Genomic DNA, 72089 nt, shown 5'->3' with positions numbered 1-72089 from the left:
GACAAAGGGTGGCCGTAAAAAGCTTCTTCCAGCGCGAGCTCGAGCTGAAAGGCTCTCCACGATGGGATGAACCCACCTTTTCCCGAGTGCTCATTTCCCAGAGTCCAGAGCTCGTCGGCCATGTAGGTGAGACATGTACAGAGTATCTCCTGGACACTACAGTCTCCCTCGTCCCATTTGAAGGGTATCACCATTGGGAGTTCGTTTAAAAACCATTTCAAATGACGAAGGGAGAAGAAATGAACAGCGAGAATAGGTTCGATCAGGCATGAGAGGTCCGCGGCGTCCAGCGCTTGCACCATCTCGATGCGTAAGGGATACTTGCACATGGCCTTGTTTGCAAGGTCCCGCATGTGTACGTAGTAGTCCTGCGCACGGGATTCGAGGGCCTTGGTATAGTTGGGGTGGCCGAGCCCACCGATGACTATCAAGCCACTTACTGGGTGACGGAACGTTGCCAGAGCGTGGGTGTGGGGACTGTCCATGTAAAACTGCCAATGGTTCGCAAACAGCAGGTCGGCAATAGACCCCAGAACTGGACTGACGTCCACCTCATGTTCATCCAATTTAGTCTGCATGTTTGCGCACTCGTGCATTGACATGGCAGTATAGAATGTTGTTCTTGGACCGACCAACTTCTCTAACCCTGCTCTGGACCAAAACAATAGGGTGTGGGGGTCCTCTGTTGACAATGTGCACGCAACATGTAAAGACAAGCGAACAATGTTGTCAAAGTCAGTGATGTCGGACAGAATCAGCGGTTCCTGGGATCTGTGGCCAAACTTGTAGACATAGAAATGTAAATCCAACGTCTCATGTTCAGGTAGCAAATCCTTGGATTGATCGAGAGTGCGCAGCAGGAATTCCTGGTCCTGTGGTAAGACTTTCATGTAACCTTTGTTTTGGAGGATAATCTTTTGGAGCGAGGGTCTACAAAGCTGTTCTGGTGGAAGTGCTCTCAGACTCTCAATGAAGTTCATCAACATCGCATTGATGAGTTCTATGGTGTTGAAGGACAGATATCCAAATGTGGAAAATACCTTTTCCATCCCATAAGGGGATTTCGGGATTGCTGTGACATGGAGTTTGAATCCGTCATTGAGCTCAGCTAGATCAATACCTCGCAGCCTGTGGAGCACTTCTAACCCTTCGCTGGAATACTTTGTACGATCAATGTGTTTTTTAATGATGTGCCAGGAATTTCGCAGCTGGGGGTTTCTGCATAGTGAAAGCCTCAACTTGGAGAATTGAATCTTCAACTTTTCCAAGAAGTTCAGTTCGATGACTATCCCATTGATATTGAACTGAGCAGCTAGTTGTTCAACGGGACTGTCAACAGTAGTTGCTTGGAGGGGAATGAGGATGTCAGGGTCGGTGAGGAAGTTCAGCACACTTGGGGAGCACGTGAATGCTTTGGACAAAGCACGCATATTTTCCCTGCCAACATCATCCATGGCTCGTGGAATCTGGTAAGTAAAAAGAAGAAAAATGGGGTAAGTACACACAAGACCTGCTTCTGCGGTCCCAGAAGAGCCTTTTCAGGGGTTGTCTAATTCAGAATGGGAGGTCAATTTCCTACATTTTCTCTAAATTAATGATTGTAAGTAAGACATTAAGGGGTGAAAAACATTTATTGATTTTTCAATTCCATCAAGGCGCTTGGCATCATTATTTTAAAATACATGTACACATGAATCCTCTGCAGATGCAGACAATGCTGAACCATTTAAAATGACTTCATTTGACTTAGGGCTTTCATAACACTTCCGTGTATTTATATTGAACTTAAACAAGGTGATTCCGATTTTTTAAAGCAGTATTTTTGCTGACAGTTGTTAAGGTCTTAACGTGTGGTGCTACAAGGTATAAAGGTATGAACAAGTATTGCATTTTGTTACTCACTTCTTCCTTGACTGTAGACTTTAATTATGAAAGACCCCCCCACCACACACAAAAGAATAACCTCATGCGGGAACCTAAACATTAGTGATTTATATACAATACTTGGAATTATAGCATTTAAATTCAACACAAGAGCTTAGGGATTTGGATGTTCCAGTTGGAAGGAATTAGTTAATTTTATCTAAACTTACCTTTATGTAATTCCACCGTCTTCAACTTAATGAACACTAACAGCTCTGCATATAATCTATGGGGATCTTAGCATTCAGATCTTTCAACCAATCGTGCTCTCTGCTTTGGTCATGTGAGAGGAGGAGAAAAAGGAATACTCCTTTCAGTCAGATGCAGATATCCCTGTTCCCGTATGAAGAAAGGAATGAATGCGTTTATGTTTTTGAACAGAAACAGGAAATACACACTCAGACTTTGTCCCGACTGCCGTTAGACCAAAACCAAGAGAAGAAGAGAGCTCGGCGCGTCACAGGAACAGGAAGTGCTCAAAGTCCAAGCACCATTACCTTCAGAGGTTGCGACCTCTGGAGGATGACGTTGGACAGGCGCTTTAGGCCTGCTGTACAGGTTTTTGATTGGACGAACAATGTTTAGAGCTGTTCTCTGTCCAGCTTATCGCCGCCCACCGAGACGAGGCGGAGCAGAGATGGCAGCTGCAGTCTGTGGCGCGGTCGCAACAATATTCTCCTGAAGTCTGAAGCAGGAAGTTGAACTTCCCCGGGTCTGAAACGAGACGCTCAGACTGTGAGGCAGCAGCGCCAACCACTGAGCTACCCTGGCACCGCTGTCACACACGCGATGATGTCACCTTCAAGCTACGCTGCGGGACGTACCTGCTGGCTGTAGCTGAAGTTCACGTCTGATCTCGTGGGAGAGTCAGCCACGCCTCCTTCCTGCTCATCCTTTCAAAATAAAATAGAAACAGACTGATTACAGCTTCATGGGGTCTGTGGGGATGAACAAAAAGTATTTGACCAGCATAATATAATCTGCAGTATGATCATTGCTTTAACAATGTAACAGATAGCTTTAAGAAGGCCTTAAGATGCTTATGCACACAGTTATTATGTTTAGTAGAGGTTCTTGATTAAAACATTTATTTAGTAAAAGTCATATCCATAGTTTCAGTTCGATTATTACATATACGAGAGTGGTTTCTGTCTCTCTGTCTGGTGAGGGGTCAGGAGCTAGTCGCGAGGTGAAACAGGGTGCAATTGTGGTTAGCACACAGACGCAGACACACACACACTTTTAGTTAGATTCATTTATGGGGGAAAGTTTAATTATGTTTTGCTGATGTTGCAAAGAGCAGTTTGTCGCAGAACTGCTGCTGAGGTGTCAAGATGACAAGCGAGCATCCGGCAGTGACAGGATGCACCTGTTATGAAGATGGAAGACGATGTTCTTTTAAACTGTGTTAAAAGGTTATTGTGGTTTTGATTTGACGTATGTATATATCCTGTCTGTGACGTATGAAGGGGCGTCAGTAAACAAACCCTGATGCTATAAAATATCTGTTCATGCTTTGATTGAGTCGAGGACTACTGGCTGTCTGCGTACAGAGTGTCTTCCCACGCGTGTATTCATTAAAATCATTGTTTGACCAAGACCTACTGGACCAAGAGTTGTTTGTACTCTCCCTCCTCAATTTTGAACCTTAACATTTGGGGGCTTCGTCCGGTGGTTGAGGAGGGAGGATTGGAGGTTTAGATGGAGAAATTTGGTCTTAGGTGGTCTGACGGGCAGACATGAATTCCAGTGGTCGAAGTGAGTGGGCATAAGCCGGCTTATCCAAAAGGTAAGGCACTACCTGTTGAATTATTTCCAAAGTGTGCCAAATTGGATATGATAAAATTTAAGTCTACTCACTGAAGTTACTGGTGGATGTCTGTTTTGATTTTGATGAAAAATCTCATGAGTTGAAGCAGTTAGAGTTCTGCTAAGAAGAATGAAGAAATGAAAGCAGTAAAGTCTGCTAAAGCAGTTAGAGTCTGCCAGGAAAAGTTTAAATACTGGGTTGAAGTCCCAAAGAAATTGAGTTAGAGTCTCAAGTAGTTTGGTAGGGAATTGGTTATTGTGTTGGTTAGAGTCCAAATTTGGTCATAAGAGTGGACCTGAGCGGTCATTTTGTGAGTTGGAGTCTCCATTTGACCACTAGGTTGCACCTGCCTCAGTTATACACTTGTTTTGGGTGTTGATTGTTGTTTCAAAGTATTATAAATTATTCTAGGACGGCAGTTCGAGTCTGCTAGGAAGCGCAGTTCTCGGAGGTAATGCTCCCTCCCGGCCAAGGACGCTTGGCCCTGACCTATCGGCGAATAGGGTTAGTACGGTTGGCAACCGGGGAGAACTTGGGAACCTCCAAAATAGCTAGGAGTTAGAGTCTCCTTACCGTTTGGAACGGTATCTGCGCTTTTTTGGGCAGCAAAGGTTGGACCTTGGGTGTTGGACACTTTTAAATTGAGTTAGGGATTTTAGAAATGAGGCCAGAAACAGTTAAAGTCTTGATACTGGTTAATTGGTCGCAAAAAACTCAGGGAGTTTATCCGCTGGGCGGTTATTTTAAATTTGTCTAAAATTGTGTAGGCACTAAAGCTGACAGATCTGACAGTGGTTGTAAATATAAGACGTCGTTGTAATATAGAATAAGAAAATTTGGTGTGAGAGATCTCTGTGTGTCGAGTCAGTAATGCACTGACTGCCTGCTGCTATTTTTAGATGTGTGTGTGTGAGTGTGAAAATGCAAGGCAAGGCAAGGCAAGGCAAGTTTATTTGTATAGCACAATTGAACAATAAGGTGATTGAAAGTGCTTTACAGAGACATTAGAAACAAGAACAAATAAAAAGCATGATTTAAAATTGATTAAAACAAGCAAATAAACTAACTAACTAACAAACAAACAAACAAACAAACAAACCAGTATATAAAATCAAAACAGATAAAATCAGAACATGCTTAATAATGCAAATTAGTAAGCAGTGAACTGTTTAAGCCACAGTTGGTTTTACAAATACTGCTGCAAACATTGTTGAGTGTGTGTTTAAAATGCCATTCATGTTTATTAGAGGACTATAAATAAAGTTTTGAGTTGCCGTAGTGGATGTATAGTAATTGACTGAAGTTGGATGTAGATATATAAATATATTGAGTGCACTGTGTATACTTAAGATTAACATATTACTTTCAGTAGTAACTTCTCTCCAGCAATAGTTGCTGGTGTGTTTTATTTTTTCAATTTCTTGTGTGAATGCGGTGACTAGAAGGTTTTGAATGATGAATAAAGGTGTGAGAGGTATTTCTTTGGTGATGTAAAGTAGGATGTTTTAAAGTTTGAAAGTGTTTTTAATTTAAGAGATGCATGAGTGATGTTATAAGAGTTTAGTTTATTTAAAAGGTGTGTGTGAGAGGATTATGAAATCATTGTGTGAATGATGCTACATTTTAGGTCAAAAGTTAGTAGAATTACAGAGGGTTTGTAGATTGTAAATACAAAATAAGTTTGATTAGCCTGGAGAAACAGCAAAGCAGCTTGAGCTGCTCTGAGCAGCTGCGTGCTGTGTGTGTGTAACAGGAAATGGTGTGGGTGACAGGAAGTTTGCATGCCCATATAAGGTGACGAGTGAGCACCCAGAGAGAGAAACAGATGAGTTAAACTCTAGGCAGATAAAGCGAATGGAGGTTTTGAGAAAAGAAATGAAAAGGATATTAATTGTATGTTTTAGTGTGTCAACACAGATTACAGATAAATGAAGGTGGACTTCTCTCAACCTGGAATTTTGAGTACGGCGCCAAAACCACTAGAGTAGCATAATTGGGAGAAAACAGGCCAGAGTTTGGCTTAAAATTTTACAGCTTGACCTCGCACTTGTCCCCATCCTGAGAAGAAGCTCAAAGGACAGTTAATCTCCTGATGAAGACCGACAGAACATCGTGGACTTGAGAAGAATTAATAGCAGGCAAAAGACAGTGCAACGGAAACCACACTGACGACACCAGCAGCAGCATGAAAGGAACCACGAGGTGGAAACATGTACTGTAAATTACAGGCTGGGCAGTTGAACAGTGGGATAATGAACGGTGGTAAAGCACTGGACACTGATTGTCAGATTTGTCTTGCTTGGAGTAATCTTGAAAGGGACGAGTGAAAGGATCAACAGACAAGAAGAAACCACGTGATGAACCATGCACGGTGGACAGCAGGCTGGTAAGAACAGTGTGACATGACTGTTTAAAGGCACTGAATGTGGTATTTTGCCAGGCTGGGACTTGATCCAAAAGGAAAATACTGAAGAGAAACAGAGAAGAAACAGACTGTGTTTGCTGGAATTCAAGACAACAAAAGGACACTGAGAGAAGAGGACAGTGACCAGTGAGAGGTGAAGCAGGACGAGTTCGACTGTGAGAATACAGGGTGTAATTGGACTGAAAGTGAAGCTTGAACTCATGATGGTTTAGAGATGTCCACCGTCACAAACAAAGAGGTAAACAAGAATAGAAAACACACATAGACAAAGTGTTACATGTGAAATTATTTCTGGAAAGAATCAGAAGTGAGATAGTTTTGAATTAAGAAATCAGAGAAAAGATGCATGAATTAAACCTGACTATAACATATAGAGGCAATGAAGAAAGCAGCTTACACTCACTGAACATTAACAAAATACATAGGAAAAGCAATGAAGACCTGCTTACACGTATATACATGACATAAGTTGGGATTTCTGACCAGAGAAAGGGACACGGGTAGTTTAAGTACTTATGATAATAATGAAAATGTCTCAGTTGTGTTTCTTTAGGGGCTAAACAGATCTGGATCAATTTTCCACGTGCAGCGGTCAGAAGAGACCTGTAGGTTAACTTGACTGGACATGCCAAGGCAAGTTCCTGGTTGAATTGTTCACAGCGCCATGTCTCCATAAACCTGACAAGTGGGCCCTAACTTCTGGCTGAGGAGCAGGAATAAGGTGGGAACTTAAAATTTGGGTTAGCAAATTTGGGAAAGAAACTGACGGCTTAAGTGGAGAATTGTGCAGGAGTCTGACACACTGCAAAAGCAACATATGCAAATTCACATACACAAGCAGAAAATGCATTAACCTTATGAAGACAAGACAAGCTCATCGAGATTAATGCATAGATACAGATTAAACTTGGCTAAGAACTAGAGATGGCACGATACCACTTTTTTATGTCCGATACCGATACCGATATCATAAATTTGGATATCTGCCGATACCGATATGAATCCGATATAGTGTTTTTTAATCAACAAAACTGTTTTTTAAAATATCTTGCTGCATTTTGCAAGTCTGCAAGTTCATACTCAAGTTTAAAACAACAACTACACTAAAGCTATTCTGTTATACCTGTATACAAAAAAAAATATTTCATAGTTCAGCAATACTGATCAATCTAATAAACTTAGACCTACACCATCCTCCCTATTCTGGTATTTTAAAGAGTACTTAGCGTAAATATTAAGCAACCTAACTAATAGGGTTCCAACTCCCAGCAACAACAAAAATAAAAAAATAAAAAAATAGGGAACCACCCCTCACGCTCCACCTCATGATGCTTAATCAACGTAATCAACCTTAATTTGATGCAGTGTGAAAAAAAATGCACAGAAATCAATTATTTTTCAAGAAATATTAAATAGATTCAACATCTTTCTTCAACAAAATTGCAGACTGCACAGATGGTACCTTCCCAAAGGAAAATGTACTATAGCTTACTAGGGTATATATATTAGACTTAATAGTCACTATATACAGTAATTGACTTCTATTCATTTTACATCAAATTAAAACTTTGGGTGTCAGATAATTATTTATTAAAAGCTAGACATTTTAAATGAGAATAAGAAAGAAAAGTATGTCTTTGTGCCCCCTTTTCCCAGTTAATGCCCTATCGGCCCCCCTGGCTAAACTTTGCTAGATCCGCCCCTGCACAGTTACCAGCGTCAGCTACATAGAAAACGATCCTGGTGTAGAAAGTAATATTAAATAAATTCTAACAACAGCTTATCAAGCTTAAACGTGCTGCTGTTGTTCAGCCGCTGGTTTGCTCTTTCTGGCGCAAAGTGGACCAAAAACAAACAAGAGAGACGGACTCACAACAGAAAAGCCGATCAGCTGATCATTAGCAGTTTCACGATTGAAGTAGCAGCCGGAGAGCGAGAGGCAGTCGCTAGTTAAGCTTAACGTGGGAATGCTTTACAAACATTCAGAGATGGACTTACACACTTGCTTTACTTCTCTCGGGGATAACTTTGTCGGAGATGAAATGCCAGGTTGCTAGCGAAGCTCCAAATGCTATCCAGACCACCGACAGGTCCCGCATGCCACAGCTGCTCTATCACGTGATGCATACTGCTCCGACGTTCTGAGGCGAGTTACGGCGTGTTGCAAGTTTTGTGAGGTGCTTTCGTGATATTTAATGGATCGGATTACATTTTTTATTTTTCTCCGATATCCGATCCAGTAATTTAGGTCAGTATCGGACCGATACCGATACGTAATATCGGATCGGTCCATCTCTACTAAGAACACAAACATATGCAATGAAGAACAGCTTGCTATTTTGTGTGAATGATACAATGGTATGAATGTTTAATAAAATACATTTGTGTTTGTAATTGAGGAATAGAAGAAGCCATATGACAAAGGGGGTTATGTTTTATGCTGAACTGAAGTATGTTACAGAGCATAAGGGGGTGATTTTTGTGTGCAAATTGTGTGGTTTTAATGAGACTTTTGGTGTATTGAGGAGGTGAAATTATGTGGTGGCAAGACTTGTGTGTTTAAGGTTGTTGAGGTTGTTGTGGTGAGGGGTTGATTCTGTCAGTTAGGTTGTTGTTGTTATTTTTGTTTTTAATAGAGGGAGTTTTAGGAAACATGGACATGTCTGGGAGGGGCCCATTATTTTGTAACAGTGCACTTAAAGAAAACCTGTCAGGTGATTTTGTTTTGTTTTTATGAGCTAACAATCAGCTCTATTTTTCATTTCTGTTTTAAGCAGGCCTGCAACAGTGAATAACGGCGCTGAAAATTCTCGGGAAGAGCAAATATAAGGTGGGCTTTCCAGATTACAATTGGCTGAGGAGAGCTACCTGTGGGGACTGATCAAGGTCGTAAGTCCCTGTAAAAAGGATTTTATGCGAGTCAATCCAGTCCAAAAGCATAAAGAAATATTTTCCTATGGAAAATAAAAAATGACTGAGCTCATTTTGCTGAGGGTGGAGTATCTGATCGTGCGGGAAGCTCCACTATCAGCAAATACATGGTGTGACTGCATGTGAGTGAATGTGTGACTGAATGTGAGTGAGGATGAATTAATGTGGACAAACAATTTGTTTTTACCAGAGAAAATTTCTGTTTTGTTTTGTTGACTGGGGTTAGATTATGGGATTATAGTATATTGTTGGGAGAATGCCAAATGCTAAAGGTGAAATATTTTTTTGATGTAACTCAGTTACCATTAATTGTAGAAACACATGACTGATAACTGTTCTGTTTTAAGTTTATTTTATGACATACATTGGATCATGAGTGGGGAAACTGAGCATTTTTAAGTTTTGTATAGTATCTTGACACATGAAATGTATCAAGATAAAGGGGGGTTTAGGGTTTATTAATTTAATTGTTTAATAATTTAGGATCATTTTAGGACCTTTTGGGTTTTTGATCATTTGGATATGGTAAAACTGAAACTGTTATTTTTAAGTTAAGGTTAAAGGATTAAAAGTGAACTTGTCACGGTTTGCGAGGCAAGCCGTGTGGAGTTGTAGAAAAGGACCCAAAAGGCGGCAGCTCTGGTGCAGGTGAATATTTATTTACAATGGTGGAAAAACAAGAAACCGGAAACCTAAACTGGGTAAGCTAATAACACAAACCAGAAACGAGGATGCAGGGAGGTCCGGGGAAATACACAAGAGACGCAGGGAGACCGAGGGGAAACAACACAGACGAACCAGCAACTACCATAACAGAAGACACAACTTAAATACACCCAGAGAACACAGGGAGATTACACACAGGTGGGGAACACAGGGGATACTGATAAACATAACGAGACAGGGCAGGAGTGAACACAACATTACGCATATGGACGAGAGACTGTCAAAGTAAAACAGGAAGTACACAGAGGTTCAGACAGGAGGAGAGAAAGCACGGGGAGAACACAGACATAACAGGCTGGGGGAAACATGGAATAAACACAAAGAGAGACGAGAGCTCATAAATAGACAGAGGGGCACAAGGGGGTAAGAGTCACAAAGGGAAAAAACACTTAGGGAACACCACAACAGGACACCTCAGAAAACCTGGCCTAAATAAGGAGCGAAAATACAAGGAACCAAGAATACTGGGCCAACATGGCCCAGGACCATGACAGAACTGAATCCTGTTTAGAAGATACAATGCCGGTTTTTCAAAGCTGTGAATAAATCTTAGAGGGAAAATTAGTGAGGGTTGAAGGAGTAGAACAGGTTTGATTTTTTTGATCTTTAGAAGAAGTGGTTATAATGTAGGCGTACACATACAGATATTACATAGGTTTATCTTTAGGATAAAGGGGGAGCTTCTACGTAGAAATGATTTTTATACATATTGCATTTTGTGCTTTTAAAGGAGTTGTGGCTCAAATTTGTCTCTGGAGGGTCACGAGCCTTTGGCTAGCGCTATGATTAGCCAATCTACTGTGAGGATAATATGAGTTCATGAAGGATTGCACACGCTTACAGACACAGAGTTAAGAAACACACGACAGTATTGATTCCAGGCAAAAGGCCTTAAATTCATTTAGCTTTTAACTGAACTTAAAGAAGGACCAAAGAGGAAGGAAAGCATATATTTTGGTTAAGTCTGATAAACTAGAATTAGGAGGTATTGTTACATTAAAGGAGCAAAATGAAATAAAAAGGCTATACCAAAAACAGGTGATAACATAGGAAATGTGAGGTTAAAATGAAGTTAACACATAGGAGTTGTTTCAAGGCAGCATTTAGCTATGATGAAATGTATACAGGAGTAATTGCTTATATGCTTAAACTTAATTGATTAGAATGGTTGTTTTCTTTTGGATCTTTTAGAGTAGAGGAACTTGCAGCAGCGACAATTTGTGCACAGGATGTTGATGATCAGATAAGGGAAAAATAGAGCGAGCAACCGGACGTAAAAGCAGGGCTTAAAGAGTTTTAAGGTGATGAGTAACGTTGAAGAATATATATAAATACAAGTCAATAAGTTAAGAAGATAATTAGGATCAGGCTTTTGATTAAAGAGTCCCAAATAGGATAAGTTAGGGAGATGCAGGAAAAGGTGTTTTGTTTCCTTTGCAGAAGATCGATCTCGGCGTCCACAGGAGGGGCGAGGATCCTGGAGATCTCGAGGCCTGCAGAGAGGGACCGAGAAAACCTAAGCTTACACATGGAGTGTTCTCGAAGGGGAGCTGGTGTTTATTACCGGACCAATTAGATGACATGAGGTTGTCTGATTTGCTGAGCGAGGACACAATGTATTGCGACCTCTGGTGTTCCAGAGGTCGAAAGGGGGATTGTGGGGATGAACAAAAAGTATTTGACCAGCATAATATAATCTGCAGTATGATCATTGCTTTAACAATGTAACAGATAGCTTTAAGAAGGCCTTAAGATGCTTATGCACACAGTTATTATGTTTAGTAGAGGTTCTTGATTAAAACATTTATTTAGTAAAAGTCATATCCATAGTTTCAGTTCGATTATTACATATACGAGAGTGGTTTCTGTCGCTCTGTCTGGTGAGGGGTCAGGAGCTAGTCGCGAGGTGAAACAGGGTGCAATTGTGGTTAGCACACAGACGCAGACACACACACACTTTTAGTTAGATTCATTTATGGGGGAAAGTTTAATTATGTTTTGCTGATGTTGCAAAGAGCAGTTTGTCGCAGAACTGCTGCTGAGGTGTCAAGATGACAAGCGAGCATCCGGCAGTGACAGGATGCACCTGTTATGAAGATGGAAGACGATGTTCTTTTAAACTGTGTTAAAAGGTTATTGTGGTTTTGATTTGACGTATGTATATATCCTGTCTGTGACGTATGAAGGGGCGTCAGTAAACAAACCCTGATGCTATAAAATATCTGTTCATGCTTTGATTGAGTCGAGGACTACTGGCTGTCTGCGTACAGAGTGTCTTCCCACGCGTGTATTCATTAAAATCATTGTTTGACCAAGACCTACTGGACCAAGAGTTGTTTGTACTCTCCCTCCTCAATTTTGAACCTTAACAGGTCACTGATCACATGACCTCTTCACACGTGCAAATTTCAAACCAATTTTCATGTGCAACATTATGCTGACCTGCATCACACTAACAGGAGACAGAGGCAGAGGTCAGCCCTTACCTGATTGGTGGAGGTCTCAGTGGCGCTGTAAACTCCGGAGGTCTGGAAACTCTGATCTGAAATAATGTGAGACAGAGTCACCAACATGGCTGCTGCAGGGAGGCGTGTCACAGCGGGATCACGTTACTCACCCTGTGAACTGTAGATGAAGTCAGCATATACATGTCCACATATGGGACACTTGTGTCCATTTCTGACATAGTGATGCCTTTGAGACTTTGAGGCGACAGCAACCTGTTGCCGTTCCTCTGTCCTCTGCGGCAACTCACTGCTCACGAACGCCCCCTGTACACAAAAAGAAGACGCATACAACTACTAAAAAAGTTTTATTTTTTGTCTTACTCTTACTTAATATTTACAAATGCCAATGAAAATAAATTATCTGCAGTACTGTTAGTAATTCTGACTACTTTTGATTTGACCTTTATATTTCTTTGAATATATATACTGTCTTTGAATTCATCTTGTGTACGAAACCCACTACTACTCCTCCTCATGACCTCACTAAAAATGGACTGGAGCTAACTCACCTCTTCCTTAAACTCATCTTTTCTCAGTTGTCTTTAAATTTATCTGGTGGAGGTTTCCCATCATCACTCATTTCTAATCTTCTTCTAAATCTTCTCTTTAATTAATTATTGCCACATTTAATTAATTATCTAATGGTGTATTTAATTAATTCATTATGGCAGTCCTGGTGTTCCATACATATGAGCTGACCATGTGACGTAGAAGAATACAAAGACATATTTTGTTGAATGTATAGATTGTGGAAGCAGTGAAACTGAGGATGAATTTCACATCTCTTTGTGGCATAGGACACCCAGTTTTGTTTTTCATGGCTACCTTAGGAATCCTTTTACGTTCTTGTTCTTCCTCCTCTTCTGAATAGCCTTCAGATTCATCCTGTGTGGGTTTCCAGTCATCTGTCCCATCATCTTCAGATGAGCTCACAGACTGTTATTAGAGCAGAAAAATATATATTTTGCTCATTTTCCATGGATGTGTGAAAACAACATATTTACAGAAACTTAGCTGGATTTTTCTTGCCCACCTTAGGAACCCATTCTCTTGCTTCACTCTCCTCCACACCTGTCCTATCGCTTTTAGAAAAGATCACCATCTGTTTTTAGAAAAGTAACAGAACAAAACATAGAAAATAAAATAATTTCCAACAGTGCATTTTGAGGTCTAAGCATCCCAGAAACTGCACAGACATATGTCAGACATAACTTAAAACCACCAGTATAGGTTCATCAAGGCCCTGAGGGGAAAAACTACGTTTCCCACAAAATATTATGTTACTTCCGGTTTTGGCAGGTAATGGCAGACATGCATCCTTTTTTTTTTTTTTTTTATTTTGTTTTTAAAATTTTGGTCGCCAACGGAGAGTGTTTGGTAGCGCTGTCCTCAGAAAACACCGTTTGTACTGTTTCGAATCATAACTCTGGTTTTACGTGGCCTATTAACACAATTAAGAGAATATCATTTGAAGTCCGCACTTTCAACACAAGTTGAAATGGAGACTGGGGCTGTGTCCCAATTCAGAGACCGCACGCTTGAAGTACGCATTCTGAGTGCGATTACGTCACCGCCACGTGACGACTGTCCCAACTCGAAGCGTACTTCAAATGCGCCGTCGATTTCCCCAAATATCAAGCGTGGTCCGGTGCACGCTTCGTGGTCCCATATATCCCACAATTCATAGCGCGGCGGTGGGTGTGGATAATTTTGCTGCAAAATCCACATAAAATGTAATAAATAAATCATATAATACAAAAATCAACTATTCACATTTCAACTTTTAACTATTTAAATTTTCAGCTTTTTCCTTTTACAAATTTAAAGTGAAAACAACACAAAACACTGCAAACCACAACACAATTAAATATAAATTATAATATGAAAACAAAAAGAACATGTATATTCTCTGTCATATGGGCCCGCATGAATAAACTTTCTGAATCCTTTATCATCTGCAACCGAAAATAGTTGTGGATGATTACTATACCTTTCTATCCCTGGCTCTCTTTCTCTCTCTCTCCCTCTGGCTGTTCCTGTGCTACTGAGAGTAACTACCGCCCCTCCCCCCCTCTGCCCACGTGCAGAGTGAAGCGGAAAAAACGTGCGAGAGAGAGAGAGCGAGAGAGAGAGAGAGAGAAAAAAAACCACGTGACGGCTCGCGATAAGGAGCCGGCTCCCGTCGTTCACGTCAAAGAGACGGCTCTAAGAGCCATTTCGTTCGCGAACGACCCATCACTAACACACACACACAACAGCAGCCCCTCTCGCTCGGTTTTTGCATTTGCGCTCGCTAACAACGTGTTGCTGGCGCTCTCAACATTTCTGCCCGTGCGCGCTCAACTCTTTCTCTACACCGTTATATTTGTGCCACAAAAACAGCCAGACAGGACAGGGTTAAAAAAAAAACCAACCAAAAACAAGCAAACGAAAAAAACCCGACAAGGTACCTGTTTGTACTCATGTAACTTTTGAAAGTTAGCTTCATACCTGAGAGCTGGTACCTTCAAACTCTTTCTTCTTTCTTTCTTTCTGACAGTCGTATTGGCGGTTGGCAAACAATTGAAAGGTGCATTTACCTTCATCCATGGTGCTTCTAAACTCTCACTAGAACAATCTGCTGCTGTACTCATGATCACATGACATAGATGATTCTGATTGGCTGCTCAAATGCTCATTAGGGGCGGAACATTTTTATAACATTAGTTACCATAGGGCATTGGAGCGTGATGTCACGGGGGTGGGCGTGGAAAGGATTTTGGCCTGATGCGCCATTTTCGGGGTCAAAATAATATGGCGTTATTTTTGTGCCACTATTCTGAGCGCATGTAAAAAAAAAATTGAGCGCACGTAAAAAATGTTTGCAGGTGCAAATGATGTATTTTGAGGAGAAATTTATTTTGAGCGAAGAAAAGCTGAATTTGAGCGAACAAAACTCATTCCTGCGTGCAAAAAATGTATTTCAGTGTTTGCTATTATCCACACACACACACACACACACACACACACACACACACACATACAATGGCAGCCCCTCTCGCTCAGTTTTTGCATTTGCGCTCGCTCGCAATGTGTCGCTCATGCTCTCAACATTTCTGCCCATGTGTGCTCAACTCTTTCTCTCTTTCTCTACGCCGTTATATTTGTCCCACAAAACCAGCCAATCACAGACTGGCCCATCGCGGTGTAACGGAGAAACAGCCAATCAAATCGCAGCTTTTCAGCCAGTGTAAAAGATGATTTTTTTTTTTTTTCCACTGAACCGTCTGAGCGCAGGTTCGAGTCCTGGTTGGGACAAAGCCTGTGTTACATTATCAAAAGATAAACACCATTTTTAATTTAGTTAATGTGGATAAAATTTATTTTTCACTTTGCTTTTTCTTATTATTTGATTATCATTCTATTTATATCATAGTGTTTTGGCCTGTGGAGTATTATGTACCTATACTGTGTTAAGGAATATCTTTTATTTATATTTATGTATTATTCACATTATTTTATTGTACAATGCTTTGGTGCCACGGGCTTTTTAGCATGCCTCAATGTCTCACACATTCATGTTGCTAACGGAAGGTATCTCAGGAAGCTGGAAGCAGGCATTCACACGGGAAAAGTTCATCTTTTGTCTTGTTTATATCTATTCATTTTCCAGCACAAACTCAGCACTGACATCATTACTTTATTCCAGTTATGCTCTTGCCTGCCTTCACCGAGCATGCCAGCTTCCACTCTGCATGCTTTAAATCTGTTGCTCTTCTGCTTCTGCCATTCTGCGTTTCAGATCCTCAGCTATGCAGCCCGCCTCCTCTCCTTTCTCCTCCTCACCGTGGTCACTCAGAACCCTGTCCCAGCCTCCATCTTCATCACTACCAGCATTTTGACTCTGGGGTGTGGCTTGTGCAAAATCCTGTCACTGCTGAGATTTCTTCTGCTATGATGGGTCATTGGAGTTTAACTGCCTAACAGTTACATTTATTTCTGTACCTCAATAAATCATGCTCAGTTTTTCCACATGATCTCTCCTTATTGAACTGCTTTTGTAGATAAGCTTCAAGCCAGAAAGCAACAACACCTAAACCAAAAATATTATCATCAGAAGTGAGAAAGTGTCTGGACTCCAGCTGCGTTGCATGTATTAAAGATAACTTCAGACACTGTCTGGTTGTCATGTCTGAAACAGGCTGTACAGTCACACAGATAAAAGACAGCAGTCATGTTTCTAATATTACAAATCAACCAGAAAGATTATGAAGATAAAAGCTGTGAGACCCCACTAGAGAACGGATGGCTTGTTATCATTACATGAAGTGATTTAGAAATAAGCTGCCAAGTGGCTGCTGCTGCTGCTGTTGCCTTTCTAAGATGCCCTCCACAATCTTCTCTATTGAGACTTGTGTCAGTGGTGTAGACAGGGCAGGAGGAGGCGGGTTAAAGACGGCAGGGCTCTATGGTGACTACAGGGACACTAGTTGTTTCACTGCCTTCAGTTAAAGACTGCCACAGCAGCTGCTGGGCAGCCACAGGTTTTGGAACAGAGGGTGGGGGCTGAAGGGCAGCTGGTTCATCTTTTCTCAGAGTTTTGTGTTTGTCCCAGTTCAGAGGGACTGGACGGCAGCCTGGCTCTCTGTATTCAAGCCCAAATTGCTCTCCAGTGTCTCTGTCAGAGAGGTGAAGTGCAGTGTACTTCTCCTGACCAGTCACTCTTCTGGAGGCTGCATTCAACTCCACCACTAGAGCTGGATCAAAAACACAAGGTAGCATGACACCTGGCTGCTTAAGGTCCACCAGTCGTTGGTAGTTCCATCGTGCCACCCCTGTGATGCCCTGGGCCTGGAATAGTTCAGTGGAAACGTGAGTCCCGGTGATCCACTGGGCCTGGTGGAAATGATAACCCTCCTGCTGTGAAGTGCCTCGGACAGGAATCCAGATGGGGACCTTGGCACCTTCACCAGGGACATGGTTAAGCTGAAGAGTCCCACCGTACCTAAACATTACACCCTCTGAGAGTTCAGGGTCACTTAGGCAGCCACGCAGAATGTGCACTGCGTCACGTCTTCAGCATGGATGGCTTGAAGAGTGGGACGTTGTTGGGGTCTGTGGCCAGGTGAAAATGGTTCAGGACCTTTTCCACTCTGTTCAGCAGCTCAGTGGGTTGTGGTATTTGGATCCTGCAGTGCTCCCTTATGTGTTGCTTTGTGGGATTAGCAGGATGGATGCCACAGAACTTATAAGCATCCTGGAGCCTCTTCAGGTCTGCCTGATCAACCACTGAGAATGCCGCAGAGAGAAGCTGGCAGAAAGTGCTGAACAGAGGAAGATGCTCAGAGGTACACTCCCGCAAAAATCGCCTCAGGCAGTGGAACAGGTCCAGTTTTACAATAATGTTCTTGTTGTAGTGGGTTCGAGAGGCACAGCTGTTTGCCACTGGTCCAGATGTGGCCGCAGCAACAACAGCAGGAGTGGTTTTTCAGGCATCCCACGATAGATTTTCGACAGGGATGCAGTCTGGGATCTTAAATGGAGCACAGCAATCCCTAAATGTAAGAAATACAAATACATGTAAGTATATGGAATATTATGTGTGTGCATCAAATTGATCTGAAAAAGAAAAACTCAGTTTTTCCAGACAGATTAGCAGTTTGAATGACAACGATGATTACGGTTTTTACCTTTCCACCCAGTGGTAGCCGGCCTTTTCCACTCCTGCATCACTGTACCTCTTGGCCATTCCCTGGTACATGGGCTCCAAGGACCTTTCTGTGTCAGACTGAACCATGACCCACGAAACAATCAGCCAGTTTTCATTCATTATGGAATAACTGGACATGACCCCAGATGCCAGCATGACTTTTCGTGCCACCTTCCTGATGTGGTCAGACCTGGAAATGTGGCCAAAAGTGCCCTGGAGGAGTTTGGATATGGCTGGATGTTGACGTCGGAATTCGTCGAGCAGGCAGTCAGTCAGGTAATGGCTGGACACAGAGACGCCACACCAGGCATGTGGGTCTTCATAAGACCTGAACTCCTGTGGCTTATTTTCCTTCCTCAGGAACTGCCCAATGGTCCTCTGTCCATGAGCTCCTGCCTCAGAATCCCAGACCGATCCTGTGGCATGGAGGTACGTCAGGTGAGCTCGCTCGTACTTGAGGTGCATGAGTTCATTTATTTGGTTTGCCATGTCTGTTGGAGATTTGCCAGTCCTCCTGAGCTCATCCATAACAGACTTGCAGATGGCCTTTTTGTTTGTAAGAAAAGGGAGAAGGTTGGTAAACCTTTGGGCAGTTTCTCCAGCCATCGTGGATTGTCAGCAAACCAGTTCCTGCGACAAGCCCTGCAGCAGAGTCGTGAAGACAGGATGTAATACTGACCACTGGTGCCAACAATTACACGTGGCCTGCCCACACCAGCAGAGACCACTTGTGAACGAAAGCACCCATGGAGACATGGCAAGATATAATTGTTTCTTAACCTGACCATGATAGCACTCTCAGGTTTCATTTTACATTTTATGCACAGGGCGATTACATCTGATTGGGTCACTTCCAAACTCGTCCTGCCTTTGTCATCATCATCATCTTCATCTTCTTCATCCGCTTTATCCGAGGCCAGGTCGCGGGGGCAGCAGCCTAAGCAGAGAGGCCCAGACCTCCCTCTCGCCAGCCACCTCCTCCAGCTTATCCGGGGGAACACCAAGGCGTTCCCAGGCCAGCCGAGAGATATAATCTCTCCACACCCTCACCCTGTACACACCCTCAATCCTGCTGCAGGTGCGAAGATGGTCTGGCAACGCCTTGAAGAGTGCTACGGCTCACATGAGGCTATTGAAGACGCACTCTTAAAAAAGGTAGAGGACTTTCCCAAACTCACAAACAAAGACAATGTTAAGCTGCAGGAACTTAGTGACATCTTATTGGAGCTACAGTGTGCTAAACAAGATGGCGCACTCCCAGGACTTGCTTACCTGGACACAGCCAGAGGAGTCAGGCAAATAGTGGAAAAACTTCCCTTCAACCTACAGGAAAAGTGGACAACTGTAGGAACACAGTACAAGGAGACTCATAGTGTGTCATTTCCTCCTTTCTCAGTTTTCACACAATTTGTCCAGCGGTAAGCGAAAATGAGGAATGACCCAAGCTTTGCTATGTCCAAGGCCAACACCAGTGTCCCTTCCCCCACAGAAAAGCTGAGGTCTTATAGTCGCAAACCTACCGTGTCAGCACACAAAATGGACATTACGGCAGACCCGGACCAGAATAATCTCAGTCCAAAGAAAATGGAGGAACCGGATCGCCAGTGCCCAATCCACAAAAAACCACATCCACTCAAAAAGTGTAAGCTCTTTAGAGACAAACCTATTGAAGAAAGACAAGCCTATCTCAAAGAGCACCACATATGTTACAGATGCTGTGGGTCTGTCCAACACATTGCGAAAAACTGTAAAGCAACGGTGAAGTGTATTGAATGTGACAGCCTTAAACACTTATCTGCAATGCATCCTGGTCCTACTCCTGTCCCTAAGAGTACTACACCAGGAAACAACGACAATGAAGAGCAAATCGAGAGTGCACCTTCAGTCGAGTCAAAGTGCCCAGAGGTATGTGGCCAAGGTGATAGCCCACGTTCATGTTCTAAGATCAGTCTGGTCAAAGTGTATCCCGCAGGCCAAAAAGAGAGAGCTGTAAAAATGTACGCTGTAATAGATGATCAGTCAAACAGGTCACTGGTTAAGTCAGAGTTTTTCAGCCTTTTCAAAATCAATGCCAAACCCACTCCATACACCTTAAAGACTTGCTCTGGCAGAGAACAAGCCTTAGGTAGGAGAGCTGTAAACTTCTTCCTCGAGTCCTTGGATGGAGAAGTCAACATCCAACTACCCCCTTTAATTGAATGTGACTCTGTTCCAGACAATAGATCTGAAATACCCTCTCCAGAGATTGCTCAGCATCACCCACATCTTCTTCCAGTGACAGATAACATCCCACCTGTCGACCACCACGCCCCAATCCTTTTACTCCTTGGAAGGGATGTCATCAGGGTCCATAAGGTACGTGAGCAAATCAACGGACCCAATGATGCACCATACGCCCAAAGGCTAGACCTGGGTTGGGTTATTGTGGGGGAGGTGTGTCTAGGAAAAGCACACGGTCAGTCAGAGGTCAATGTCTATAAAACACACACCTTAGATAATGGACGTGCATCCTATTTTGAGCCTTGCCCAAACACAATTCACGTTAAAGAGAATTATGGGGTCACTATGAATGCAACCTGCATCACAGACAATTTGGGACACTCTGTGTTTGTTAGATCTGAGGGTGATAACAAACAAGCCATGTCTATCGACGACAGAGCATTCCTGACAATAATGGACAATGAAGTTTATCAAAACCAAGAGAACAGCTGGGTTGCACCTTTACCCTTTCGCTCACAGAGAAGGAGGCTCCCTGACAACAGAGAACAAGCCCTAAAACGCCTCTGCTCTCTCCGAAAGACTTTGGAAAAGAGACCAGAAATGAAAGATCACTACATCCAATTCATGCAGAAAATGTTGGATAACGACCAAGCCGAGCCTGCCCCGCCTCTGCCGCAAAATAAAGAACATTGGTATCTGCCCACGTTTGGTGTATACCACCCACAGAAGCCACAACAAATACGAGTCGTGTTTGATTCAAGTGCAGAATGTGGTGGAATTTCGCTCAATCAAGTGCTTCTTGGTGGACCTGATTTGAACAACTCCCTGTTGGGAGTGCTGTTGCGCTTCCGCAAAGAGCCCATAGCCCTGACAGCCGACGTGCAGCAAATGTTTTACTGCTTCGTTGTGCGCGAAGACCACAGAGATTATCTCCGTTATCTGTGGTATGAGGACAATGACATTACAAAGAGCATAGTCGAGTTTAGAATGAAGGTCCACGTGTTTGGAAACAGCCCGTCACCAGCTGTCACCATCTATTGCATGAGACAGGCAGCACAGCAGGGTGAACGAGAACACGGATCTGATGCAAGACAGTTTGTTGAGCGTCAGTTTTATGTTGACGATGGTCTCACATCAGTCGCCACACCAGAGGAAGCAATCAACCTGCTCAGAAGAACGCGAAACATGTTGGCAGAGTCTAACTTACGCCTTCACAAGGTGGCATCAAACTGCAGTCAAGTCATGGAAGCTTTCCCTGTTGAGGATCGTGCAAAGGACCTGAAAGATTTAGACCTAGGAGTAGACCCTCTTCCAGTTCAGAGAAGCTTGGGACTCTGTTGGAACCTACAATCTGACAGCTTCACTTACCAGGTGTCAAATGAGAGCAAACCATTCACACGGAGGGGAGTATTGTCGACAGTTAATAGCCTCTATGACCCTTTGGGATTTGCTGCTCCCATAATAATGCAGGGCAAAGCATTACTCAGAGAACTGTCATCTGATGGAAAAGACTGGGACACACTCTTACCCCCTGAGAAACAGGAGAGGTGGGACTCATGGAAAGACTCTTTGCAAGCCCTTGAGAACCTCCAAATACCAAGGTGCTACAGCCCAGGTACGTTAAGCACAACGAAAGTGAAAGAACTTTGCATTTTCTGTGATGCCTCCACTGTCGCTATAGGTGCAGTAGTCTATCTGCGTACAGTTGACAGTGAAGGACAGTGTCATACTGGGTTTGTGATGGGGAAGTCTAAACTCGCACCTCGCCCCGCACACACTGTACCACGCCTGGAACTATGTGCTGCTGTGCTCGCGGTGGAAATGTTTGAGCTCATCAGAGATGAGTTAGACATTAAAGTAGACAATGTGACTTTTTACACAGACAGTAGGATTGTGTTGGGGTACATACACAACACCTCCAGACGATTCTACATGTATGTTGCCAACAGGGTTACGCGCATTAGAGCATCCACCCATCCGAGTCAATGGCATTATGTACCAACTGAGTTAAATCCAGCTGATCAGGCCACTCGGTTCATTCCAGCAGCAGACCTGCAGAACAGCACCTGGTTCTCAGGTCCACCCTTTCTGTACTCCGACCCACACAAAGAACCGCACACTGGTCCTTTCACGCTCATCGAACCTGAAAGAGACGGAGAGATACGTCCGGAAATAAAAGTAATGAAAACTACTGTAGCAGAGCCACAGTTGGGTTCTGACCGTTTCAAAAAGTACTCAAACTGGATCACTCTTTGCAGAGTCATAGCCAGACTCATTCATGTAGTTACATCCTTTGCACAAAAGACAAGTGGACAAAGGGGATGGAAAGGTTTCAGTGAGACACCGAGCGTCCAAGAACTCACCCGAGCCCAAGTAGTCATCATTCGAGCTGTCCAACAAGAAGCTTACAAAGGGACGCTTGAAAACATTAAAGAAGGAAGGAAGGTCAGTGGCGTGTTTGATACACTCAAAAAGCTCGATCCTGTGGTGGACAAAGACAGTCTCTTGCGAGTTGGTGGACGTCTTTCCGCCGCCGATCTCACAGAAAACGAAAAGCATCCTCTGATTATCCCATCTACCAGCCACATCGCTATGCTAATTGTGACTCACTACCACGAACAAGTGGCTCATCAAGGAAGACACATAACTGAAGGAGCTATCCATGGTGCTGGGTACTGGATAATTGGAGGGAAGCGGCTTGTGTCATCTGTCATTCATCGGTGTGTCACATGTCGCAAGTTGCGAGGCAAAATGCAGATCCAGAAAATGGCAGACTTGCCTGCAGACCGAGTCACCCCTGAACCACCCTTTACCACTGTAGGCCTAGATGTATTTGGGCCATGGACTATTGTGACGCGTCGTACAAGAGGTGGTTGTTCCCAGAACAAACGTTGGGCTGTGTTATTCACATGCATGTCAACTAGGGCTGTGCATATCGAACTGATAGAGACTATGTCTGCTGATAGTTTTATCAATGCATTAAGAAGGCTCTTCTCTATTCGGGGCCCAGCCAAGTTTCTGCGCTCGGACAGAGGCACGAATTTTGTGGGCGCTTGTAAGGAATTAGACCTAAACTCAGGAAACAAAGCAGTAGGAAAGTACCTGCAAGAGAGAGGGTGCGTTTGGACTTTCAATCCCCCTCATGCGTCTCATATGGGAGGCTCGTGGGAGCGCCTTATAGGCGTCGCCAGGCGGATTCTGGATGCAATGTTGCTACGAACTGAACAAACACGCCTTACTCATGAAGTGTTGTGCACCTTCATGGCCGAGGTGATGGCAATTATTAATGCAAGGCCTCTTGTCCCCATATCCACCGACCCTGACAGTCCTGCAGTACTCACTCCAGCAGTGCTACTAACGCAGAAGATGAGTGCTGTGTCCGCCCCACTTGGGAACTTCTCATCAGGGCAGCTGTTTGGGAAACAATGGAAACATGTTCAACTCCTCGCTGACACTTTTTGGAAAAGGTGGAAGGGAGAGTATTTATCCACCTTACAAGGTCGTGCAAAATGGACAGAGACTAGACCTAATGTCAAAATAGGAGATGTGGTCCTGCTAAAGGACTCCCAAGCCAGCAGGAACGAATGGCCCATGGGACTAATAGTAAAAACATTCCCCAGCAGCGACAAGAAGGTCCGAAAAGTGGAAGTGCGGACTGTAAAAGATGGGACTGTTAAAATGTTTCTCAGACCAGTTTCAGAGATTGTTTTGCTTGCAGAGACTGAATGAATATTCTTCAATGCTAGATGATGTTTGAATATGTTGTATTGATGTTTATTGTGATATAATGTGTGTATATCAAGCGGCGAGTGTTATGCCCTTGAGTCAAAGGTCAGCGGTTGGTGTGTGTGCTGATTGAGCCACATAAGCAGAGTGATAAATAAGCTCAGAGTGAGACATCATTTCCACAAGAGATCTTTGTATCCTATGTGCGGAAATGGAGCGAGGGAGCGTCCTGTTCACTAACCTATCTTTGATGTACCCTTTCGTTTATGATGTCGTGAAAAGTGCTCCGGCAGTTATTAAATAGGGACTAGTTCATGTTCACACTAAGAGTGCTCTACACGTTCGCACCTCGGAAAACGTTCGTCTTTGTGAGTATTGACATGTGTAGAGACAGTCGTTATATGTGTTTACATGGAGCGAACTGTATGCTGATGTAATGTACATGTTAAGCTAGGCTAATCGGCAAGTTGTTATTAAGATGTGTATTAGCTAGCAACTTATTTTTATTTTCTGTGTTTCAGTTACAAATAAGAAATAGCAAGGAGAAGCCTTGAGAGACATAAGGCTTTAAAAGGATCTTCAATAAAAACAAGAAAGTCAAGCCTTGTGTGGAAGACCTCTTCTATTTGTTCGCTAGCTGTCTAACCTCACAGGGTCACGTGTCGTGAGGGCAGCATAATCAGGGTTTCTTACCATCACTGGCTCTGAACTTTGCAGTGATATACTCATCTCCAGGGAACTTGGCTCTTTTCTTGTTGGCTGATGCTCTGGGACAACCTGACAGACTGAGAGAAGCAGCTGATGAGGATCAAGAGCTCTTACATTCTCACACAAGGCTGAAATAGTGGACATGGATGAGAAGGGAGACACACACACACACACACACACCTTGAGCAACCCCTCACTTTTTCAGATTTTGCCAGGGAAATGGAAAATAGGTTTTTATTTAAATGTACAAACATACATGAAAATACAGCAAAAATAGAATTTGTACATTTCAAATGAGCTTTATTGTAAATATTTTGCATGGCCACCTTTATTATTTGTCAAAGAACAATTCAAAAAACCCTCATGGAACTGAGTTCTTGGGGCTGGTTAACCTTAAATTGTGGCCCACCATTGGATCCAGCCCTGGGTCCATGGGGCCTGTTCGGGCACAGCACACAAAAATAACATAGTTTTGCCACCCTGTGGATCCACCACCCATGGGTGCAAGCACTGTGGTTGGGTGCAATGTTTCTCTATAGAGACTTCAGTGCCCACAATGTTATTGGAAATCTGTGCAGTGAGTGAGTGAGTGAGTGAGTCCCATCCCAGGGGAGGGTGGGGTAAATAAAGTCATAATGGGCCATGTTCAGGACCAATTCGGAGGAATCCAGCTCATCTGTACCTGTCACGGCAGTGGGACCAGGGGTGTTGTGAAGCAGTAGAGCAGTATCAGAGCACCAAAAGGGCTGTGGCTTTGACAATTGTAGAATCATGGGTGTGAGCACCATGTTTGGATGAGATTCACCCTCGCATCTCAACATTGACACTGACATTGTGGGGCTGTCAAATTTAACAAACAAATGTAACAAATCTAAGCATGTTTTCAGCAGGTGTTGGATTCAACCCCTTGTCTCTAACATTCTTGATTTATATTGACAGGATTGCAAGGCATTTCCAGGTTGAGAAGGGTGTGGAAGAGTAGAGCGCAATCTTCAGCATGCACTGGTGCAGTTTGCAACAGAGTGTGAAATGTCTGGGATGAGAGTCAGCACACCCAAGAGTCTGAGGCCATGGTTCTTTGCCAGAAAAAGAGTGGAATGGTCTCTCTGGGTCAGAGGTGAGAGGCCTCCTTAATCAAGGGAGTTCAAGTGTCTTATTCATGAGTAATGAGTAACGGAGTACAGGTTGGACTGGCAGATTGGTGTGGCATCAACTGTAATGTGAGCATTGTACTGGATTGCCATAGTGAAGAGGAAGCTGAGCTGAAAGGCAAAGCATTCAATTTACCAGTCCCTCTACATCACAAGAGTTTTCTCTGTAGGATGGCTGGGTTCGGCTTTAGAAGAAGGTTAGGGAGCTCAGACATCCAGAAAGATTTCAGAAGAAAGCTGTTTCTGCGTGTGAAAAAGAGCCTGGGCACCTCCTTTTGGAAATGTTCCAGGCACATCTAACTTGGAAGAGACCAGATCTCCAACCCTACTGGCTGAAATGTACCACTAAACCATGACAGAGTTCCAGTTTTTAAAAAAAAAAAAAAAAAAATACAACTCCCTGTAAACAACTACTATTACACCTGACCTTTTCTGAAAATATTTTTTTTATAATTCCAAATTTGAACTCATTACTTCATAAGACCTATTGCCTCTGATTGCCTCACCTTGAGGCAACAACTGTTGCCTCAAGGTGAGGCTCTAAATGGGTGATATGGTACTACAAGGTCATTAAGATAAGATGGGGCCTGATTATTAAATACCTTTATGTGAGGAGCCAATGAAGAGGAGCCAATATAGGATAAATCTGCTCTCTCTTTCTAGTCCCTGTCAGTACTCTTGCTGCAGCATTTTGGATTAACTGAAGGCTTTTCAGGGAGTTTTTAGGACATCCTGATAATAATGAATTACAGTAGTCCAGCCTGGAAGTAAAACATGCATGAATTAGTTTTTCAGCATCACCCTGAGACAGGATATTTCTAATTTTAGAGATATAGTACAAATAAAGCAGTCCTACATATTTGTTTAATATGGGTATGGAAGGACATATCCTGGTCAAAAATGACTCCAATGTTCCTCACAGTGTTACTGGAGGCCAAGGTAATGCCATCCAGAGTAAGAATCTGGTTAGATACAGTATTTCTAAAATGTTCAGGGCTGAATACAATAACCTCAGTTTTATCTGAATTTAGAAGCAGAAAAATAGAGGCCATCCAGGTCTTTATGACCTTCCTGCAGTTTAAATAATTGGTGTGTGTTATGGATGATAGATAAAGTTGGGTGTTATCTGCATAGCGTATGTATGTATTAATAGCTCTAACCTTAATCCTACTATTGATCTTGTTTTTAATGTGTCTCTCTTACTTTTTGGATCTTACTGTGACTCTATCCTGGGCATAGATATATTTGGCTGTGACTGACCTTCTTGCTTCTTCATGATGGTCCCCATTGGCCTGTTGGGTACCTATGTACCTGGAGCTGTGCTACACGTATGCTATCGCACCTTCTGTGAACTTCATCCCTTTGGTTTGGATCACCTACAGTTAACTGATGTCTTGCTCACTCCTGGTGTATAGTTTCATGACATCCTTGTACAGGAGTGGCTGAGGGTTATTCCACTCATTTCACTCCTGAAACGATATCTGTATCCGCTCTTAATGAACTGGCTTAGAAGGTTGAGGTCTATCCAGGCTAGGTCCACATGTAGATGGTTCTTTTTTCTTTCTTTTTTTTTTTTTTTTTTTTTTTTTAAACGCAGCTTTTTCTATGTGTTTGGACCTTTTGTCCACACGTAAACAGCATTTTGGATCACTGAAAACTGAGATTTTTAAAAACTCCTGCCAGGGTGGAGATTTTTTGCATTTACATGTGGACAAGGAAAACTGAGATTTAGTCACGCAATGTCAAAGGTGTGCGCCACATTATTGTTTACATGAGATGAATTTCAACAATGGTGGATATAGACAAAATACTGTTGCTGTTAATCTTACAATCTACAGTTCTTACACGCTTACATATCAAAACACAGTTACTGTCCCTCCATTTACAAAGACAGAGGCGTCAGAGTGAACTTTGGACGTGGCTTCTACATTCAGCTAGTGATGGGCAGATGAAGCCCCATGAAGCACTGAAGCTTTTCATCCAATTGGTTCACCCCAACGCGAAGCTTCATGAAGCTTCATTTGCTCTAGCAGGACACCTACTGGACGTAAAAATAATAGCTGGCATGAATTTGAAGAGTGTGGCATTTTGCACACAGCCTGTAAATGTCAACAACAAAAGGAGTGTGTAAAACATGTATATTGTAGTGATGGCAGTATACTGTGTATATTTATAGTGGCAGTATGGAAAATGATCATTTGGAAATGCTTGAAATGGAAATGATCATTTACTGTGAGGTGAGGTGTGGACAGTAGTTGTGCTTTTGTAACGTTGAGGTATGGACAGCTACACACTGAGCCTCAGTCCTGCCTGTTCACATTTTATTCTGTAAAATCTAAATTTTCACTGCTTTTACGACCTTTTTAGTGGGGAGAACATAGCTAGGATTTAATGATTTAACAAATCTTTTAAATCCTTTGTCCTCCACAATGCTAAATGGCTGTGAGTCCTCAATCACCATGCTGACCAGGTCTTCTTCTATTTGAGATTGTTCTCCTGAGGAAAGACAATAAAGATAAAGCACAAATATAAATATCACACACGTAACTTATAACAGTTGTATAATATTGTTATATCATTTAGTAACATTACTGCATGCTATATTATCCTGGCATTTGATGGCTCAGCTGGTCTTGCTCCACAATCGGTGTTCCCCTTATTCTCATGCAAAGCTCTGTAGTGCCTAAGCATGGATGAGGTGTTGTTGTTATATCCCAGCTCCCTGGCACATAGCAAACACTTCACCTTGTACAAAAGTAACGACAGCTTAACATAAATTGTATTGCACCATCAGTATCATGAAAATACATCTTCTGTAGAAATTTACATACCTTGTTGGGAGGAATAAGATCAAAATGTTCCCACACAGGGGAGGACATCCTCCTCTTCTTAGCTGGCTCGATTCTCTCCTGACTTTCTCTCCTCACTCTCCTAACCCTCCAAACTCTCTCCAAACTGTCTCTAACTCTCACTAACCGCAACTCTCCATCAAACACCCACATTTTGAATGGAGTCTGAGGGGTTTATATCGCTGTCATATCTCGCGGCAAAGTTCGAACCGCTTCATGAACCAGTCACGTGGTACAGCCGGGCAGCGAGGCTTCGGACGTCATCATTTTCAGCTCCTCCCATAAATGAAGCAAGCCTCGATACGCGCTTCGCGGAAACGCCCCCTCCATTACTCGACACACGCTCCGAAGCCTCGATACAGAACGTCCCATCACTACATTCAGCACAGACACTTTCACAACCCAAATCCTGATGCCAACGCTGTCGTTGGGTTTGAATACATAATTAAATCATGTATTCTGCATGGATTTTGTCCATTTTTGAGTTTTGAGTCTACACTAGCCATATTTCACAGCACTGTGACTTATGATTATGAATCACTCAGACTAATGTAAAATTTTCAGTTTCTTTCTTAATTGAATAAACTCTGGCCAAGAGAGCCAGTGAGACAAAATTCAAAATACTGTCTTTACTTTTTAACATTTGAAATGATACAGAAGCTTGAAAAGTAACACAAAATTAGCTGTGTTTCCAGAAAAAACACAAAAACTTTTCAGAAGTACTTAAGGTTTTGTGAGGGCACAAAACCCTGTTTAAGCTTCTAGACTTCTGATTGGCCAACATTTCTATACGGTTAGGATTTGCCATGTTCTTGACAGCGTTTGACTTTATTTTTTGCGTTTACATGTAGATGGAGATATTTTTCAAAACTGCATGTGTGGATGGGATTTAAAGTAAAAAAAAAGAAAACTGAAAATATCTGTTTCAAAAATACGCACGTAGGTGTGGACGTAGCCCCAGAAGAGCAGTGGGGACAGTACATCTTGGTATTTTCAATTGAATTAAATTTTAATCATACAGTGCTAAATCATAACAACCGTTACCTCAAGATTCTTTGTATTATCGCGAGTGATGGGAGAAGGGAGCCGGAGATCGACAGACGGATTGGGGCTGCAGTAATGCAGACGCTGCACCGGTTCGTCGTGGTGAAGAGGGAGCTGAGTGTAAAAGCGAAGCTCTCAATTTACCGGTCGATCTACGTCCCTACCCTCACCTATGGCCACGAGCTGTGGGTAGTGACCCAAAGAATGAGATCGCGGATACAAGCGGCAGAAATGAGCTTCCTCCGAAGGGTGGCTGGCCTCTCCCTTAGAGATCGGGTGAGAGGTTCGGCCATCCGGGAGGGGCTCAGAGTAGAGCAGCTACTGCTCCACATCGAAAGGAGCCAGCTGAGGTCGTTCGGGCATCTGACAAGGATGCCCCTGGGCGCCTCCTGGGTGAGGTGTTCCAGGCATGTCCCACCGGGAGGAGGCCCCGGGGCAGACCCAGGACACGCTGGAGAGATTATATCTCTTGGCTGGCCTGGGAACGCCTTGGTGTTCCCCTGGATAAGCTGGAGGAGGTGGCTGGGGAGAGGGAGGTCTGGGCCTCTTTGCTTAGGCTGCTGCCCCCACGACCCGGCCTCGGATAAAGCGGATGAAGATGGATGGATTGTCCTCTTCACAGGGTCAGTGTGCTGTCCTGTGACAGCCCTGAAGGTGGTGTAAGAACTAAAACTCCATCATTCATCTGAATCATCATAATTCATCTTCTGATACTTAATATCTATGATACATTTCTTTTGAGCCAAAGTAAACCAAATTATAATCTGGCAAACACACACCCAGTGCTAATGAGCTATTGTTGCCAACCTGAGCAGCTCAGAATCTTCTTTGTCATCCTTGGTAGGAGTTGATTTGACTCTACTTTTCTTGGCTCGGGGGCATCCAGACAAACTGGCACAGAGGAAGAAAGTGGACCACACAGAAAAGACAAAGCTTTGCTTAAACATGGGCTAAATAAAATTCTTTAAAAGAATGATCTCAAAAAGTAAAAAAGTCATTTGTATATTTTGAAACATGTAAGCTAATATGGGTGAGGCTGATTCTGTTTAATGTGCATTTTAACAGTTTACAAGGACTCAGTACATTTACAGTGAGTTTATGTGAACATTATATTCTGTTAGCTTAATGTTTGTCACTCAATGTCAGCTTCTGTCTTAGTGAGACTGGTGGACTGTGTAAGCAGTAGGGACCAAGAAAATAAGTCTACACACTCTACACACAGACTTTTTTTTTTATTATTGCCAAAGTGTGACATAAATACACTGAGTAACTGATGTAGTCTGTAACGAATATGTGATTAGAGAGGCAAACTCTCACCTGCAATGTGAAGCATAGTTTCCAGTGATGTGGCCTGATCCATCACAACCTGGAGTTGGACACCTGAGACAAACACACCCACACCTATCTGTGTGTGCGTATGTGTGGTCGATTTTCATGGTGGAGTTGGTCAAAGACCTCCCAGGCAATGAAGCATGTGGTGCAATCCAATTAGGCTGTCAGTAGTACTTCAGGTCTCCCAGCCCTTTGCCACACCTTTTGCCAGACAGGAGGAGACACCAGGTGTTGCTGTGGATAACAATATCATCCAAGTAAGCAGCAGCAAAGTCAGAGCAGTCATGTAATACCTGATCCATCAGCCGTTGGAAATTTGCTGGAGCTCCATGTAGTCCAAATGGTAAGACTGTAAATTGGAAAAGCCCCCATGGTGTTCTGAATGCTGTGAACTCTCTGGACCGTTGAGTGAGTGGGACCTGCCAGTAACCCTTACACAGATCTATTGTGGTCAGGTACCTTGCTTTTCCCAGACGTTCAAGTAGATCATCAATTCTTGGTGTCGGGTAGGAGTCAAACATGGATATGGAGTTCAGGTACCTGAAATCAATGCAGAACCTCATACTCTCATCCTTTTTGGGTACCAAGACCACAGGGTTGCACCATTCACTCTTAGATCTTTCGATGATCCCTAGGGATAACATCAAATCAATTTCCTTCTTCAATGAAGGCAGCAGACGTTCCGGGATCCTGTAACTTAATCGTCTCACAGAGGCACCTTCTCGTACCACAATATCATGTTCGACAATGTCAGTTCTCCCTGGATTCTCTTGAAAGACTGCTGATTTACACATTTCTCTCACCTGCTGCTGCTTGTCCTCTGGGAGATGGCTGAGATCATAATCCAGAGAGCCAGCAGGTGGTAGATATTGCTCATCTGCTTCATCTTCTTCAGGCACTCGCCGTATGAGCATTGCATCTGCCTTGTGTTCAATACGCTCCACCCACTCCTTCAGAAGGTTTATATGCAAGACCTTGCTTGAGCGCAACTGCCCTGGGGTGGACACCTCATATGTGGTGGGTCCCAGCTTCCTCATGACTTCAAATGGCCCCTGCCACTTTGCCAACAATTTGTTGTTGTCACTGGGGAGGAGCACGAGCACCTTTTGTCCTGGCTCAAACGCACGCTGACGAGCAGATTTATCATACCAAGACTTCTGCTGCTGCTGGGCCTCCACCATATGTGATTGAGCAAGTTCACTCATTTTCTCCAACCGTTCTCTCATCTGAATGACATAAGACAAAATGTTCTTGGGTCCCTCCTCCGCCTTGTCTCCCTCCCAGATCTCCTTTAACAGAGTTAGAGGGCCGCAAACCTCATAACCATACAACAGCTCAAAAGGTGAAAAACCTGTGGAGGCTTGGGGGACTTCTCTATAAGCAAAGAGTAGATATGGCAGCCATTGATCCCAATCGTTACCACTGTCGTTGACAAACTTCCTGAGCATCTGTTTCAATGTCTGGTTAAACCGTTCTGTCAGCCCATCAGTTTGAGGGTGGTATGGTGAAGTTCTCAGACTCCGGATACCCAACAACTGATAAACTTGCTTTAACAAAGTAGACATGAAGTTAGTGCCTTGATCAGTTAGTATTTCTCGTGCAAAGAACTGCACTAAACAAAATGCAATGGGCTTGGCCTTTATAGATTTTAAAGGGAACACCTCAGGATATTTTGTGGCATAATCTGTTACAACAAGCATGTAACGATTTCCTGCTTTGCTCCTCTCAACAGGCCCTATTCATCCATTCCAAGACGCTCAAAAGGAGTGCCGATGACAGGGAGAGGTTGGAGTGGAGCTCTATGGGGGATTTTAGCAGATGTTATCTGACACTGTGGGCAACTTTTACAAAACTGAGCCACATCTTTGCTAAGACCAGGCCAGTAGAAATGATGTTTGATGCGAGCTGTGGTCTTGTGTTTACCAAGGTGGCCAGCCCACGGAATAGAATGCCCTAAGGTGAGAATGGCGTTTCTAACCTTCTGGGGAACCACCAGCTGCAGCACCGACCCCTGCTGACGATAGAGAATGTCATTTTGCAAGATGTACTCACTGTTAAGAACCTGCTCCACTCCAGCTTCCTTTTCTTTGGCCTTCCGGAAAAGAGATATTAAAGATTGATCAGATTTTTGGAGTTCAGCAATTTCAGTTGGAATATTAAACCCTAGGGGTGACGGTGTTGGCTCGGCGTCTGTTAGTGTATCCACAGGTGAAAATTTGAATTTCTCCTGCCTTCTTTGTCTGCGGGTCTTCCGTGGCTTCACCACAGTTGTCTCAAACTCCTCATTAAAAAAAGGCAGGGCACTCAGGATCTCAGAGTGGGTACTGACTTGCTTAGCCTGAGCTCTGGTAACAGCTACATTACACTCCTCAGTCTGCTCAGACTCCAACAAATCAAAAAGCACAGGAAGGTCACGCCCTAACACGACAGAGTAAGGCAAACTGTTCACAACACCCACATTCAGCAGATACATCTGGTCCTGAACTTTAATGTAGATGTCAGCTGTCGGATATCTTTTCTCATCTCCATGGACAAAACAGATTGAAATTGTATCACTGGTGCGAACAATATTAGGTGGGGCAAAATCTGAGTGAATAAGAGACCGAGAACTGCCAGAGTCAAGAAGGGCATTGAGTAGAACCCCATTCACTTCAATCTGACTCATTTTGATGGATTTGTCACTCTCCTGCTCAGGATCAGCATTAGAACGAGGGGCAAAGCACATTTGCACCATTTTAGCAGAATTTCTTGGGCACATAGGTTTTGTATGGCCCTCTAATCCACAAAGATAACAAATGAGCTTCTTACCAGAGGCCTTTGGTGGTCTAGTGATAGACTGAGAGGTCTTACTGGTGCTTGTATTTGCTGAATCCAGATGGTTTTGCTGAGATATCTTCCGGGTGTCCCTCGATGCCTTCCATGCATTATGGCTCCATGCTTGCCCCTTCTTTCTGGCAGCAACAAAAACATCAGCTAACCGAGCCGCTTCCATTGCTGAACCAGGGTTGTGTTCTCTGATCCAAACCTGAAGCTCAGGAGATAACATTCTGAGAAACTGCTCCAAGATTATAGTTTCACCAATGTCATGAATAGTTTTACCCTTTGGCTGGATCCATTTCCCATAAAGCTCCTTCAGTCTCGCATATAGCTCACGAGGGCTTTCATCTGGTTGAACGTCCAGGGATCTGAATCTTTGCCTATATGTTTCAGGGTTAATGTCATATTTTGGCAGAATAGCTGATTTCACTTTATCATAGTCTAATGAATCATCAATGTCCATGTGAACATAGGCACCTCTAGCTTTACCAGTAAGCAAGGGTATCAAATGAAAAACCCAATCTGATTTCTGCCATCGATAAGCTGTAGCCATACGTTCAAATGTGATCAGGAAATGTTCAATATCATCAGCTTCAGTTAATCTTTCCAATCTGCCCTCTATTTGTAGGGGAAACTGAAATGCTGGTGAAATGGCTGGATTGGAATTAGTCATAACTGGTTCAGCCTGGGCCTGCTGAGCAGAGGAAGAAGGATGAATATCAAACTCTAATGATTCAGAGCGAGCTTCTGCAGAATCTGATGGTGCTGTTCTGACTTGGATTTCTGACTGCAGAAGTCTAAACTGATGTTGAAAGGCTTTAAATCGCTGTTCTTGTCGTGCATTTAACTCACTCTGTTTTGCATCCCGGACATCCTGTTGTTCCATGTGAGCATGTAGCATATTGACTAGATCAGACAAAGTAGGCTCCTTTTCCACTCTCTCCACAACTTCAGTGACTCCTGAGGCTCCATTTTCCTCCTCTTCGCAGGTTTGCTGAGCAGATCCCTTTTTCTTTTCATTCTTGCCACCACGATGCATTCTTCTTCCTCATGGGGAAAACAGAAGAAAGAAAAAAAAAAAGACCTGTGTCCAATACTGGATGATCCCACTGCTGCCACCAATTGTCAGGGACCAAGCAGTAAAGCATAAAGGACACAGGTGGTTTTAATTCAAAAAATGGGTTTTATTGACCCAAAAATATGAAAATATATATTTAACAAAGCCAAAACTTAAACAGGCAGACCAATAAAAGAGGTCAACTCAATAAACTCAAGATTAGTGATGTGTCCTGTGTGTCGAAGCTTCGAATCGTGCGTCGGGTAATCGCGGGGGCGTTTTTCTGAAGCGCGTATCGAGGCTTGCTTTGATTACGTAGGCAGTGACGTTCGAGGCCTCGCGGGCAGTCCGTACCACGTGACTGATTCAGGGACTGGTTCACCGGTTCGCGCCAGATTCGAAATAACATGGGCAGGAAAACAGCTGATTCCCCATCACACCGTGTTGTGGAATTGGATTACGTACGTGCTACATAGTTACTTGTGCATTTCTTCTTCGATGGAACCAGCAAGGAAGAGATGTTTTGTTTTTTTTTAATTTTGTCTCTCCTAATAAAGTATGCACACAGTAATAAATATCACAAATGATAAACACCAAAATATAAATAAACAACACTACACATCCTATAATCTGATTTCTGTCTTTTAGTTTATTAAAAAGTGAAGCACCAAACACTAGTTTTTGTCATTATCCAGATGTACATAAGGTTTACACATCATTATAATCAAAGAGCCCGCTTCACTTGAATTGTCCACTTGATGGCGCAGTAGAGCAAATGAATCATCACAATGCTTCGAACCATGAGTCGACCAATTGGATGGAAAGCTTCAGTTCATCATGAGGCTTCATCTCACCATCACTACTCAAGATAATAATTAACAGAACCTCAAACAAACATATGACAAACTGACCTGCTGAAATGACACACAGGGGGACTTAAATACTGGTTTAGCTAAACCAAATGACACACACGGGGGAAAATAAGATGGCTGCCATATAACCAACTAATACAAAACATTTAAACAAACATGAAACACCCCCCAGGCAATGAAGCATGTGGTGCAATCCAATTAGGCTGTCAGTAGTACTTCAGGTCTCCCAGCCCTTTGCCACACCTTTTGCCAGACAGGAGGAGACACCAACCCCCAGGTAACTCAAACAAAGAAAGATGTATTAATATAACATAAAACAGAACTTTGACCTTGCAAGGTTAATATGTGTGCACGCCATATAAACATTGGAAGGTGTGATGGAAAAATGAATACATTTAATAAAGAAACGATATTGAACAATAAGTAGAATATTTTAAAGTAGTGACTGTAAATTAAACTAAAGTGAACAGCGGGTGGTGAGGTGTGGAGCTTACCATGTGTGGCATGCCATCACAAAGTGACACTGTACAATAAATTGTACAGAGGTGCTTACCTGTTTGTTGACTAGTTTAAAATTAATCAACAATAAATTATTTGTCCTGATGTGAGTCTTTAGAACATTTCAGTACTCTGTCTTGGAAAACAAAGTCTTTCCTTATTGGAGCCGCACCAACTTTAGGTCACTTCCTTCTGCTCCACACTGTCAGCTGCTCAGTGATTCAGAATGGTGTAATGCTCAACTTCCCAACTCGAAACCTATCCAGTTGATCAAAATTTGAAGTCCAGAAAAAAAAGCACTAATTTCATGTTTGACTAATGAGTTTGGCAGGCACGTCTGTTGGATCACTGATGGCTGTGTCTTTTAATTTCTCTTATAGCTGCATTCATTACTGTAGTGCTGATGTCTTTCTTTAAAGAAACTGTTTGAGATTTTAGGGAATTTTGCTTATTTGCTTCCTTGCTGCAAGTAGGATGAAGAGATTGATCCCATTCTCGAGTTTGTTTGGGAAATATATTAAGTTACAGCTATTGGCCAGTTAGCTTAGCATAAAGCTGGCTGATAGTTGTATTTGACAGAAAACTCAGTTAATTACTGAGGAGATATTTAGATTATTACAGAAAGGAGGCAACATCAATTAATTACTGAGGTAATGCTAAATCAGAAATTAAATCACATATCATGCTTCATCTGTTGGAGCCATTTTTTGGCTGGGTGCAGAGAAGTCCATGCTATCTGCTTATCAGGAAGTGGCTGTGTTTGAAATATAATAGGCTAATAAGCAACTGTTCCAGATGCCCATAGTCTGACATTTGAATTCATCTGTATTTTGGCAAGAAATCAAATAAGCACTTTGGCCAAAATGTTAAACCTGTCCTCACACTTAGCGATGGTGCTCTGAGTACTGACATTTCCCTCTGGCCAAAGCTCGAAGCCTGGAGTTTTGCCAGGTGAAAGAGCCTCTTATGAACTGTCAATATTATGTCATGCTATTACGTCTCACCAGCAGCCGCCTCCTGTTTTCAAAGTAATCCAGAAAGGAGGCAAGGGCACCCTTTGGTGGTGGCGTTGGCTTTTTAGTGGGCTTTGGATAGTCCACTTTGACGCCTTCTTTCCATTTTTCTTTCCCCCAATCTTTCCCTCCTTTCCTGGCTTTCCTCTTCTGTCGGCTTTCTTGGCACCCTTGTCATTCGGTTTCTTCTTCTTGTCATGCTTATCGTGCTTTCCCTTCCTGGTAGGAGTGATAACAGTGATGACTTCTGACTCCTCTGGATTGCTTGCTGTTGGCTTGCTAGGCTCATACTTGTCTTCATACTCGTTAGTCAACACCAGCGCACAAAAGCAGATATTATTTTTCATTTTCTTCACTGATTCAAACATTGTGAGAATGATTTGGTCTTGAGCTGGTGTCGTGGTAAACTTTTCTTTGTACACATAAAAAATGATGGTGAAATGAGTTATGGATCAGCGGCCTTTTTGTGGTGGGTTTTCTGGTTGTCATTGTAGTTGCTCTGGTTGTTGTAGTAGTCGCAGTGGTGGTCGTGGGCTGGGTTGAAACCCAAGTTAGTAAAAATAAAACAAGCCATTAGTAGGATCAAGAAATTGAAAGCCAAAATTGTGTTTCTACAAGAAACTCATATGCTAGGCAGTGAGACAAATAGAATCAAACACAGATGGCCAGGTCAAATTTTATCACCTCCTTACTCCTCCAATTCTAGGGGCGTTATGATAATGATACACAAATCCATACCTTTTCATGTTGAGCATGTGCTTCAGGATTCTAATGGACGTTTTTTTTTAATACTACAAGGTAACCTACTATCTACTAGACTAAATTTAATTAATACTTATGGCCCAAATGAAGATAATCCACATTTTTATAGCAATTTATTTCTTAAAATTTCAGATTTACAAGGTAAATGTATAATTGCTGGGGATTGCAATTTGCTTTGAACCCACAGAAGGATAAATCGTCAGGCATGGATAACACTTACAATAGAACACTAAAGGTGATCAAACAATTTATGAAGGAGTTCAATATAACCGACATATGGCGCGATCAAAATCCAACCAAATTACAATATTCTTGCTGGTCAGGTACACACAAAGTGTATTCCAGAATAGACTACTTTTTGGTATCAACTGAGCTGGCTCCTTATACAAAAGATATAGTATACAGTATAAGGAAATAATAATATCTGACCATGCAGCCGTTACTTTGACTTTCATAGAGTCAAAACTGATTAAAACTCGAATTGAATGGAGGTTTCAATTGAAGTGGATGCAAGACAAACAGTTTCTTGAGTTTTAGGCAAGCAAATTAATGAATACTTTGAGCACAATTCAAATCAAACATCGGCAAGTGTGAGATGGGACGCCTTCAAGGCATACTTAAGAGGGCAAATTATAAGCTATACTAGTAAGAAAACAAGAGAACGAAACCAAAAGATAAAATATCTGGAATAAAAAAATAAAAATGTTAGAAGAGACCAGCTTTCAATCAGGCCAGAATAAGGAGGACAATGTCAAAGAATTATTACTATTGAGAACGCAATATAACGAAATGACAAGCAAAAAAGCAGCTGTACATTTATTGAGATTAAAGTAACAATCCTATGACCAAGGTGAAAAACCCAGCAAACTCCTGGCTTAGCGTATAAAACAGCAGCAATCTGAAAGGGCAATTACCAAACTTGAAACTTCAAATGGAAATATCATAATAGACCCAATCGAGATAAACAATGCATTTAAAGTTTTTTATGAAACGCTATATAATTCAGAATGCAACAATGAGGGTGCCCGCAGGATTCACCATTATCTCCACTTTTATTCCTTTTAGCTATTGAACCTCTGGCAATAGCGGTTAGAACCAGTGGACAAATACAAGGTGTTAAGATTGGTAGAAAGGAGCATAGAATTGCGTTATTTGCTGATGATGTCATATTATTTTTAAAGCAACTAAAAACTTCTGTGTCTGCTGTAAAGGATTTAATAGACCAGTTTGGGGCCTTCTCAGGGTATAAAGTAAATGTAACAAAATCATCATTAATGTTACTTAAACAAGAGCTTTACTGTTAATTCTGAATTCACTCATCTAGGCATTAAAATAAAAGATGTGGTGGTACTTAAATATAATACAATTCTACAGAAAATTTCCAAAGATCTGGAGCGTTGGATAAGTTTACCACTATCTATAAGTGTTCTTAAAATAAATGTATTACCTAAACTCTTGTATATGTTTCAGAATGTCCCACTGGCTCCTCCTGCTGGATTGTTTACCAAACTAGCGTCATTAATCAGAGAGTTTATTTGGAACAAGAAGCATCCCCGCATTTGTTTGTCTTTGTTGTATCTTGCCTTTGATACAGGGGGGTTGAAATGCCCCAACTTTTACTGGTACTATCTGGCTATTCATCTAAGGACAATAATGTTTTATTTTTCATGGAAGCAAATTCTCTTAAAATGCCATTAAACTTGTACTTATACTCTGCACAGCCAAAACAATTAAAGAAAGAAACAAATAATCCTATAGTCCGAAATATGATTGAAGTTTGGTTTACAATAAAAGAAATTTTGAATATTAAGAATAATCTCTCTCATTTTAGTCCTATTTGGGGAAAATGCCTTATTTGCACCAGGAAATATGGACGCAGGGTTCCAGGGTTGGGCAGAAAAAGGTGTTAGGAAAGTGGGTGATCTTTTTTGTGATGGAATAATGGTTCCATTTGAGGATTTAGCCTCAAAATTTCAAATCCTCCAAAAACACTTCTTTAAGCATTTACAGATTTGAAGCTTCATTTCTTCCATGCAAAATCAGTCTCTCAACCTTCCCCAGTTAACTAATTTAGAGGAGTTAATGGTGGAGGGAAAAAAAGTGGTAACAAAGGCTTAATTTCAACATTCTATAACTGGATTCAATTCAATTCAATTCAATTTTATTTATATAGCGCCAAATCACAACAAAAGTCGCCTCAAGGCGCTTCATAGATACAGAGAAAAACCCAACAATCATATGACCCCCTATGAGCAAGCACTTTGGCGACAGTGGGAAGGAAAAACTCCCTTTTAACAGGAAGAAACCTCCGGCAGAACCAGGCTCAGGGAGGGGCGGCCATCTGCTGCGACCGGTTGGGGTGAGAGAAGGAAGACAGGATAAAGACATGCTGTGGAAGAGAGACAGAGGTTGTCTCTGCCTCCCCAGAAACATCAGTTTCTAAGTTATAATCTTGGAGAAATGACCTAAATATTAATATTTCTGAGGAGACATGGAAGTCAATTTGCTTAAAATGACCCCAGGTATTTAAACTCATTTACCTTTAATACCTTTACTCCTTGCATATTTCAGATGAGCTGACCATCTGATGTAAAAGAATACATATTTTGGTCAAGGCATTGAAACCGAGGACAATTTTGACCTTTTCCGTGGCCAGTGGTCAGTGAAAACACTAAAAACAAGTGCAAGAACATACATTACATACTTTTCTCTTGCGCAACTGGTATGTCACTTTTTGTAGATGCTCCACCTCCTTTTTCAAATCCTGTTTAGTTTCTCTTATTGTGGCTCCGGCACTACCGGCACCCTCACCCTGACCTGGGCTCACCATCTGTTTATGGTACAAATTAAATATGTTTTGTTCATGATGGAGTAAATGATTATATATGAAAGAAGTCCAAACAATCAAAACTCTTACCAAGGGAATCAGGGCACACATTGTTACTGCTACACTGGAAGAGCGTTCTGTCTAAAAGCTCCTCTGTTCCTGATGACTGCTGCTCTTGCTGGGAAGCATGTATAATGTAAACAGAATTGGTCCTAGCACTGAACCCTGTGGAACTCCATAATTAACCTCAGTGTGTGAAGAGGACTCTCCATTTACATGCACAAATTAATTAATTATCGGAAATAATTAATTACATAAATATTTACAACAAATGTAATTAATTAATTATTGACACATTTAATTATTTATTTATTTATTTATTTATTTATTTCACATTTTAATTAATTATTGCCACATTTAAATAATTATTTAATTGTGTATTTAATTAATTCATTTTGGCACAGTTGACTCCTTCAGGTCTCACCATGAAATAATTTTATCTGTCAACCTCACCCATCAAACTCAGGAGGCGGGGTTAACACTGATCGAGTCAAAACCATTGCTTTGGCCTGGTGGCCATTGTTTTTAGCACACAACAACCAGCATGTGGAAACTCACAGAACTGAACTTTGAAAAACCCTGTTTGTGTGCCACCAAATACCGTTTTAATATTTTTTTTAGCGAGAATGTAGTGATTTAATCTTCATATGTCTGGTCGGTTTGTCAAGATACAGCCTCTTTGCAAAAGTGCTTCGATGATTTTGGAGATGTCTGCCCAGGATAGACCCGTTTGCCTCGCAAGCAATCAAGTTGTTATTACCACTGACAAAGCGCAGGCCCCGGTACACAGCTGTAATAACCCCCGCTGACACTGACTTCTTTTACTGAGGTTATATTTATCGGGGTTTTATTTCCTGATGTTCAGTCGCCAATTCTGAATTATAACTAACATTAAAAACATGTTTAAGGAGGAGAGAGAGCAAATAAATTTGATTAAGAGCTGATCTTTGGGTTTTTGTTCAGTAATCAGCGTGACCTGCGTATAAACGTATAAATGAGATAATGTTGGTGTTTCCGTCATGTAGTAACTGCTGGCTTTAACTGTACAAAGGTTGTTCGACACTATGAAACACATACAGACTTCATGATGTTCGGCTAATATTTTTATTGTGAATAGTAATCATGAGGGTAAACGGCCCTGTACACCACGGAGCGAGGTCAGCATATCCACGATATCTTCAGCTCTATGAGTTAACAGTTTCCCAGCTGACTAGTCTAACTGACATGTACGAATATGTCACGGGTCATATCAATATGATTTTACAGAAGATCATCCTTATTACTGCCAACTATTCCAGAGACGTGAAAATCTACAGCATAAAGAACAAAAAAATATAGCAGTCTAACGCAACACTGTAACAGAGATGAACCGTCAGTTTGTCGCAGATCAAAGTGGAATGAAAGTGATTGGTTGAACAGGTGTTCGTGATCTGTGTTTTCTGCATTTTCATCAGCGTAAGAGACTCAGCAGCAGATTAGAATAACAGTTACACATTTAATAAATCACCAAATGAATACACGCAAGAAACGAGCAAACCTGTTCCGACAATTTGAGTTTGTGTTCCCTCAGCTGCAGACTCGCTACTGTTTAAATGTTTGAGAGGAAGATTAGATATAAAGCAAACGTCAAACATAGACTCAGTCTGCGTTCACATTTGATATGAGGCCAGGACGGATAATGGCTGTGTCCTGTTTGAAGATCATATATGTAAAATTGTTGTCTGACCTCCGTCGATCCAGCCGCTCAGAGTCCGTGGTTACCATGGTTACTGCATAAGCACCTATAATGTAAACAGCTGACACAGCGGAAACCTACCGGGAGCATGGGTGTTTATGTTTTTCATTGCAAAAGAACTGTCTGTCTATGTTTCAGTGCCCTGGTCTGCCGCAGTTTCCACCAGCCCCACTCCAGTCTCAGCAGTTTAGTGACCTGACTGTTCCATTTTTAACTTTTGGTGTTTCTGCCTATCACAAGATTGATAACTTCAGTCAGCACTGTAGTGCATCATTCTCACATCAGAGGGACATTTGAATACTGTTTTATACAGCATATGACTGGAAGATGAATATCAAGCAGGCATAAGTGTGATGTTGATTGAACTGAGATCTCCTACTGTCATTTCTGTTGCTGGAGATGTCCACTCTAATTTAATTTAATTTAATTTAATTAGTTTGCTGCTTTGAATTATATGCAAACATGTCCATGTGGATTATATAAGTTGCTTGAGGAAGAGAAAATATGTTCATCAAAAGAAGACAGTTGAGGTATCTAACCAGGATTCCTCCTGGACTCCTTGGTAGGTGAGATGTTTTTGGCCATGTCCTACTGGGAGGAGGTCTCAGCGGGCTTGGGGAATACTGTGTCCTCCAGGATGAGCTGGAAGGCATGGCTGGGTTGAAGGAAGTCTGTCAAATTGATAAGCAGAGGAAGTGGTGCAGCACCTGGTTCTGTTTGTAGAAGCTCAGATGTAGGGGCAGCCAATCAGATGAAAGCTGGCGTAAATAGAGGAGGGGTTGGGGTGGGGGCTCCAAAAGACTGTAGCATGCAAAACCACTACTTTGTACAATTTCTGTCGTCTACAGACAAAATCATCTTAACTTGTGATCTTGTAAGCTGCTGGTACTTGAGTTGTTTTATGCCTTTGAACAGAGCCTGGTGGGTATTTGGTCCTGCTTCTGGCATCAGTGCTAAGTTACACTAATCCAGCTGCTGGGTGTAATTTGTTATTAACTGGACTAGTTCATTTATCTATCTCTAGTATGCATTTGAAGAACTCATAATCTTCTGTGTTCTCCCTAGCTGCCCTGGGCTTATCCGTGGCCTTCATCTTAAAATTCAGAGACAACATGTTCCATGTGCTGACTGGCCAGTTCACTACTGTTCTGGTCACAGGCCTCTCCCTCTTCCTCTTTGACTTCCACCCTTCGCTGGACTTCTTCCTCCAGGCACCCACGGTCCTGCTGGCCATCTTTATCTACAATGCCAGCTGGCCCAAGGACCTGGAATATAGCCTGCAGCGGGAGAAACTACGGGTCATCAACGGGGAGGTGTTTGAGAGGTCAAGAGGGGTAGGAGACAAACCACAAATCCTCAGTAGTCACGCACACAAGCCCACACACTCCTTTTCCTCACACAACTTCGCTCACCTAACCCCGATGTATATCCACTTCCTCTACTCCCGCCCACATACCAAGTGCTCTGCAGGAAACTTGGCTCTTGTTTCTCTGTAATGTCATTTCTTGAGTGCAAGAGGAAACCTGATTCCCAGCTATGAAAATAGCATCCAGGCTCATGCTGGAGCCTTACGTCATAGAATTCCTTTAGTAGTCAAGTGTTTTTTGATGGAAGAAGCTATTTAACAATACAGTAGTCTGTGGGGATACTATCCTGGAATTCTTTTCATCCCCAGCGTCCTGTTCTGTATTGAAGAAACCCTGTAATTCAGGTGAAATGCCAGGTTTCAGGTGTTTGTTTCTTTGCGAGAGCACTAACAAAAATACCCTCTCCATTGGCAGCCGTGGCTTTAAAATGCACGGTACTTCCCCGGTGTTTTTCGGGGAGTAAATACTGCCCTCCACTTTCTGAAAACAGAAAAAAGATGTGCACAGTGCCTCAATGTCTGCAGATTTGTCCACTGGATTTGATCACTTGTTCATTCATTCTGATGCCTTGTCTCTTTTTTGTGTTGCAGGACAGTGAGGAGCTCGATCTCCTGACAAAGGTAAATGCAGACAGTGTTTCTGATGAAGAGTCCTTGTAGTAATGACAGAGCTCACTCCCAAGTATCCAGAGGATACTCTGCATCTTTCCTGCTGCTGATATCGAACTGGACAATTGACTGGATGGAACATGGTCACAGATTGTCTGTGAAAGCATTTATTTGAACAGTGATAAGCAGGTAAACGGTGAAAGATACTGTTGATAGATTATATGATAGACTCCTAGTATTAAAAACAAAGTGTTTAATAACAGAATTAGCGAAATGTGTATATTTTGGAAACGTGCCTGTCTGTGGATGACTGCTGTCATTCATATGGGGGAAAGTACCAGCAACGCTGTTTGTTGGAAAATAAGTGATACTTTTGGATTCATTATGGATTCCTTTTATGGACAGTGTATTTCTTTACATGATTCCTGTTGTACATGCTGCTATTTGACTGCTTGCTGGTGCTGGACGTCTAAGGACCAGAAACTGCAGTTTCAGGATTGTTTTGATAATAGATTTGTTTGAAATTGTGGTGATTTTGAATCTTTATCCACACTATGATGAATTCAGTTTGTATTGTACTGTGGAAGAGGCAGTTTATTTTTTTTATTTGTTTATTTTCTGAGCCAGAATAAGTGGTATTGACATAATTGCCACTAATGCCTGACTTTCTGTCAGCACCACAAACTCCCTGCCTCTCTTACTTGGGGCTTGAATATTTTCTTGTTAAACTGTAAAATAACATTGTCTAAAGATTGTTGTTTGTGCCATTAAAATCCTCACGTGTAAATGCATTTTCTTGTAAAATAAATGGCAAGTTGTTTTACTTCTGTGCAAGTAATGCAATTTAATACAATCGCTGATGTCTTGTCATAAATTTGTGCATTTATTTAAATACTGAGGTTTTCTGGAGGAAGACCTAAAGGGTACTAGCTGCTCTAACTCCATGTTTTTCTTCTATTACTTTGCACATGCTTGATAGCTGTTTTAGCTCCCTATCAGTTCCTTTAAGCCAACTCTTAGATATTTTACCCACCTGCTGAATAACAGTGTTCCACACCCACTAACATTATACAGATCCAAGAGAAGAGAGACTGTAACGCAGTCTGATGTCTAAGCTTTAACCCTTGTGTGGTGTTCATATTTTTGTTACTCAGCCAGTGTTCATGCGTCTGGTGGACCCACTAGAGTTTTGGCTTTCCAAATTAACACTATCAAACAATTTTATGTTAAATTACTCAACAGATGTTTACTTCATCCCAATTACAAGCCATATGAACAGCAAAGATGGTTAATTTTTTTCCCTTTCCCTTTGTTAGATCACATTTATGAATTAATGTGCTTCTCGTTTTTTTTTTGTTTTTTTTATAAAATGTTATAAAAAAAATAAATCAGTTATAATCAAGTGGAGTGAGTGGAAAGACACAACACATTTACACGTGAAGCAATATGTTTCACAACTAAATGGGATCAGCTGCTCATCAATGGTGACATTAGGCCCAGGGTTGTAAAACAGGGGGAGGTGGTGCACACACTTATCCCACACTGTCCTGATGGCAGCTAGCTTGTCTCTCTGCCGTCGAGCTGGTCTGTCGTCTCGGTTATCAAAACGGATAATCCTGGAAATTTTGTGGAAGTTTTCCAGAGACATTGATGCACGGAAAGGTTCTTGCCAGTTTCTGCATCCCACAGGGGTTCTGTGGATTCCCCTTCGGACCTGAAAACTCCTGCAAGGATAAGAACCCCAAAGTAGGCCTTTGGGGTTCTTAGATGAATTTGTTCCATCTCCTTCCACCTCTCTCCAAAAACACACCTTCCTTCTAGATTACTGCAATCCAGAATAATTTTCTGGATGGAATCTGGGATGAAAAGCTCAAATGAAGACTTGATGTCCTGCACATGAGTAACTGTCAGCCGTGTTGGCCCTGGCCAGTAGCAGCTCTGCAGGGTGGCTCATTTCTTGGGCAAGAAGACCATTCAATTTCACCAGTTATTGACATCCATATTTCTTCACTTGCTGTCTGGTGGGCTTGTTCTGGTCCTGGAGCTGGCAGCAGATGGGGTGCTCGTCTTCGTTTTGTTACTAAATGGTGCTCAACCTCATCCTCTTCTTCAAAGTCCCTGTCAGACTCTGAATTTTCAGAAATGTGAAATATTCTGAAACCTCTTTGTCAACATCATCATCCGAAGCCCCTCTCTTTTCCAAAATCAATTGGATGGCCCTCACAGCAGATAATCTTTTGCCATCTTGATCAGTTGTGATAAAGAACCACACTGGCAAAGTCTTATTTATAGTATTATGCCCCTAATTTGCAGGTAATTTGCAGACAATCTGCTACGCAGCAAAAAGCAAGACACAAGGCTCTGGTTTACTCATGCATGAGGGAGATCTGCCTGGAGCCAAGTGTCGTCCCACCACTTGACCTCTGTCAGACTCTCAGCCAGGCTCCCCATAGCACTCCTTTTATTGTGGTTACATGAATATGCATAGGGTCATTAACATATAGCATCTTACATAGGTATACATGTGAACAAAGAATACTGTGTGTGTGTGTGTGTGTGTGTGTGGTCAAAAGGGTCATATAACATAAAAGCACGAAGGCAAACATCCCATCCTTGGTCAGGAAGAGGGTAGACTAGACTAGACTAGGGCCAAAATACCAGCTACTGTGTGTGCAAACCTGGTAAAGACCTATAGTAAACGTTTGACCTCTGTTATTGCCAACAAAGGTTATGTTACAAAGTACTGAGTTGTATTTTTGTTATTGACCAAATACTTATTATCCACCCTGATTTACGAATAAATTCTTTACAAATCCTACCATGTGAATTCATGGATTTTTTTTTCACATTCTGTCTCTCACAGTTGAAGTGTACCTCTGGTGCAAATTACTGACCTCTGTCATCATTTTAGGTGGGGGAACTTGCACAATCGGTGGCTGACTAAATACTTTTTTGCCCCACTGTATATTTATATGGCTCTTTGAGAGGATATTGATTGACAGTAATGCATTCCCAAGTCCCTCCAACAGGACTTGAAATTGGTGTGAAATATAAGAGCTGCCCAAAAACATGTAACGTTTAAGAATTTCATCACAGCGTGAAACCACAGTTCTCAAAAAAGCTCACCACACCACCTTCTTCCTTGACAACGTCACATTCAGTGAGTATATGTTTATAACTCTTCTTTTCAAAACAAAAATGTGAGTGTGTGTGAATCTCCAATCATCTCCTGGATGATTGAGAATGCATCAAGACGTGAGTGTGTGTGGTTCATTTAGGGGACATCTTTACATTTTAGAGTGAAAAAACAGCTTGACTTACATGCTTTCCAAATTCACACCGCATTAATTTAAGTATTCAACAAGTTAATTGATCTACACAGCACGGCCATTCTGTTATGGGGCTGCCCATCACACACTAGCTACTTTTGGCTGCCCCTTTATTATCAATATAACATGGCTTGATGTGACTGTGGTCTGGCCCTATTTACCTAAACCTGAATTAAATTATTCACAAGTCACTACAACAGGTATACTTGACCGATGCAAAGTGCGCTGAGAACTTGACATTAAGGAGGACTGAATGCAAGTCCAACCGGGCTTACAGGATACCAGTAAAGGCAAAGAGTCAGAAGTGGACAGGATGTTCAAGGACGGTGCCGAGCAGCAAAGGAACAAGAGTTTTGGCTGATTGGTATTTCCTGTGTGGACATAAAGCCTATCTATCACTCCCTGAGGGATGGGGAGGATTGTGTGCCGTGGTGAAATTATCCGATCATGTCTTCTTCATGGACAGAGTTGAACATCACGCTAGCAACCGACAGAAGCGTGAGGTGAATTTAGCCTCACCTGACTCGTTTGGAGTGACAGTAGACACTGGAGTGCCGCGAGAATTCCGCATTTGGAGTGGAGGAGCTAAGTTCTTCCAAAGTTTGATCCCAAACATCGGAGTTGCAGAGGTGCGGGATCATGTGGAGATCAACCGATATGCCCTACTGCGACACATTAATCTCACTAAGACTCTGGGAACAGCCTTAGCGGAGGAGCAACAGGCCATCAGAACGATGGTACTGCAGAACAGGCTGACCCTAGACTTGATAACAGCATCACAAGGAGGTGTGTGTAAGCTGATTGGAGAGACATGTTGTACGTTTATTCCGGATGGATATACGACTGGAGGAGACATCTATGAGGCACTGCAAAACTTGACTGCTCTGCAGAAATATGTGGCAGACCACACATCAGGAGGAGACGCGTCACAAGGCTGGATAGCCTGGTTGACATCTGGACCATGGTGGAATATGTTCTTAAAGTTTTTGACTCCCATTCTTACATTATTGGCGTTGCTTTGCTTGTTTACAGGTTGCATTTTGCCATGTGTAAGATCGATGGTGAATAAAATGATTGCTAACACCTTTACCAATTACATACTGTTGCAGCAGAGTGACATGGATACTAGAATAACTGTAATTGGTCGTTTAGTGTGGGTAAGACTACACATGCTTTATGTAAAGCATTATTTTTGCCTGCTTCATTTATTCTTAGCCACAGCACTGGCCATAATTTTCCTAAATCACTCTCGACATAGTCAGGTCACTCTTGGTCCTAGATTGTTGATTACCTGACAGGACAACCACAATAAATGCATCTTCAACACAAGGTGTCTGACAAGGTGATCAGCAAAACAGTGGCATCACAAGAGACGGTCCTCTCCCCTTTCTCTTCACCCTCTACATCACAAACTTCAGCCACTGCAAGACCTGCCATCATCATTTTCTGATGACTCTGCGGTGGTTGGATGCATCACTGAGGGTGATGAGTGCCAGGCTGTGGTGGACCCCTTTGTCATGTAGTGTGAGCAAAATCCTCTGCAGTTTAAAGTGAAAAAGACCAAATAATTGATTTTGTACTTTAGGAAGACCAGGAAACCCGTGACCCCTGTTTTAATCAAAGGGGTCAATGCAGACATAGTGGAGCACTGTAAATATAAGTACACACTGAAAATAAACTGGACTGGGTAAAAAAACACTACTGCACTCGAGAGTGCCCAGGTAATTTTCTGAGGTGGTTGACGATTTTCTATGAGTTTGTTGTGGCCAGTGCCATCCTCTTTGCTGTTGCATGCTGGGGCAGCAGGTTGCAGTTTGCAGATGCCAACTGGCTCAATAAAGTGGTCCACAAAGCCGATAATGTTGTGGGACAGTCTGAAACAAGGACAATGCTCTCAGTTTTGACAGCCCTATTAATTGCACTAACATTTGACATTTTCAAGGAGATTTGCAGAGCTAAGGACAGAACCACAAAAAGAAGTACAACCGAAGACAATATAAAGAAAAAGAAATGTCCTTTCAACATTAAAACACTGGGAGTAGAACCAGGAAGGGTGACTGTTTTATATCATCCCTCTAAAAGGATAGGAAGATAAAAACACTGAATCACCATAAAGTGGAAACTACTCACAAAAGTGCTGATGCTGCTCCTAATCATAGAGAAGGTTGGTTTTCCTGGGATACCAAACTTCCTCCATGCATCTTGAAATGATGTCAGCATCTTAGAATAAGGCCCTCCATCAGTGTTGGCAAAAATCAATTGTGATGATACACCAGGCTATCTGTGGTGGTGGTACACAAAGCGGTGAAACCATATGTATTCGTCGTTCATTAGCGGAACAAGTGCATGGCCAAATGTTTCTTTGGTCTTGTGCTCTTTTACCTGTAAAAGAATCAGCAACTAAATTACATTGCACACAGTCATTGATGTCGCTGGTAAGAAAAAACCTTTAATCAGGGAGAAAAAATAATTTCTTAATGATTTTACTCTGATTATCCGCCGGCCATCACCATCCGCTTCAGCAGTGCCAACTTCGTCAACTGTCATATTTGATATGACGCCTCTTCTGTGCCCAGTTGTGCAGATGACAAACCCAGCCAGAAGACCATAGAACCAGTCTAGGTTCTCAGTTGTGGGATGTTTCTCAAGCTCGACTATTGAGTAACATAGAGGTTGCACGATAAGACACAAGGGATAGGGGAGCATATCCCTTATATTGCTATATACTCCCCCTAATATAATCCTATATAAACCTCACAAATGCTACTGTTTGTATATGTATTATATATTTGAACAAAAATCAAAAGTCCAACAAGTGATTATAAATGAGCAGTCTGTTCTAATTGAAAGCAAAAAGTTCTGTCATATATTTCTGTAAATCTGAGATTCTGAACTATATATATACATACAGATTACAGCTGGTAAGTAAATATTATATAATTTCTCATTAACAGAGATATTATTGGGGTTATTAGAGTTGTCCTTATGGATAAATGAACTAAACACTTACCAAGTGCTTCAGGGATGTGTGTGGTGGTCTTCTTGAGAAAATCAGTGATGTGGACAGGATCTACAAGCATTTCTAAAAGACACAGAATGTTTTTATGTTCCTGCAGCTCCAGTCATGCTCATTCATGCTGCACGCAATGATGTAAATATAAAACAAGTTGTAGTTTAGACCTAATTTTTTTCAAAAAATTATTTTGTAAGGAAGAAGAACTGGCGATCAGAGCTCACAGTATATGAAAATGAATTGGATTGCCATTTTGAACTTAAATCTTACTTTCCCAATCCAGAATACTAACCCTTTCAATTTATTTATCCTACTTCCTAAATTTTCGAAGTTTACTAAGCTTAGTACTGAATATAACACATTCATGTGAAAAAAGGAAATATCAATATCCTAAATTTTGATAGTCTCATTTCCTTTACCATTTTAGTCTTTGTGTTTTTTGACTGTATAGTTCATTTTATCATTAGGTATCTTTAATTTGATTACTAGTTTGCTTATTGTTTAGATAGACATATTTTAGGTTTTTTCTTTCTGCGTTTGTATGTTTAGTTATGTTTTCCCACTGGTTAGTTGCTGGTCATGTCTCCTGTTTTTGGTGACATTTTTCTTTTGTTTAGTATAACTTTTACCCCTCACTTTCAACCTACCACAGATGTAGACAATTTTGTTGTCTACATCTGTGGTAGGTTCTCTCAGCTATCTTTACTTCCTTCTTACTTTGGAATAAGTAGCTTTGGTGTGCCACTGTTTCCTTGTGGTGACAAACTGTTTTGCTGCCTGCCTGTTTGTGTTACTCTGCATTTCCTAGTTTCTATTTTGTACAATGTATACCTTTCCAGTGTACAAAATATATACTTAAATACAATTTATACCTTACATTATAACATTTTGAGTCCTCCTTCCTCACTACATCACAGTAATGACATCATGACATTTATAAATAATGTATTTATTACACATGCTAAGTAACGACAGTGATGAATAAGTAGTAAAGTTGGATCTTACGTGATTTTTTGATTTGGATGTCTTGCCTGTGGGTTTGTAACTCCCTTCTGCTCTTCTTCATCTCCGACTGAAGTGCAAATAAAGTCCCCTTTAAAGCCTTACGGGAGGCTCTGACCTCTGGCAGTTGTGCATCAATCAGAAATTGCAAGAACGCCCTCACACTTCCAATCCAGATCCTTTTGGTTGTTACAGCATATTTATTCAGATACGTTGTCCATCTAAAAAGGCCCACAAACAAACACAAATCAGTAATCACTTTAGTATTATTGAGATTACTGGACTAATATATCACAGAAATTTGTAAAAATGTACTCAGTCAGTCTTTCTCTGTTGTCCATAAATGCAAACGTCATTGCAGGAACTTGATTGTGAGACATGAAATATGCCCAGGCACGGACATATTGGACCCGTTGTTTGGCATTTTCAACGTCCTTTTTACCTGTCCCACAAATGTGCTGAAACCAAGCATTCAGGTCTTTCTCTGTTTAAAATAAAGTGTAGTAACAACATAGCAATTAGAAGTGTCATGACAAACTGATGAGGTACAGAAAACATTCTTCTAATTCAATTGGTTGACAATGATATTTGGAAGATATTGCTAATTAGTAGTATCTGTTTAATTAGCGGGATGTGAGTTCCAAAATAGAACAACCAGATATACAAATTCAGATTACACTACACAAGAAACAATATTATTGCCAAAGAATTCATACCAAATTTAGGAAGCCGGGCTGTTGGGTCACGTTTACTTCTTTCAAATTTCTGGCGCTTTGGGGGGCTGAGAGGTTTGAAGCCAAGTTTATCCTTAGTGGATTTCAAACTTTTCAGATTCCTTTTCAGGAGTTGAAGTAACAAATCCTGTTCTTTGCACTTTTTGCAAGTCTGATGTTGGACTTGAGCATCATCTAATTGATTGAGAGGGGAATGGACTGAGCTGTCTTCTCTAATCTCCACACAATCTTCACTGGTATCACTGCTATCACTTCGCTCCTCTTGATCACTGCTTTCAGTCAGCTGCTCTATGTCCAGTGAGGTCACCATTGGAGGCTGTGGATTTGAACGTCTGAGAGCTTTGAGGGCTTTCAGATTAGCCAATCGTTTCGCTGTCCTTATTACTTTCTTCTGATCTGATTTCTGAAAGGGTATAAACAATAGAACAGCAATGTTTGAGAAAGTTAGTGAAACATGTCACATAAGAATGCATTCTAATTTAACAACAAAATGTAAGCTATACAAAACACTAACCTCAATCTCACAGTGGACATTTTCCAAGTGCTTATCCAGTCTTATACGGTTTTTAGCTTTACATACTGGACAGTCCAGCCTGCCCCTGTAACTGCATATCACATCCAGTTTGACAAATGTAACTACAACTTTAAATTGTTGCAATGTTTTGTCATATACTGTATGACAGTGACTTACACTGTAGAGCAGTAATTTAGCAGTAAATGTAATTCTTCTTTGTTTACAACATGGTGGGTTTTTTTTAAATGCTGCCCAACTGCAACATATGGAACCAAGCATATTGGGCATTCTGTCATCTGACGTGGCATTTTTCCTGTAGAGAAGAATACACACCAGAACAGGTGAATTATTTGTTGAATTATTTGTCTTGTTGGTATATGTATGATTTGTATACATTTTACGTCAGATAAAAACTTTGGTTGTAAGATTCAGATAATCATTTATTAAAAGCTAGCTGACAGCTGGTAACTGTGCAGGGGCGGGTCTAGCAAACCTTTGCCAGGGGGTCAGGTAGGGCATTAACAGGGAAAGGAGGGCACAAAGAAATTTAGATTCAGATTCAGAAGACTCTTTATCCCCGAGGGGCAATTTAGAGACTGACTTTGCCAACCGTACATACAATACACAAACATCACATTGGGGAGACAGGTGTAAAAAGTGGAATATTATTTTATGCCATGTTATGCCCTTAGTTAAAGATTGTGAATTATTAGGTAGTTTTAGTTTGCCTTATGAATTAGAAGAAGCTGATAACTATTGCATTAGTTAAACTGATTTGCATTACATTAGACTGCTGATTTATTGTGGATGAATGATATTGTTTTATGATGCATTATACTGCTGAGTTATGGGAAATACTGTTCGCAGAAAAGACATTGCCTTATTTGTCTGATTTCAGTGAAATCAGAAACAGTGAGACTTTCTTCGGTTGGACCCGTTATGGTTAAATTTGTCGAAATTTGTTAGGTGCTGAATCTGTCAGGCCTTTCAGTGGTTGTAAATATAAGACGTCTTTGTAATATAAAATAATAGAGTTTTGCCTGAGCTTTGTGTGAGACTCTGTGTGACGTGCAGCTGCAGCGCTGCAAGCTATTTTTAGACTGTGTGTGAACATGCAAATGAGCTGGGAGGAGTACAGAGGACTTTTGTTGCTGTTTAGCGTGTTATTGAGTTTTATAATTTTGATTTGCAAACAATGATACATGCCTGTAATTAAAACGCTGATTTTACTGATTATAATATTATAAATAAGGTTTTGAATGACTACGCTGAATGTTTGATGTTCGGCTGGGTTTTGATATAGAAGAGACAAATCGTATATGATTAAGACCGGCACCTCAGTCGGCAGATTAAGATTGTGATGAAAATGATATTAAATAAATCTCTCAGTGTGTTGATACAGGTGGCTACGGGCCTGGACCAACTGCCCCCACAAGCACAGCGGCCGAAGCAAATTATAGTTATGGAAACCAAATTCAGCAAGAATCAGCAGCTGTGGAAAAGACAGCAGCTAGCAGAGAGTTAAAGGAGAAATTAAGAGGAGTTTTTAACATATAACATTGGGCCCAACAAACTTGTGGAGGTTGGGAAGGCGTCCGGAGCATCACAACAAAAGGTGAAACAAAAACACACACAAGCAGAGAAATGTGAGAGAAAGGCTCCTTTTAAGGTAACGCCTAGTTTGAGAAAAGTTGTCTTGCTTTGGGTTGTTTTTTATAAGAACAGAAGAATGACAGAGACTAAAGGGGGAGGCTGCAGCGTCACATGAGTGTGAACTGCAGACTTAACCCTTTGGTTGCTAATTTTGAGTTATTGATGTTTGCATTAAGAAAATTGTGTTATAGTAGCTGTGTTTCGATTAATGTATCATTATAAAATTGTTGGGAATGTTAAATGCTAAAGTGAAGAAAAGGTCCGTTTTCGCCCATGACTGAACATGTTATTGTTAACCATAGCAGGCCATTGTAAAAATTCAATTAATGGTTATAAAAAAACAATAAAATAAAAAATCCTCCACTGAGGTCTATGAATAACAGGGGAATGATAGACTTGCCAAACTCAAAAGAGAGATATATAATGATAAACACTGGCCCCCGCCTTTTGGGTGCTTTTTGAAATAGTCAGCAATTTAAAACTAAGAGAGAACCGATAGGGGTGGTGCTGCACAAGAACAAGAGTAAAATAAAGTAAAATATTGTGTTTAGCTTTGAGAAGTTTAAATTAAAATGTAACATTACACTCAGAGGATCAATATGAAGGTCAATATATCTTAAGTTTGTATGAAGTACATGACTGGTGACTGTTCTGTCTTGAGCTTTTGTTTTTACAGCACCCACTTGGCCACACCAACAGTTTCTCGCCACCGAAAAAGGGTACTTGCAAAGAATAGAGAATGGGGAGGAATATCATCAAAACTGGGAAAGGTAAGCCCCAAAGGGGGTGATAATGCCATGACTTTCACTTATGGTCAAATTCTCAAAAGTTGACCCCAAACTTGAAAATTCTTCAAACATTTAGAGACAGAGTACATAAACATAATGTCGTAAACCACATAAGCATGGAGTATTTGACTCAATAAGATAGTGAAATAACACGCAGTAAAATGTTGATCATGTTGATTATGTTTATTCCAGTGTGCAGAGCAGGGTTATTATTATTAAAGAAAATAAATGTTATTTAAATGAAATAACGAAAACTAGAGGTGGAACAACGTTTGCTTTAACGGAAATAAAATCAAAACAAAAAGGAAAACTACCTAAAACTGTAATGAATGTTCACAAAATTAGCCAAAGTCAATTGGATTTATTGTAAAATGTGTTTAGTTTCATTGATGTGTGCGCGCCCTACAATAGCTAAGTTAAGGCGCTACGGTAGTCGAGTCGTCTGTGCGGCTGCTCCGTCCACGCGCAGAATCATGTCAGGAAAGTCGGGAGAAAGCGCCAGAGTCCAATTGAGGATCATTTTAATATGACTGTTCTTTAGACATAACAAGAGTCTTGTAGTGGAGAGAGACATAATGTCCTCCTGAGACCCAGAGAAAAAGATAAAACAGGGAGAAAAATATTTTCGTTTTTTCTTCTTTTTTTTTCTTTTTTCTTTTAAATAAATCAAGTGTTATTAAAATAACAATCTCATAAGATGAAGATCAGGGACCAACCCAGAAGTCACTGACACTTCACTAGCTGTAAACTATTGGTTCAGGAATAAGTGATGGCACTGAACTTTCTGTTTCACAAAAGTCAATTTATTTAGGATATCTGAGGAAGTACTGATTTTATTTGGAGACACAAAGGAACATTTGGCATTTCCCTCTTCACACATCTGTTTCATTGTTACACCCAACCATTCTATAATTGAAATGCCTTGGACTGCTAAACAGTTCAGGCAAGTGGAGTGAAACGTTTGGTTACACTTTCGTCTGATTGGAACCTCCTTTTCTTGAGTTTTGGAGAGAACTCTTCATTACTGATATCATTCAGGTCATACCCATATGTTTGTCCCAGGTTTCTCAGTTAAGAGGACCCTGAACTCGAGATACAGTGAATCCTTTTCGTATATTGAGATCACTGATAACTTTCAGCAACGACGTGATCTTGTAGAAACAATTAGGGGCCATGGATTCATCTATAATTGCGACTCTTATTTTTACTTTAGTGGAAAACATTTCTGCATTTCACCCAGATTTTATTTTTAACTTAAAAATTAAAATTTCCGGATTCTCCTACATATCGGTTTTGAACCAGATACGATGATAGATATCAGGTGGCCCTGTGTTTTTCTCTAATACACCTGCCACTGCATCTCGATAATCTTTGTGTAGTTCCTACTGGGGTCTCACTCTCTCCTATTTGGCTCACATGACTCTCATTCCTTGAAAAAACTATGCTTGAATCTCGCTCAGTTATTCTGTTAAGAATTCTCCCTGCCTTTGTCAAAGAGTTCTCTACTAGAAAAAAAAAAAAGTGAAATAAATAAATATAAGTACCAGGTCCCAATGTACATTAGAGCACACATTAATAAATTAGTCATGTTTTCTCTGAAACTAAATAAGCCTAATCCTAAAGATAACCTAAGATCATTTACTAGATGTTTAGTTTTGAAAATTAAGTAAAATCTGAGTTTAAATAAAAATATCTTAAATGTAAATATCATGCTTACCTTTTTCTTCCAAAAATGTGCTTGTGGGGATGCCAGCCATTTTGAATAGGAAGAACAGTTGGCAAGGCCGTACCCCCACATATGGGATAAAAATTTTAACATCAGGACTTAGATGAGTGGTAAGTAGAGTATGAGAGCTACAAGCAAAACTAAATGTGTACTACAGTGTGCAAAAAATGAAATACTGGGTCATCAGGGGTTATGAGGGACATTTATAAAACAAAAGTCCCACAAACCTTGAAGTGCATTTGAAAAGCTCACACAAGAAGGTTAACCTAGTTTACCTAGAAGACCTCATCAGGGGGAGCACACTCCCCCTCCTTGAAGAGCTCACCCACTCAACCCGCATCCCCAGAAAACAGCTAACCCCAGATAAGGCAGCGTGATGCATCCCGAGACAACAGGACTGGGACATCTAAATAACTGTGTGAGTCAATCGCCTTCAAAAGTTTATCAATTTACTTGAACCAAAATTAGGAACACCCGGTGCTGCAAGAGTTAATAGTCTTAATACCCAAAGATAAGCAGAAGAGCATGACTGATAGGATGGAGCTAGGATTTGGCGACACTTAATTTTTGCAAAACACAACTAAAACTATAACTGGCACTGATTAAAACTGAAATCTAAACTAAGGATTTTCAGAAAATAAAAACTAGACTAAACTAGCAAAGAATTGGTAAAAACTAATTGCAACTGGTATAAACATCAGGACTGATGATTATTGAAAATCTGGAGGTAAAACTAAATGAAAATAAAAACTAATGACAATGGCGAAACGTTTAAAACCCTGGTGCAGAGATTGACAAATCTGACCAGGAAATGTTATAAAATGGATTGTCAGAACAGTCAGCGTTAAAGTTACTTTTGACAGTCCATACTAGGATGGCATTGGACATTATCAGGGCGGAAAAGGGTTAGTGTGACCAAGGTGTGGTTTGGCTTGTTGTATGTATATTTCGAGATCATGTGGCTCTGGATGGACCAGTTACCAGGGCATGGAAGGAGGACAGACTAATTTAAGAGGAGAAGGAATTTCCTGGGATTGAAGATCCTCTGGGTGAGTGGTTGATTAAGAGCATGTATAAAATAAAAGCTATCTGTTGTTATTAATTGGTAATAGATTGATGATTGGCCACATCTACAGCTGTATTGACTTGTGGTGGATGTAGTCTGCTTCATGTTTAAGTAATCTAATTAACAGATTGAAAATAGACCCATTAAAGGAAGAGTAGGCAGCGCCACCCTCTCAGATGTCAGTCATGAAGGAGCTCAGTGATTAATTAGGTGAGCTGCATTCATGGCTGAATCAAAACAGAGTTTCCCCCTGCTGTGGTCAGTGAGGAAGAAACCAGGGGAAAATCAAATTTAAGAGGACCATCTATAAACATTTATGTGTCAAGTTAAACGGGACAAAAGGGGGTGTTTTACTGTTATTTTCACATCGGCATTATTATTGTATCAGAATCAAGTACTAAGCATTGCATTGATCATCATTTATTGAAGTTTTTGACATTATACTAACATTTGTGTTTCAGTGATTGTTATAACCTCAGGTTGATCTTTTATTCACAGGTGTTAGGGTAATCAGATAATCTTTCTTCGCAGGTGTAACCATGATTATTTTTATACATATTGCAGTTTGTTGCTCATTATAGAGTTGTGCTCAAGCTAATAAGGGTTAAAAGCTACAGTCAGCGCGATGTTTGGCTGATCTATGGATTTGAGTGACTTGAAGCAAAGAAGGCCGCACGCGCTTACACACCACTGATATCATCTTATTGTTTGTGATTTTTATTCAATTATGTCTTTTGCTAAGTTTAAGTAGTGGTAGTTGATTGAATGACATTTATAAAAATATTAAATACCTGAGTCAGAACATTACACGCAGATCAACTTAACAATCTGGGAAACCTTGTAGCTGCCTAACCTTTTCTTTAAATGTTCTAGCTCCGTTGATTTGACACATTGGAATGTGTCAAAAACTTGATTTGTGTCTTTAATAATTTAGGTATGGTAAAGCTTAAGCTAATAGTGGCCCGAGAAGTTTCTGGACTCCTTTTAGAGAATCAGTGAGAAGCATAAATCATTATTTCCATGTTTAAGCATCGATCATTGAAATGAACTGAAGAGCGTTTAGAAGATTCGTTAATTTGTTTGCCTTTTGTTAAAAAGAGTGGTTTCAATAATTTTCAGACAAACCTTGCAAATGTGCTTATAATGAGTTAGCACTTGGTCTTTTGAAGGTCATAAGCTTCGTTCGGCGTGATGGTCCGGACTGATAAAGTGTAGGAAATGCCTTGAGTGCAGAGGGCTAAATGCAAACACGCTTACACACACATAGGATATGATTAGAATAAGTCCCTGGAACATTCTGACTGTTTTAAACCAATTCTGAATCACTAGAAGGTCAGTAGATAACAACATTAGATTATTAGAGCTAGGCAGAGAGGTGTTTTGGTTTTCTGTCTCTTGCAGAGAAAGGAACAGACACCAGACGAGGTTACAGATATGCGAGGATCCTTCGCAGCGGAAACAGATACGGTGACTGCCGAGACACCACCTGGGTCCAAAGGTCATGGCGTTTGGGCTCCAGCTAGTCACCACAAAAGGATGGATCCCATAAACACAGCAATAACCATGAAGGGGTTGGCGGAAATTCGGGAACACCAGACCAACGAGGTTCGAGAGGCTCTTGGGCAAAAAGGGGGACACGTTCCTGTTCCTTTTTCTGGAGGATACACAGATCGTTGTTTGAAATCGGGGCAGAATAATCCCCTGATCTGTGCCACGACTGAAGGGTTGTCTAACCCCTGAGGTTGAAGAAAGAAGAGCAGAGGATCACCCAACTGGAAGACACTGGTAGCTGCAGCAATAAAATAAAGGTTAAAAGTCCCTTGGACAGAGGTTCTAGTCTGAGTACGTCTGAAGGGTATAAGGTAGCACCAAATAAAGTTGTGGGAGAACTGGGGAGTGTCATCTGTACCTGCTATTGTTGTAGTGATAGTTTGTCTTGCACCTGAACTGCGCAAACACAGAGGTCATCTCACATATGGTTCGCCCATCAGAGGGACAAAGGACCTCAGGAGTGAGAAGAGATGATCCCGGCCACACTGGATTAGAGGGTGTTGGTGAGCTCATTATTCTAACGAGCTCATCAGGGGGAGTGTAAAAAGTGGAATATTATTTTATGCCATGTTATGCCCTTAGTTAAAGATTGTGAATTATTAGGTAGTTTTAGTTTGCCTTATGAATTAGAAGAAGCTGATAACTATTGCATTAGTTAAACTGATTTGCATTACATTAGACTGCTGATTTATTGTGGATGAATGATATTGTTTTATGATGCATTATACTGCTGAGTTATGAGAAATACTGTTCGCAGAAAAGACATTGCCTTATTTGTCTGATTAGAAGAGAACAGAACATGCTGGAGTTTTCTGCCCCGTCTCAGCAGGACCAGATAAACGGGGAGCCAAGGTCGTAGCTTAGGCGCCGTGTGAGAGAAAAGTATGTGAATGTTTAGGCTTTTATGATAAGGTGGAGGCTCCAGAGGCTATAAGAGTTTGAGCAATGCTCCACCATTTTGAGATCTGAGACTGTCTGCATACAGTGTCCATCTCCCACGTGTGACCATTAAAATCATCGTTTGACTCAACCCGACCGGACCAGTGTTGTTATTGTGGGTTTTTCCTCTGGTGTCCATCCCCAATATTTTGAACCTTAACACAGGTCAGGCTAGGTAGTTGGCCGGTCAGCCGCATGAGCAGCGACCTGGAATTGAACAATGGGAAATACACAACATCAAGAAAAACAACAAGAAAAACGAACTCCCCCAAGACTGAGCTCGAACAGGGAGATCAGTTTGACAACAGAAAAAAACAACTCTGTGCATAGCACATGAAAAAACTCTTAATACACCACAGAAACACATGACAATCGGCATGGATGGGTAAAAGGTGAGAGACAGCCAGTTTAGACAGCACATCTAGGCCTGCAGCATATGCGCTGGTCCCCTTTGATCTACCGTTTGCATCGGGAGGGAATAAGCGTCGAAGGCATTTGGAAGGAGAGGGGGGATGAGTGTATATCTGCATGTGTACAGTTGTGGTCAAAAGTTTACATACACTTGTAAACAATATAACATAATGGCTCTACCGAGTGTCCCATTATTTCTAAAACTCTGATTTTCCTCTGATAGAGTGATTGGAACAGATACTTCTTTGTCACAAAAAACATTCATGAAGTTTGGTTCTTTAATAACTCTATTATGGGTTAACAGAAAAAAGTGATCACATCTGCTGGGTCAAAAATATACATACAGCAACATGAATTAGCAATTTTGGTGACTTAGAAAGTTGTCAGTGAACTGAGCTTCATAGCATGGCCTCTTAACTTCTTGTGAGTGATTATGAGTGACGACAGCTGGTGACTTCTCTTAGACCAGTTAAATAGGGCTCATTGGATACAAACGCCCACAAATGCTACAATGGGAAAGTCAAAGGAGCTCAGCATGGATCTGAAAAAGTGAATTATTGACTTGAACAAGTCAGGAAAGTCACTTGGGGCCATTTCAAAGCAGCTGCATGTCCCAAGAGCAACAGTGCAAACAATTGTTTGTAAGTATAAAGTGCATGGCACTGTTTCGTCACTGCCAAGATCAAGAAGAGAACGCAAGCTATCACCTGCTGCTGAGAGAAAATTGGTCAGGAGGGTAAAGAGTCAACCAAGAATCACCAAAAGGCAGATCTGCCAAGAATTAGAAGGTCCTTATGAATAGTAAGTTTTCTTATAGAGACATTCAAGCCTTTGACTTTTTGCTTTCAGAAGCCTTAGTTCAGCTATAAACCCGGGTGCTGACTGAGAGAATGATACAGATTCAGTTTTGAGTGGGGCAACAGAGTTTAGAATACTGTTGAGACTAGAGTTATAATAGGAATCCAAGTGCTCTTGGCTGAGCAAGTTATGAAAATGCAAATGACTAGAGAAAGCAAAAGAAACGTTCTCAGGATTGATTTTCTTAATATTCCGAAAAGAAATTGTACTTGGTTATAGAAAAGGTAATTTTGCAATTGAAAGAAAGAAGCAAGTCATCAGAAATTAGCAGTTCATTAGCTTTGCAGTTGGAAGGAGTAAGTCCAGAGCAACAAACAAGGTCCAAAGTATGGCCTTTAAACGGTGTACATTTTAGGACATACTCAGGTCTCAGACAAAAAGTTGTCAGGTCACAGACAGAAAAATGTCAAGTTTCAGGAAAAAGCTGTCAGGTCTCAGACAAAACGCTGTCAGGTGTCAGGTCTCAGACAAAAAGTCGTCAGGTCTCAAAAGTTAGGTCTCAGCTGTCAGGTCTCAAAAGTCAGGTCTCGGGTGTCAGAAGTCAGGTCTCAGGTGTCAGGTCACAAAAGTCAGGTGTCAGGTCACAAAAGTCAGGTGTCAGGTCTCAAAAGTCAGGTGTCAGGCCTCAAGTGTCAGGTCTCAGGTGTGGACGCTGCTAGCACGGGGTGCCCACAGAAATGCAAAGCAGGAGATGAAACATAGCTGAATATGTTTCAAAACCAACTTCATTCTAATCCAAAGACTAGAAAATATGGTGAAGCATATCTTCCCTTTGGCTTCACCTGCACAAGTGCCAAGGTAGGTCAAACAGCATCCCACATTCTTGATTTTTAGTTCACACACACTTGTTGTATTGACTAACTACTCCTGATATTTTGGAGATGTTAGCTCTTTATACAGTAAAGTTACAGCGGGATACAAATAATATCAGGCTGATCCTGCCACAATTTGTTCCCCCGGTTCAAATCACAAACAGTATCCCACAGTTGTTTATGTTTTTGAACCCATTTTGCACAGAGAGGCATTTTTTGAAAAATGTATTGATAGCAATGTTGAATATTATTACACAGGAAAAAAACAACGACATGTAAAACAATTACACCTTGACGCCTCTGCCTTTCTAAATGAAGGGACAGTAACTGCATGTGTATATGTAAGCATGTAAAACCTGAAGATAGTCAGATTAACAGTATTTTGTCTCTATCTGCCATTCTGCAAATATACTAAATATTCAGGTTAAGAAACAGTCTGGATAATTCTTAGTATTGTTCATGGTTAAATGTACAGTACTCAGTACAACTTACATCCTTTGAAAGAAATAATTGAAGCATTAATTTTTGTTGTCTGCAAAACTGTAGAACCGAAAAAATGTAACAATAGAACTTCAGATCCCCAGTGTGTGAGGACAGAGAAGGATTGCTTTTATTTCAATTTCGAGAAATAAACTTTATATTTCAGTTTGTGATGATTCTGTTCTCATCATGATTACAGAAGCTGCCATCAGATTCAGACCTCAGCACCAACCAGTGACAGCAGACAGAGCATCCAACATGTTCACAAGTTAACTGCAAAATTAATTAATGAAAACAGTACAAAGGTTCAAGTACCACTTGTGCTGTCAATGAAAGCTGCAACTGTTGTGTTGTGTTGTGATAAAACACTGCAACTGACTGGCAATACACAACAAAACACAAAAGCCAAGCCATCATGAGTAGTTTTTAAGTGTTTAGTTATCCATCAGTAAAACATGAAAAAAAAGGCCCTGAACTGAACTGCAAGTGTGCATGTCCAGGTCGGTCAAAAAGGATATAGGGTACATCAGTGAAGTAACAATTTTTTGTTGATCATAAGGAAAACTCGCTACTCCAGAGATGTGGTTGTTCTGTTTCTCAGCCAAGATGACAGCAGTTCACACAAAGAAAATATATTAATATATTATCATGCTGTTTACAACTACATGAATGAGATTTATTACTATTACTGAAGGTCTGCGGCTCCGAACCGTAGTAAAGGGACCTCTGGCTAATACGTCGTAGCCGAAAACTAGCTTTACTTTGTTGTCTGGGTCATCTTTGCTAGCAAGAGACAGAGAGAGGCGTTGAAAGGCTGCTCCAACAGAACTTATTGTTTCGGAGGAAAACACAAACACGGTGTACAGTCGAGTCTTAATAGCTTACTTACAACTGGGCTCGTCAGGCACTCTTCTTGGCTGCAGTGGTTATTATTATATTTACATGCTTCCAGCTCCCGTTTCTGCTCAATGACAGCTCGTACTTTTCCACTCTCCTTTTTCTCCCTCCTCGCACTCACAGACACATAACGGGTATGGCAGTCCATTCTCCCTGCAGCACGGACTACACTGCCGATGAGGCTACATTCTTTAGGGCTATGTCTGTAACACTCTCCCTTTTAGCTTAGCACAACAACAACAAAAAGGCGCTCTCTCACCCTGGAAACACACAGTCGCAAAGAGAGCGCGCGTCACCATGGCAACCATAACGCTGCTGCCTGGAACAACAGAGCATAGCTGTCAAACAAAACCCAAACAATCCTGACCCGCAACAATACAGTTACTCATATTTTGTATTTTAAATATGTAACGGCGGTACATGTACTCTGTTACTCCCCAACACTGTCTGTATGAATGACAAAGGGTTCAAACAACTTGACAAGGTTCTCCATCTTGGTCCAATCACTTGTGAGAAGTGTATCCATCCCCAGCTTCTCAAGTAGTTGGTTTAGTTCAGCTCTGGTTTGGTACTGTTCCAACAAGTGGTACAATCCCAGATCAGACTTTTGTCACACCTTTTAAACACTTCTTCATTTGTCACTGATGATTTTCTTACAGCATGTACCAGATTTCTTGCTTTAGTTATGACTGAATCAGCAGTTGGGTGTTTCATGGCATCTTTCATTGTGAGATGGAGAGTGTGCGCTAGGCGCGGCATTCTGTGGAACTTGCTGCTTTCCCCATATTCTTGCAGCTCAATGTCTAAAACCCCCCCCCAAAAAACAGACAATTATAAAACGTGTAAACATTATAAACATAGAAGCAATAATCTAAAAATCTTGTTATATTTCCACTTGAGGTATGTATTTGATTTGATAAAAACAATTTCTCAAACTACGGACATTAGCTCTGTGCTGCAGGTCTCTTCTGCAAGCAGACCTGTTTTAAATCATTTTATTTCTTAATAGTGTGAGTCACATAGCTATGAGTTAAACATAATCAATATTTAATACTGGACAAAAGATTAGTCAAGATTAGTTGGTTACGTTGAAACCAAGCACACCATTGTTTTTCTTTTGACCAAATTGTGCTCTGCCTAGATTGATTACAAGAAGGCCTATGACTCAATGCCCCACAGCTGGATACTGGAATGCCTAGAATTGTACAATCAACAGGACCCTAAGAGCCTTCGTTAGGAACTCAATGGGGATGTGGCGTACAACACTAGGCCAACTTCAAGCTCATAGCACAAGTCACCATTAAGTGCGGGATCTACCAGTTCAAGTTCAAGTTTCTTTATTTGTCACATGCATAGTCATACAAGTATAACACACAGTGCAATGTAGCCTGACACGCTCCTCGACTTGTGCACAAATTGGGGGGGTAGAGGAAGACCATTACATATAAATATATATATATAGTATGTACATTGGGTGAATGTGCAGTAGCAGCAGCAAGCTACTAATAATTATTTATAGCTACAATAATATAATAATATAATATAATATTATATATATATATATATATATATATATATATATATATATATATATATATATATATATATATATAATATATTAATATTAATATAATAATTATGAAATCCGGACTTCAGCAATTATTGACCTGTTGAAACGCTCAGCTGTGTCCAGGTTTCAAAGGTCTAAGTGGTGATTTAAGGAAAAGCTGAAGAATTAAGAAGAAAACAGACACTGTCAGGTTGCTGGGTCGTTGGTCCACCCTGACAGTGAGTTTATTTTGTATTTATGATTGCTTTTTACTGCATTTTTCAAGAAGTTCAAGTTTTTGCAGTTAGTACGAAGTTTTTTTGTATTTCTAGTTCATGTTTTCCTGCCTCTGGCTCATTCCTGTGTCTCATCTGAGAGTCTGTTATGTCCTTTGTGTATGTTTCCTCAGTCATGTCTGTGTTTCCCTCCATTTCTCTAGCTCACTTTCTCTTTCTTCGTCTCTCGTCTCCCTTTTCTGTTCCCATGTCTCCCCTGTCTGTCATGTGTATCCATGTGTGTTCTCCCTCAGTGTTTCCTGTTTTATTTTGACAGTCTCTCTCATCCTGCGTTCAGTGTGTTTAGTCCCAGCTGTGTTCCCCATGTGTTTCTACTTCCCTTGTCACTCTCATGTGTATATATTGTGTGAGTTTCCCTTTATGCCTGGTCAGGTTGAATGGGTCAGGTTAAACGTTTCAAGAACTTTTCATTTTACACAAAGCTTTCCCTCCATCAGGCAACCTACTCCACAGCGTCCCAATATACTCTTTGTTGATTGGCTCAAAGCTCTAACAGTTGAAAGTTGATATAATGCTGAATGGTCTATTTCAAAATGTTTTTAAAGACGTCATTTTTGATTGTTGATATGTTTTTGATTAACATCATTTTAATATTTCTTCGAATAAAGAGAACTGAAACATTTTTGCACACTGCCTCGATTTTTTCTTAACTTCCCTCTTTCATCCAGAAAGAAGAAACAACAACAACAAATATTACTAAGAAAAATGTGCACAGCAATCACCAAACGCTCGTGTTGTGCAAGTACTATACCAAACAGCTATACAGGCCTTTCATATATATAAAAATACAGAACTTTAAGATCTACTGTTTAAACTTTTACATGCTATCTGAACTTAAGCTATTTGAAGACTTAAGAAGTGTGTTGAATTTGATCTTGAGTTTAAGTAAAGAAGCCTACTTTGCCCTGTTTCACAGAGTATGGCTTGGTTCACTGCGTCTGAAAATTCACAAGTTTTCAAAGGGGAAAGAAATTATGTATCTCTATAACCCACAGATACAATAAAATAATTCTGATTATATGTCTTATACTATGTATTAAATACAAAATCCTGCTCTCTTACACACAGACACACAAGCAGTCACCACCACATCCATTAAAACCAAACATCAGCTGAGCACTCTGTGTTCAAGACGGTCATTGTGCAGACATATGAGACACAAAAGGAATTTGAAAGCCCAGTGAGCACGATTAAAGGGCAGGAAGCTCCAATTAAATCTGCAGGTCCACTTTATCCCCCCTGACTGATTACTCATGACTTACAGTACATATCTGAACTGATTTGGTAGATGAGACACTTTGATCATCTTCTTATTTTGTCATGGTACCAGCATTTCTAAGTCTTAGGCTTTTGTTTAAGTTTCCAGTTTAAACATTTGTATTTCTAATTTTCTTAGTTACTATCTGCTCAGGTTATATTTATAGTTCTAGTCTTTAGGTTTTTGATACTGTTCCTCCCCTGTTTTCCTCATTTCATGTTTAGTCTCTGTTATGGTTCAAAAATTGAGGAAGGAGAGTACAAACCACCATGGTCCAGAAGGTCTTTGGTCAAACAGTTGATTTTTAATGACACATGTGGGAAGACACTCTGTACGCAGACAGCCAGTTGTCTTCGACTTAATCAACACATACACAGATTCTTATAGCATCAGGGTTTGAATTTACTGACGCCCCTTCATACGTCACAAACAGGATATATACATACGTCAGATCAAAACCACAAAGACCTTTTAACACAGTTTTTAAGAACATCGTCTTCCATCTCCCTAACAGGTGCATCCTGTCCCTGCCGGATGCTCGCTTTGTCATCCTGACACCTCAGCAGCAGTTTGGCGACAAACTGCTTTTGCAAGCCAAGCAAAACATAATTAAACTTTCCCCCATAAATGATTCTCTCTAACTGAGTGTGTGTGTCTGTGTGCTTAACCACAATTGCACCCTGTTTCACCTCACGACTAGCTCCTGACCTCTCACCAGACAGAGAGACAGAAACCACTCTCGTATATGTAATAATCGAACTGAAACTATGGATATATCATCTACTTAAAATAAATGTTTTAATCAAGAACCTCTACTAAAAAGCTTAATACAAGAATATAAAAGTATAACAGAATCTTTTAAATAACCTAGCAATTAAAATAGCCTCGTCTAGCCTGCTCCTCAGAATAACTTTCGGTTTCAGTCCTGCAAACTCTCTGCAACTTCCTGTTTCCTGTCAGCCTGTCACTTAATCTTTCTGAAAGACACACACTGTTTAAACCTCTGAATACAATATCAACTCCAGATTATATTTTTAATGCAATGGTAATGATAATAATTATTTAGCAATAGCAGTAAAATAATTTCCCTGCTCCACATCTCCCTTGTCTTCATGTTCATTTATCTCCTGTGTCTGATTTCCGTGTTTCCTTTCTGTCTCCCCAGTTGGCTATGTCCCTATGTCTGTCTCGTCCCCAGTCCCAGTGTCAACCCCACGTCTTAGTGTGTGTGCATGTTTCCTGTTTTATTTTGATAGTCCCATGTCCTGTGTTTATTGTATTCAGTTTTGCTTCCTCCCTGTCATGTCTCTTTGTATTTAGTCCACCGCCTTCCTCTGCCTGTTGTTGTGTTGTCTCACATTGCTGTGTATTCCCCTGCTGTCCTTGTGTCCCTCTCTTCTCTTATTCTCCCCAGTTCCTGATCCTGGTTTCGAGTTTTCAGTTCTCAGTTTCCAATCACTGTTAGGTTTTGTTTACATGTATAGCTTAGGATTTTGGCTGTTCCCTGACTCAGGCTAAGGAGGCACTGAGAGCTGGCCCAGGTCATTGGTCCTCCTCTTCTACGGCGCTGCAGCTTAATTCCTCCATTACTACGTCACCACAGCAGCAGGAGTCTTCTACATCACCACAGCTGCAGCAGCGGAAGAAATTTTCCATGTCTCTCCTCCTCCAGGTCCCAAGTTTTTTTTTTAAAGACAAAGCTGTCCTGATCTGAGTGTTTAGATTCTAAAACTGTTTATTCTGACGCAGTTTCCTCCATTTTTAAAAAAAAAAAAAAGTTTTCATCATGCTCCTTCCAAGCCTGGAAGTATTACTACAGAGACTGGTAACTCCAGCTCAAAGAATTTAGAAGACTGTTTTCTTCACACTCCTCCCAAGCCTGGAAACTTTATAGCCCCTTTTGTGTTAGTACCTTCGCGCATTGACAGTTTACCGCAGTTTTCCATTAGGTCATAGTACCTGGTACCTGGTACCTGGTACTTTTTCAGATCCAAACGATCCGAGCAGGTACTAAAATGTGATGTCGTCACACTGCATGACACTGATTGGCTGGTCAGTAGTGTCACTCAATGAGTCATGAGAGCTTCTCATTCACGAAAGTCAAAACCGTCATCTTTGAAACCCAGCAACGAGGGAAATAGCTCCCAAAAAAAAAGAAATGCGGTGATCCTTGAGTCTGACGAAAAGCCACAGACCAAGCAGTAGGTATATTCTTGCCTAAATGTCCACCTTTAGTCTTCGTATCGCACATTATTGACGTCGTGGGACGTGCAGATGCATTGCTATGTTGACAAGCATGCACACAAGGTAGTACTAGGTTGTAATGGGAAACCAGTCATTCCAAGCCAAGTTGTGGTGATAAGGGGGTGAGTCGATCTGAGTAGCTGCTAATGGATAAGGGCCTTGAGATTGTTTATTCCAAGGCTTTGTTACCCAGTTCCGGATAATAACAGTTTTTCTGGAACTGTTGTGCAGCTAAACTGGGCCAATTACAAATTGAAACTTTACCCAGGCGGAATTCAGCAGTGTAGGGACTAACGCGTTATTAAGTAATGCGTTACAGTAACTACGTTATTATTGTGATAATGAGCACGGTAACTAGTTATTATGTCAAAATCAGGAACACGTTATCGTTACTGGGATTTAGATAGGCTCGTTATTCATTACTTCTTGTGGTGGCTATCGCGGCGCATCCACAGATTCATTAGCAAGTGGTGGAGGCCAGCAGGTGGATGAGGGAAAGGTGAGGCAGGAGGAGCAGAGACCCGAGGAGTCCGAGTGTCAGGTGAACTGAACTTCAGGTAAGAAGGTATGACCTGCAGTCTGTCTGGGTCAGATATAAACTACGTTTAAGTGGAGTTTATTTTCGTTATGCTGACTTTTTCGTACTGGGTACTAGCTAGCATCACAAGTTTCTATACAGCTGGGTGGGTGCTATGATGTTACTGATGTTGAACTTTATTTTGTTCATAAGGTTAGTTAGTAGAGTTTCCAACCGTCCCGTAAAAACGGAATCGTCTCGTATTCAGAGAAAATATTATGCGTTTCGTATTGAGGTGAAAAGGAACGTACACTCAACAAAAATATAAACGCAACACCTTTGTTACTGCTCCCATTCCCCATGGGATGGACGTAGAGACCTAAAATTCAGTCCAGATACACAATATAACCATCCCTCCCAAACAGTGGTCACAAATCAGTCCAAATGTGTGGTAGTGGGCACATCTGCCATATTGAGATAATCCATCCCACCTCACAGGTGTGCCACATCAGGATGCTGATCTGACATCATGAGTAGTGCACAGGTGTACCTCAGACTGCCCACAACAAAAGGCCACCCTGGAATGTGCAGTTGTAGTAAGTGTAGTTGTAGTGCAGTTGTACCCTCGGGCAGACTCACTACTACCTACCCCCAACAACAGCATCCAGCACACATTAACACAAGGCTCCAGCCTGTCTCTCTCAACCACCCAGGTTAGGAGGGAAATGAGGAGGATTAAAACCAAGTTGGCATCAGGTCCTGCGCAGACCAACTGTGTTGGGTGATGTAGAACATCTCTAACCTGACCCTGAGGCTGGGGAGAGTCCCACAGTTCAGGAAAATCTTGACATTCAGTGAAAAAATAAACAATTATATTAAACAAAATTGATTCCAAACAGAAACAAAGACATTTCAGGTTTTAATCTTGCTGCACATTGTGGCTGGGTTTAACAGCAGGATGCAGGAGAACAATGAAGAGACAAAATCTGAATCAACATTTGCGATGTAGTCATGGTAGTCATGGTACATAAGAACTGCAGGCACAATGCAGTTCTTCTCCAGGACTTTATCACGAGGAAGAGCTGCAGTCAAGGAACACGGATGCATAAGCTGCAGCAGTACCTGTGGAAGAAGCAGCAGTCTGCATCTGCTTCCACAAACGCTCCAACTAAGCCCCTGGGTAAGTTGTTTTAATAATATTTTAATAACATTGTTGATGTGAAATAAGTTCAGTATATATTTATCTAATTGTTGCCTGCATCACAGGGATGGATGAGGATAAAGACCTGGAGGACGCAATGCTGAGCATCTCACCTCCAAAACTAGACATGCAGAGCTGTAAGTACTGCGTTATTACTAAATGTCAGACATGATAATGGCTAAGTCTGTTTAAATCTCATATGCCTCTGTCCTCTGGCTCTGCATAACTAGTCACTGTGCCAGCAGCAGCAGAAGGGTCCACACCCAGAGGATCTTCAGCAGCAAACACGGGTTTTCAAATGAAAGGTTTCAGAACTGGAGTACAATTGTTTTCCATGAATTGCTCTCCAAAGCTGAGCCTGAACTTGAACTTTTATATATCGTCTTGTTCTTGTTTTTGTGTGTTCTGGCCACGTTCTGGCGATGTTCCTCTAATAGTATAGTTGTATGCTGGCATTATACTAACTGTCCTAAGGACTATGAATTGATACCTACCATCATGAATTGATACCAACCACAAAGGGTGAGTATGTGTTCTTGTTCTCTATGAATGTGTTAAAAACAAATTAAGTAGCAGTAGTTACAAACACCCGAA

The 72089-nt window shown here is 41.3% G+C and overlaps 2 protein-coding genes and 1 pseudogene across 2 annotated transcripts; 2 read left to right on the top strand and 1 right to left on the bottom strand.

Moving 5' to 3' along the window:
• Nucleotides 1–16620: 16620 nt before the first annotated feature.
• Nucleotides 16621–18811, bottom strand: LOC146606788 (uncharacterized; annotated as a pseudogene).
• A 5404-nt stretch (nucleotides 18812–24215) lies between these two features.
• Nucleotides 24216–45463, top strand: LOC146606787 (UDP-sugar transporter protein SLC35A5-like). The gene is made up of 4 exons (XM_085349399.1): nucleotides 24216–24325; nucleotides 24479–25782; nucleotides 43748–44016; nucleotides 44640–45463. The coding sequence occupies exons 2-4, from the start codon at nucleotides 25695–25697 to the stop codon at nucleotides 44706–44708; spliced, it is 426 nt and encodes a 141-aa protein (XP_085205525.1). The 5' UTR covers nucleotides 24216–24325; nucleotides 24479–25694; the 3' UTR covers nucleotides 44709–45463.
• A 2437-nt stretch (nucleotides 45464–47900) lies between these two features.
• Nucleotides 47901–68756, top strand: LOC146606786 (syncytin-2-like). The gene is made up of 4 exons (XM_085349376.1): nucleotides 47901–47912; nucleotides 48187–49139; nucleotides 68048–68122; nucleotides 68699–68756. The coding sequence occupies exons 1-4, from the start codon at nucleotides 47901–47903 to the stop codon at nucleotides 68754–68756; spliced, it is 1098 nt and encodes a 365-aa protein (XP_085205502.1).
• The last annotated feature ends 3333 nt before the right edge of the window (nucleotides 68757–72089 follow it).

The sequence above is a fragment of the Diplotaxodon limnothrissa genome, unplaced genomic scaffold (assembly GCF_057381915.1).
Source record: "Diplotaxodon limnothrissa isolate DT_005_m unplaced genomic scaffold, D_limnothrissa_male_GT1.1 unmapped_scaffold_7, whole genome shotgun sequence".
NCBI classification, from domain to species: domain Eukaryota; kingdom Metazoa; phylum Chordata; class Actinopteri; order Cichliformes; family Cichlidae; genus Diplotaxodon; species Diplotaxodon limnothrissa.
This window is presented reverse-complemented; position numbering and strand designations above follow the sequence as displayed.

What these genes read in the sequence shown, in the direction of transcription:
- LOC146606786 (XM_085349376.1), top strand. An exon ending in ACTGTAATTGGTCGTTTAGT is followed by an intron (nt 49,140 to 68,047) that starts GTGGGTAAGACT and finishes TCTCCCTAACAG; the next exon opens with GTGCATCCTGTCCCTGCCGG. An exon ending in TTTGGCGACAAACTGCTTTT is followed by an intron (nt 68,123 to 68,698) that starts GCAAGCCAAGCA and finishes CTGTCTCCCCAG; the next exon opens with TTGGCTATGTCCCTATGTCT.
- LOC146606787 (XM_085349399.1), top strand. Translation starts at nt 25,695, where the DNA reads ATGTCTGGGATGAGAGTCAGCACACCCAAGAGTCTGAGGCCATGGTTC. An exon ending in ATGGTCTCTCTGGGTCAGAG is followed by an intron (nt 25,783 to 43,747) that starts GTGAGAGGCCTC and finishes TGTTCTCCCTAG; the next exon opens with CTGCCCTGGGCTTATCCGTG. An exon ending in TGTTTGAGAGGTCAAGAGGG is followed by an intron (nt 44,017 to 44,639) that starts GTAGGAGACAAA and finishes TTTGTGTTGCAG; the next exon opens with GACAGTGAGGAGCTCGATCT.